Source organism: Hirundo rustica, chromosome 28 (genome assembly GCF_015227805.2).
Source record: "Hirundo rustica isolate bHirRus1 chromosome 28, bHirRus1.pri.v3, whole genome shotgun sequence".
NCBI classification, from domain to species: Eukaryota; Metazoa; Chordata; class Aves; order Passeriformes; family Hirundinidae; genus Hirundo; species Hirundo rustica.
In genome coordinates this window covers 3,252,755-3,322,542 of record NC_053477.1, presented here as the reverse complement: position 1 = coordinate 3,322,542, position 69,788 = coordinate 3,252,755, and the positions used below count along the sequence as shown (strand labels likewise).

Sequence of the window (69,788 nt, the reverse complement as noted above, 5' to 3'; positions counted from 1 at the left end):
TGGATACTCGTCAAGGTACTTGAGGGGACGAGGAATTGGGGACAACTTCGGGAAAACGATCCCAAAATCCCTTTGTGGGCGAGAGCGGGAAGGAAAAAGCTCGATTCCGTTTGGGGTTTTTGTTTCCCGCTCTTGAAGCTGCGGATTTTTTACCGATTTTATTTTGCGTTTTAAGCTCGCTAAAGGTACATTTTTATTGGCTGTGGCCTCCGCCCTGCCCGCGTTTATTCCCACTTTCTCCTCCCTGAAGCCCTGATCCCATTCCAGGACCTCTCCTGGGATCCCAGCAGTGCCTGGAGCTGCTCTGCTCCCAGGAAGGATCCTGGAGCTGCTCTTTACAGGATCCCTGGCAGCTCCAAAGCCGCCCCAAAATCCTTGGGAAAATCCCAGAGCGGATCCAAAGGCGTCTCCCAGGCTGGGCTTGGCGAGAAGCTGCTGCTGATCCCTGTCCAGGAGGGACAAAAATCCAACCTGGAGAGGGAAAATCCAGCCTGGGGATGGAAAATCCCTACCTGGAGAGGAGAAATCCAACCTGGAGAGGGAAAATCCAACCTGGAGAAGGAAAATCCCAACCTGGAGAGGGAAAATCCCGACCTGGAGAAGGAAAATCCCAACTTGGAGAGAGAAAATCCCACCTGGAGAGGAGAAATCCAACCTGGAGAGGGAAAATCCAACCTGGAGAAGGAAAATCCCAACCTGGAGAGGGAAAATCCCAACCTGGAGAGGGAAAATCCCAACTTTGAGAGAGAAAATCCCGACCTGGAGAGGAGAAATCCAACCTGGAGAGGGAAAACCCAACCTGGAGAGGGAAAATCCCGACCTGGAGAAGGAAAATCCCAACTTGGAGAGGGAAATCCCAACCTGGAGAAGCTCCTCATTCCCCGAGTTTGGTTTTCCTGGTTTGCTTGGAATGCTGAGTGGGAAGGGTGGGAGCCTCCTTGTGTGCCTGCTCCAGCTGGGAATTGCTCTTCCCAAAGCAAATTCCATCCCTTCAGCTGCTCCCTTGGGACATCAGGAGGGATTTTTGGGACCCTGGATGTGCAAATTCCAGCTCCAGGGTCCATTTCCCATTTGAATCCCGGGATAAATTCCATCCTTCCCGACCCAAATCCCAAGGTTTAGCTGCTCCTTTGGAAGACCAGCGGCCAAGGAAGGATTTTTGGGATCCATTCCAGGATCCGTGTCCCCTCTCCCCCTGTTGGGCACCCCGGGGTGTCCCTGGGGATCTCTGGGGCTGGAATGTGGCCCTGGAATTGTCCCATCACATTTTTGGGGATGACACTGAGCAGATTTCATCCTTTTCCCGCAGTTTTCCGAGCAGGAAAATCCAGGATTCCCTCTCGGGGATGCCCCGTGTGCCTTTTGGGATCGATCCCGGTGTGAAATGAGCTTTTTGCTGCCTTTTTTTTTTTTTTTTTTTTTTTTGTGTCTTTGTGGACAAATCCCTGTGCCAAAGCCTCCCTGTGCCTTAAATGGGGAAAATCCCGCTGGATTCTCCTGGATTTGGTGGGATTGGAGCTCTCAGAGCTGGGGATTTTTTTCCCTGAGAAACTGGAGAGTCACTCCCGGAGCCGGAAATGCCCGGAAAATCCCCATGGAGGTGGAATTTTGGGAATTCAGTGCTGAAGAGAGAAGATGTGGGGTGATGTGGGTGATTCCAGCTTTTGGTGCAGCCTCTGGAATTCCCGCTCCATCCTCCTCTTCCTCTGATTGCTCCTTGGATATTTCTGCCTTGGGAGAAGCTCAGCTCCTCCTTGGAGTAACCTGGGAGTAGGGACGCACCAAATTCCTGGATGGGCGATGTTGGGAAGTGGTTTGGGCGTCCTGGGAGAGGGTTGGGAGCAAAAATGATCCATCTTGGAAAAGGAAAATCCATTTTGGAAAAGGAAAATCCATCTTGGAAAAGGAAAATCCATTTTGGAAAAGGAAAATCCATTTTGACAGGAGCGAAATCCTTCTGGGAGGAGGGAAATCCTTCTGGGATAAGAAAAATTCCTTTCGAGAGGAGAGAAAACTTTCATGGGAGGAGGGAGATCCTTCTTGGAAAAGGAAGATCTTTTATGGGGAAGGGAAAATCCCCTTGGATCCCCCTGGATATCCCAAAAAACCAGCCCAGTTCTCGTCATTCCAGAGGTTCCACCTGCAGCAGGAATATTTCCGATTTCCCAACTGCTGCTGCTGGATCTGCAGGGAAAATCCCGTCCCAAATCCCCTTCCCCATCCCAAAATCCCCTCCCAAGTTTGCCTTTGGGAGCTGTGCTGCAATTCTGAGCTGAAATCCTTGATTTTGGTGCAGTTTCTGACCCCAAAATCCTTGATTTTGGTGCAGTTTCTGACCCCAAATCCTTGATTTTAGTGCAGTTTCTGACCCCAAATCCTGGATTTTTGTGCAGTTTCTGACCCCAAATCCTTGATTTTGGTGCAGTTTCTGACCCCAAATCCTGGATTTTGGTGCAGTTTCTGACCCCAAATCCTTGATTTTGGTGCAGTTTCTGACCCAAAATCCTGGATTTTGGTGGTTTCTGACCCCAAATCCTTGATTTTGGTGCAGTTTCTGACCCCAAATCCTTGATTTTGGTGCAGTTTCTGACCCCAAATCCTGGATTTTGGTGCAGTTTCTGACCCCAAATCCTGGATTTTGGTGCAGTTTCTGACCCCAAATCCTGGATTTTGGTGCAGTTTCTGACCCCAAATCCTTGATTTTGGTGCAGTTTCTGACCCCAAATCCTGGATTTTGGTGCAGTTTCTGACCCCAAATCCTGGATTTCAGCTCGGCCTCTGACCCAGTTCTGCTGCTTTGCCCGCCACGAGCGCACAGAGTTCCTCAAGGGAGGATGAGGAACTTCTCCAGTTCTCAATCCCTTTTTATCCTTTGGATTTTTATTTTTATTTTTATTTTTTTTTCCCCGCCTCGGCAAGAATAAAATAAAATTTAAAAATAAAATTTAAAAATAAAAATAAAAAAATGGAAGTGTTTTCTTTGCTGTTTCCCAATGCAGGGTCCGGGTGGGAAATGCTGCTCCGGTCACTGGAGCTCGAGGAAATAAAAAGATTTGGAATTTTGGGGGGCTTCTTGGAGTTGGTGGTTGTTTTTTAATTTGGGAAGAGGGGAGGGGCTGGCTCGTCCCTGAGGGAAAAATCCATCCTGGGAGGGGGAAAATCCATCCTGGGAGAGGGAAAATCCATCCTGGGAGGAGGAAAAACCGTCCTGGGAGAGGGAAAATTCTCCTGGGAGAAGGGAAATCCATCCTGGGAGGGGGAAAATTCTCCTGGGAGAGGGAAAATCCATCCTGGGAGAGGGAAAATCCATCCTGGGAGGGGGAAAATCCATCCTGGGAGAGGGAAAATCCGTCCTGGGAGAGGGAAAATCCATCCTGGGAGAGGGAAAATCCATCCTGGGAGGGGAAAATCCGTCCTGGGAGAGGGAAAATCCATCCTGGGAGAGGGAAAATCAGTCCTGGGAGAGGGAAAATCTGTCCTGGGAGGGGGAAAATTCTCCTGGGAGAAGGGAAATCCATCGTGGGAGGAGGAAAATCCATCCTGGGAGAGGGAAAATCCGTCCTGGGAGAGGGAAAATCCGTCCTGGGAGGAAAAAATCCATCCTGGGAGAAGGGAAATCCATCCTGGGAGGAGGAGAATTCTCCTGGGAGAGGGTAAATTCTCCTGGGAGGGGGAAAATCCATCCTGGGAGGGGAAAAATCCATCCTGGGAGGGGAAAAACCATCCTGGGAGAAGGGAAATCCATCCTGGGAGGGGAAAAACCGTCCTGGGAGAAGGGAAATCCATCCTGGGAGAGGGAAAATCCGTCCTGGGAGGGGGAAAATTTTCCTGGGAGAAGGGAAATCCATCGTGGGAGGAGGAAAATCCATCCTGGGGGGAGGAAATTCCTTGCTGGGAGGTGAAAAATCTATTCTGGGAGGAAGAAAATCAATTCAGGGAGGAGGAAAATCTATTCTGGAAAAAGGAAAATCCATGCTGAGAGAAGGAAAATCTGTTCTGGGAGGAGAAATCTGTTCTGGGAGAGGGAAAATCCATTTTGGGAGGAGGAAAATCCATTCTGGGAGGAGGAGAAAAGTTCTCCTGGAGGAGGAAAATCCATTCTGAGAGGAAGAAAATCTGTCCTGGGAGGGGGAAAATCCATTCTGGGAGAAGGAAACCCCATCCTAGGAGGGGGAAATACTCTTCTGGGAGGAGGAAAATCCATCCTGGGAGGGGAAAAATCCATCCTGGGAGGAGGAAAATCCATTCTGGGAGGGGAAAAATCCATCCTGGGAGGAGGAAAAACCGTCCTGGGAGAAGAAAAATCCATCCTGGGAGGAAGGAAATCTATTTGGGGAGAAGAAAAATCCTTCTGGGAGAAGGAAAATCCATTCTGGGGGGAGAGATCTGTTCTGGGAGAGGGAAAATCCATCCCGGGAGGAGAAAATCCGTCCTGGGAGGAGGAGAAAAGTTCTCTTGGGAGGGGGAAATTCCATCCTGGAGGAGAAAACGCATCCTGGGATGAGGAGAACCCATCCTGGAGGAGAAAAATCCATCCTGGAGGAGGAAATTCCATCCTGGGAGGAGGAGAAAAGTTCTTTTGGGAGGAGGAAATTCCGTCCTGGAGGAGGAAATTCCATCCTGGGATGAGGAGAATCCATCCCAGGAGGAGAAAAATCCATCCTGGGATGAGGAGAACCCATCCTGGAGAAGGAAAATCCATCCTGGGATGAGGAGAACCCATCCTGGAGAAGGAAAATCCATCCTGGGATGAGGAGAATCCGCCCTGGAGAAGGAAAATCCATCCTGGGATGAGGAGAACCCATCCTGGAGAAGGAAAATCCATCCTGGGATGAGGAGAATCCGCCCTGGAGAAGGAAAATCCATCCTGGGATGAGGAGAACCCATCCTGGAGAAGGAAAATCCATCCTGGGATGAGGAGAATCCGCCCTGGAGAAGGAAAATCCATCCTGGGATGAGGAGAACCCATCCTGGAGAAGGAAAATCCATCCTGGGATGAGGAGAATCCGCCCTGGAGAAGGAAAATCCATCCCGGGATGAGGAGAATCCGCCCTGGAGAAGGAAAATCCATCCTGGGGTGAGGAGAATCTGCCCTGGAGAAGGAAAATCCATCCCGGGATGAGGAGAACCCATCCTGGAGAAGGAAAATCCATCCTGGGATGAGGAGAATCCGCCCTGGAGAAGGAAAATCCATCCTGGGATGAGGAGAATCCATCCTGGAGAAGGAAAATCCATCCTGGGATGAGGAGAATCTGCCCTGGAGAAGGAAAATCCATCCTGGGGTGAGGAGAATCCACCCTGGAGAAGGAAAATCCATCCTGGGATGAGGAGAATCCGCCCTGGAGAAGGAAAATCCATCCTGGGATGAGGAGAATCCGCCCTGGAGAAGGAAAATCCATCCCGGGATGAGGAGAATCTGCCCTGGAGAAGGAAAATCCATCCCGGGATGAGGAGAACCCATCCTGGAGAAGGAAAATCCATCCTGGGATGAGGAGAACCCATCCTGGAGAAGGAAAATCCATCCCGGGAGGAATTCCGCAGCCCCGCAGCTCCTCCTGGCGCTCCCGCTCCTCTAGGAGCCGCTGGAGAGTTTTGGATCTCTCCCTGTCGGGAAATTCCCGAGCAAAGCCGCGAGCTGCGGCTCCCGCGGCAGAGAAAATTCCCAAATTCCCCAAGAATCGGAGTTTTTCCTCCTCTGGAATAAGGAGGCCGGGAGGGAGCAGCTCTTTGCTGAGGTTTCTCTTAAATTTCCTGCGGGATTTGAAGGGAAAATCCCAGGAAATGCTGGAGCTGCTTTGGATTTTCTCCCTTTTATTTTTTTTTTTTCTGGAATAAAAATGAGAAAAAAACACCAAAATCCCATTTATTGGAGCGCTTTGTGCCCGGTGCTGGTGCTGAGCGGGGAATAATTCCCTGGAAGTTGAATTCCCTGGAATTTGGGCTGGGCAGCGTCAGGATCCGAGGGATTCGGCTCTCCCTGAGGCAAAGGAGGGAAAAAAAATTGGGAATCTTCACCGAAATATCGAAATTGTTAATTATCCACTATCGAATGAACGTTTCAGCTCCAAATGGAAAACTCCTGGGTTTTTTTTCCCTGGGATTTCTGGGAATTCTGCGCCGTGGAGATTCCTGAGGGTGCAGCAGGAATTCCTCCCCTCCTCTGGGATTTTTTTTGGGGGGTGGTTTGGCCCAAATTTGGGATTTTTGGTTTGTCCGGGCGCTCCCTGGAAAAGGGATCCTGGAGCAGGAATCTGGGAATTCCTGGAGCCAGAATCTGGGAATTCCTGGAGGAGGAATTTGGGAATTCCTGGGGCCAGAATCTGGGAATTCCTGGAGCAGGAATCTGGGAATTCCTGGAGGGGGAATCTGGGAATTCCTGGAGCAGGAATCTGGGAATTCCTGGAGGAGGAATCTGGGGGTTTCTGGAGGAGGAATCTGGGAAATCCTGGAGGGGGAATTGGGAAGTCCTGGAGCAGAAATTTTTGGAGCAGAAATCTGGGAATTACTGGAGTGGGAATCTGGGAATTCCTGGAGGAGGAATCTGGGGGTTTCTGGAGGGGGAATTGGGAAGTCCTGGAGCAGAAATCTGGGAATTTTTGGAGCAGGAATCTCAGAATTATTGGAGCAGAAATGAGAATTACTGGAGCAGAAATCTGGGAATTCCTGGGGCAGGAATCTGGGAATTACTGGAGGGGGAATCTCGGAATTACTGGAGGAGGAATTGGGAAGTCCTGGAGCTGGAATCTGGGAATTTTTTGAGCAGGAATCTGGGAATTCTTGGAGCAGGAATCTGGGAATTCCTGGGGCAGGAATCTGGGAATCCTCAGAGACTCCTCCACAGGAGCGAGAGCCTCACCCAGAGCCGGCAGCTCCCAGGTTTTGAATTTCTTGGGAACAACAAAACCTCCTCAATTCCCACCATTTCCTCAGCTCCTTTCCCCCGGTTTTTCCCCACTCCCACCAAATCCTTTAGGAAATATCCGATATTTTCCCTCCTCCTTTTATTTATTCTATTTTATTTTATTTTTAAAATTTTATTTTATTTTTAAAATTTTATTTTATTTTTAAAATTTAATTTAATTTAATTTAATTTAATATTTTATTTTATTTTATATTTTATATTTTATTTTTATTTTATTTTTATTTTATTTTATTTTATTCTATTTTATTCTATTCTATTCTATTCTATTCTATTCTATTCTATTCTATTCTATTTTTTAAATTTTATTTTATATTTTATTTTATTTTATTTTATTTTATTTTATTTTATTCTATTTTATTTTATTTTGCTGGAGTTTTTTTCCCTGGCACTTCACCTCCGGAGCTGCTGACAGGAGGGATTATTCCCTATTTATCCACCCTTTATCCACCATTTATCCGCTCTTTATCCGGCATCAACCTGCACCTCCCTGGAAAACAAATAAAACAAAAATAAACCCTCAAATCAAGGCCACGGATGGATGGATTTGAGGGATCCCCGGATCTGCAGCTCCCAGGAGTTTTGGGGTTTTTTGGGTTTTTTTTTGGAAGGTTCCGCTTCCTGCAGGAGACCCGAAACCGATTTTTGGTTTGGTTTAAAAAGGTGGAAAAGGAAACGGGAGGAAATCCCATTTTTTTTCCTCTTGCCGGTCAAAAATGGGATTATTGAGGGGGGCGGAGCGGGAATCGGAGCAGGAGGTGAGGATGCTCCCGGGGATTTTGGGGCTAAAAAACCCCAAATTGAGAATATTTAGGGCTGGAATTCCGTCAGGATCTTTTTATTCCCTCGAGCTCCGGTGGCTGGAGCAGCGTTTCCCACCCGGATCCTGCGCTGGGAAACAGCGAAGAGAACGCTTTAAAAATAAAACCAAACCAAACTTTTATTTTATTTGGCCGAGGCAAAAAAAAAAACCCAAACAAAAAGCAGATTAAGGACTGCGAAAGTTCCTCATCCTCCCTTGAGGAGCTCCGTGAGTTTGTGGCAGATGAAGGGACAGAATCTGGTCAGAGGTGGGGCCAAAATCAAGGATTTGGGTCAGAGACTGGGATAAATCAAGGATTTGGGATCACAGACCAGGTTAAAATCATGGATTTGGGGGCACAGACCGGGATAAAATCAAGGATTTGGGATCACAAACTGGACTAAAATCAAGGATTTGGGGGCACAGACCGGGATAAAATCAAGGATTTGGGATCACAAACTGGACTAAAATCAAGGATTTGGGTCAGAGACTGGGATAAGATCAAGGATTTGGGGTCACAGACCAGGTTAAAATCAAGGATTGGGGTCACAGCCCGGGATAAGATCAAGGATCTGGAGTCACAGACCAGGTTAAAATCAAGGATTTGGGGTCCCAGACCAGGTTAAAATCAAGGATTGGATCAGAGATCAGGTTAAAATCAAGGATTTGGGGTCACAGACTGGGATAAAATCAAGGATTCGGGGTCACAGACCAGGTTAAAATCAAGGATTCGGGGTCACAGACCAGGTTAAAATCAAGGATCTGGGGTCACAGACTGGGATAAAATCAAGGATTCGGGGTCACAGACCAGGTTAAAATCAAGGATTTGGGGTCACAGATCAGGTTAAAATCAAGGATTTGGGGTCACAGACCAGGTTAAAATCAAGGATTGGATCAGAGATCAGGTTAAAATCAAGGATCTGGGGTCACAGACCAGGTTAAAATCAAGGATTCGGGGTCACAGACCGGGATAAGATCAAGGATTCGGGGTCACAGACCAGGATAAGATCAAGGATTTGGGGTCATAGATCAGGTTAAAATCAAGGATTTGGGGTCACAGACCAGGTTAAAATCAAGGATTGGATCAGAGATCAGGTTAAAATCAAGGATTTAGGGTCACAGCCCGGGATAAGATCAAGGACTCGGGGTCACAGCCCAGCCCTAAATGAAGAATTCCAGCTGGGAGTTTCCGGCCCCGCTCCAGAGCTCCTCACACCTGCGGCCCGGCGGAAAACCCTCTGCCCGCTCCCGGGGCCGCTGACAGGGATTAATCCCGCCGCCAAACACGGATCCTTTCATCCCCTCGGCCGCCGAAGCCACCGGGGAAAGGAGCGGCCGGAAAACTTCTCCCTCCTGGAGCCAAGATCAACAGCGGCAGGGAAGGGCCCGGGGGGGAGAGGCGGGAGCGGGGAGCGGGGCTGGGGATGGGGGAACAAACGCGGCTGGATCCTGCGGGGATCCTGGGGAGTGGGAGTGGGATTGGGAACTGGGATTGGGAACTGGGATTGGGAACTGGGATTGGGAACTGGGGGCTGCTCCAGCCACGGAGGGGATTCTGTGCTGGGAATGGGATCCTGAACTGGGAATGGGATCCTGAACTGGGAATGGCATCCTGAACTGGGAATGGGATCCTGTCCCGGAACGAGGGAAGGATGGGATGTGGGGAACAAACCCGGCTGGATCCTGCAGGGATCCTGGGGAACACCTGGGAATGGGATTGGGAACTGTGGGCTGCTCCAGCCATGGAGGGGATTCTGAGCTGGGAATGGGATCCTGAACTGGGAATGGGATCCTGAACTGGGAATGGGATCCTGAACTGGGAGTGGGATCCTGCCCGTGGAATGGGATCCAGCCCTGGAATGGGATCCAGCCCTGGAATGGGATCCTGCACTGGAAAAACCCTGAGCTCTAATTTTTCCCACTTTTTTTTTTTTTTTTACTCTATCCCAAAAAGCTCTGGATGAGAAGAATTCCTGGGAACGCCATGCACGGCTGGTGCCTCTTGGAAATCCTGGAATGGGCGCTGGGAAAAACCCTCGGTGGGAACAGAACCGGGAGGATCCTCCCTCGGCTCCAGCGGCATCCAGTGGGAAAATCCCGGGAGTCTCCCTCGTGTCCTTGCTGTCCCTGGCAGCTCCCGGAGCAGAGCAAGAGCCCAACTCCCCCGGGATGATCCCAGGAATTCCTGGAGCAAAGGGGACCCCCGGGGGTGGGGGGGATACAAAGGGAAAAAAAAATAAAAATAAATGGAATTTCAACCGGAATGTTTGGAGTGTGGAATCCCCAGCACGGAGGGAATGTTTGGGCTCCAGGTGGAAAACATTCCTGGCTCCTCAGCGGGAATTTTGGCCGGAGGCAGAGCCGGGATCTGGGTCCCTTCCTTGATTTCTGCCTCTTGTCCCTGATTTCCACCCTTTCTCCTTAATTTCTGCCCCTTTTCCTTAATTGCCATTCTTTTTCCTGGATTCTGCTCATTTTCCTTGATTTCCACCCTTTTTCCTTGATTCCTTCCCCTTTTCCTTGATTTCCACCAATTTTCCTAAATTTCCACCCCCTTTCCTTGATGTCCACCCTTTTTCCTTCATTTCCACCCCTTTTCCTTGATTTCCACTCCCTTTCCCTTGAATTCAGCCCCTTTTCATTAACTTCCACCCCTTTTCTTTGATTTCTCCCCTTTTCCTTGATTCCCACCCCTCCCTGTCCCCGTTCCCGGGGCGTTCCCGTGTCCCTGCACGGATTGGACCCTGAGTGACCCCCCAAAGGATCCCTCCTCATTCCAAAGGGATTTCCCTCTCTCCTGGAGAGCATTCCCCCATCCCAAAGGATCCATATTAATTTCCCTCTCTCCTGGAGATCATTCCCATATCCCAAAGGGTCTATCCTCATTTCCCTCTCTCCTGGAAAACATTCCCCACTCCCAAAGGATCCCTCCTCATTCCCAGGACCTTTCCCTCTCTCCTGGAGATCATTCCCATATCCCAAAGGATCCTTCCTCATTCCCAGGACCTTTCTCTCTCCCCTGGAGAACATTCCCCAGTCCCAAAGGATCCTTCGTCACTTCCCACTCTTCTCCTGGAGATCATTCCCATATCCCAAAGGATCCCTCCTCACTCCCAGGACCTTTCTCTCTCTCCTGGAGATCATTCCCATATCCCAAAGGGTCTATCCTCATTTCCCTCTCTCCTGGAGAGCATTCCCACATTCCAAAGGATCCCTCCTCACTCCCAGGACCTTTCCCTCTCTCCTGGAGATCATTCCCATATCCCAAAGGATCCATACTCATTTCCCTCTCCTGGAGATCATTCCCATATCCCAAAGGACCCCTCCTCACTCCCAGGACCTTTCCCTCTCTCCTGGAGATCATTCCCACATTCCAAAGGATCCCTCCTCACTCCCAGGACCTTTCCCTCTCTCCAGGAGATCATTCCCATATCCCAAAGGACCCCTCCTCGCTCCCAGGACCTTTCTCTCTCTCCTGGAGATCATTCCCCAATCCCAAAGGATCCTTCCTCACTTCCCACTCTTCTCCTGGAGATCATTCCCATATCCCAAAGGGTCTATCCTCATTTCCCTCTCTCCTGGAGATCATTCCCATATCCCAAAGGACCCCTCCTCGCTCCCAGGACCTTTCCCTCTGCCCCTCAGCCCCAGGTCTGTCCTCTCCCCTCCCGCCCCTCCCGGGCTCCGTGCCCCGATCCCGTTCCCAGTGCCCTGCAGCCTCCCGAGCTTTCCTTGGCTCCCAGCCCGGGATTTCTGCCAGGAATGTGGCGGGGCCGTGCAAATGTTGCTCAGCAGCTCCACGATCCCTGGGCAGCCTCCTCCCCTCCCGCCGTGATTTGTGTTTTTGGGGGAAGAGTTTGGTTTTGGTTTTTTTTTTTTTAATCCTTTAAAGAAATGATTTGGCCCCGGGATAATCCCGCTGGATCAGGATGGATTTAAGGGATGTTTTCCCTTCCCACCCGGGCACAAACAGGAATTCTGCTTCCTTAGGGCCGGTGGAATCAGGTGTGGGATTTTCCCAGTGCCCATTAATCACGGGGATATTTATCCCCTGGGAATGTTTGATGTCGCTCCCCGAGGATTTGGTTTGCAAACAGCTCGGCCCCTTTTTATTTATTTTTTTTTTTTTAAAAATTTGCCCCGGTGCTTTGTGCTTGGAAAAGAAAGGGAAAACCAGACTGGAAGTGGGATTTCTGTCCATAAAAAACCCCCTTGGGGTGGGTGGGAGGGCAGGGATCGGGGGTTTCTCCAAACAGGGCCGGGATGGATCCGGAGCTGCTCCCTCATCCCGGAAGGTTTTGGCTGCACTTTGCTGTTTGGCAGCAGGATTTGGGATGCAGCTGGATCAGGGAGTGGGGGGAGGCTCAGCAGGGTTGTCCTGGTGGGGATAATCCAGAGGGAAATCCCAAATCCGGGTGTGGGGCCGAGGGCGTCCCAGTTTTTGGTGCTGCTGGGACACTCGGGGTCACTCACAGCAGGAGCGGGGATGGGAAGAACCCCAAACATGGGATGAAAACCTTAAACCTGGGATAAAAACCCCAAACCTGGGATAAAACCCCCAAACTTGGGATAAAAACCTCAAATCTGGGATAAAAACCCCAAACTTGGGATAAAAACCTCAAATCTGGGATAAAACCCCCAAACTTGGGATAAAAACCTCAAATCTGGGATAAAACCCCCAAACTTGGGATAAAAACCTCAAATCTGGGATAAAAACATCAAACCTGGGATAAAAACCCCAAACTTGGGATAAAACCCTCAAACCTGGGATAAAAACATCAAACCTGGGATAAAAACCCCAAAGCCAGGACAAACCCCCCGAAACCTGGGATAAACACCCCAAACCCAGGACAAAACCCCCAAACCTTGGATAAAACCCCCCAAACCTGGGACAAAAACCCCAAAGGCAGGACGCAGACCCTCGGAGCAGCTCGTTCTCAGCACAGATCCTGCAGCTTTTATTCCAAAGGATCCCGGAGGGAGCAGGACCCACACCAGGGATAAACCCAGAACTGCTCGGCCCAGGCGGGTTTGGGATTTTGGGATCTGGAGCACGAGGAGGAGATTTGGGGTTGGGAACCCCCAGCAGGAAAAAAAAACCCAGCAGTGACAGCGACAAAGAAACAGCCAAGAAATTCAGTTTAGATCAGTTCGAGTTTAGATCTCATTTTCGGCTTAGATCTAATTTTTGGTTTAGGTCTCATTTTTAGTTTAGATTTTATTTCCAGTTTAGATTTTATTTCCAGTTTAGATCACATTTTCACTTCAGATCCCACTTCCAGTTCAGATCTCATTTCTAGTTTAGATTTAATTGTCTGTTCAGGTCTCATTTCTAGTTTAGATCTCAATTTCACTTTAGATTTTATTCTCAGTTTAGATTTTTTTTTCAGCTCAGATCTCATTTCCAGTTCAGATCTCGTTTCTAGCTTAGATTTCATTTTCAGTTTGGCTTTATTTTCCAGCTTAGATTTAACTTTGAGTTTGGATTTATTTCCCAGCTCAGATCTCATTTCCAGTTCAGATCTCGTTTCTAGCTTAGATTTCATTTTCAGTTTGGATTTATTTTCCAGCTTAGATTTCACTTCCAGTTTAGATTTTATTTCCAGTTTAGATTTTATTTCCAGTTTAGATTTTATTTCCAGTTCAGATTTATTTCCCAGCTCAGATCTCACTCCCAGCTCAGACCTCACTTCCATCTCCTTTTCCCATCCCATCCCAGTCCTTCCCAGTCCCTCCCAGTGGAATTTTCCCGTCCCAGTCCGTGCACTGCGGACGCTCCGAGCTCTTTTCCAGCATTTCTCCTTTCGATCCTGTTGAAATTCCAGCAGCATCCCGAGGCTCTGGGAGTGAAATCCGTGGGATTTGGGCAGGAGCTGCCCTCGGATCATCCCCAGCTTTGAGGCCAACAAAGAGAATTTTTGTTGTTGTTGTTTTTCCCGAGTGGATAAGAGCGGGGTTGGGAACGTTTTTTGCAACAGTGGAGAGGAGATGTCCTTCCCTCCTGGAATCCGGGATGCCGGGAGAGAGAAAAAAAACCCTCGGCCAGAGATAGGAAAAGTTACTTTGAGACAATTCCAGAGCCACGGCTCGGCCTCCAAAGCAGAGGAGTTCTGAGAGAGAGAGAAAAAATTCCCAACTCCTGAGGTTTGGCTGTCCTCCCCTGGAATTTTGCCCCTGGAATTTTAATTTTTTTTTTTTGCCTCCTCTGCCTGGGAGCTCACAGGATTCACGAGGGAAAAGAGAAAATCTTCCCTCCCCAAAAAATACCCCTTGGGAAAGAGGAAAATCCAAACAGTTTTTCCCATTTTTTAGTTGGTTTTTTTTTTTTTTTTTTTCCAGCAGGGAATGGGAGCAGCGAGGTTTTAATGGGAAGAGCAGGAATCAGAGGAACGTTCCTGGAAATTCCCAGGGGAAAAGAAAACCTGGGTGGATTTTAATTCCAGGAGACTGAAACCTGCTCCAGCAGAGCTTTGCTGGGTTACTCCAGCTGAGAAAACGCATTTCCAGCTGAGAAAATCCATTCGAATCAATTTAAGGAAATATTCAGGAATTTTAAAAGGAAATATTCAGGAAATACTTAAGGAAATATTCAAGGAAACATTCAGGAAATATTTAAGGAAATATTCCTCAACATCCAATATTTAAGGATATTTCCCATCTAAAAAAGGAGACGATAAAGGAAATCTCCTTTATTCCCACATTTTCCCCATGGAATTGATGACACTTTAAGTACAATTAGTTTAAAAAAATTAAATTTTTTGCTATTCTTTGAGTGCAAATGGGAATTTTTTTCCCCCTAAAACCGACTCCTTGGGGGTTCTCTGTCGCTGTTGCGGTGACCTGGGGCTGATCCGTGGAATCCTGGCTCGGAAAAATCCTGTTCCAAGAGCCCCAAAAAAATTCCACCCGCAGAGGGATTTGCTGCTGGGGCAGGGCCGACACCCGGATATGCAAAACTCGTCTGTCACTGCCCCATTGTCCCTGCGCCGGGGATCCGGGTGGGGACCGGGATCCGGCGCTTCCAGGGATGGGGCAGCCCAGGATTCCCTGGGAATTCCCGGGGAGTTGGAATCAAGCGCTGAATTAATTGGAATTCAGTTCAAATTAAACCACGGGATTAAAATCTGGATCTGTTTTTCCTGTTGGTTGTTTCAGTGTTAGCGAGGGGAGGATTTTACGCCGTCGCTGCAATCCCTCCCCTCTGGATTTAAGGGAAAATTGGATATCTTCCACCCCCCCAAAAAAGCCATTTCTGCCAGGAAAAGCTCCAGGAATTCCCACAGCAGAGCTGGAGCAGGTAAAGCCAGGTGCCCTCAGCTCCAAACCCCGTCCAGCCTGGATTTGGGAACTTCCAGGGATGGAGCAGCCACAAAATCCCTGGGAATCCCCAGAGCACTGCAATTAAAATGAATTAAAATGTTGGGGGGCTTTTTCTTTGGTTATTTCAGTGTTGGAGATGAGAGAATTTTACACTGCCGCTACGAAACTCTGCCATTGCAATCCCTCCCCTTTGGATTTAAGGAAAAACTGGATATTTTCCACCCCAAAAAAGCCATTTCTGCCAGGAGGGGCTGCAGCCACTGAAGAGTGCCAGGTGCCCTCAGCTCCAAACCCCGTCCAGCCTGGATTTGGGAACTTCCAGGGATGGAGCGGCCACAGAATCCCTGGGAATCCCCAGAGCACTGCAATTAAAATTTGGGGCACTTTTTCAATTATTTCATTGTTACACATGAATTTTCTGCCGCCGCTACAAAACGCTGCCATTGCAATCCCTCCCTTTTGGATTTAAGGAAGACAAATTGACATTTTCCACCCCAAAAAAGCCATTTCTACCAGGAGGGGCTCCAGGAACTGACGTAGTACAGGCAGGGCAGGTAGGGCCAGGCTCCCCTGAGCGCCAGCAGCGACATTCCCGGGAATTCTGGGGATGCTTCCAGGGATGGAGCCACCACAAATTCCCTGGGAATCCCCAGAGCACTGCAATTAAAATTTGGGGCACTTTTTCAATTATTTCATTGTTACACATGAATTTTCTGCCGCCGCTACAAAACGCTGTCACCCCAATCCCTCCCCTTTGGATTTAAGGAAGACAAATTGACATTTTCCACCCCAAAAAAGCCATTTCTACCAGGAGGGGCTGCAGCCACTGAAGAGTGCCAGGTGCCCTCAGCTCCAAACCTGGTCCAGCCTGGATTTGGGAACTTCCAGGGATGGAGCAGCCACGAATTCCCTGGGAATCCCCAGAGCACTGCAGTAAAATCTGGGGCACTTTTTCAATTATTTCATTGTTACACATGAATTTTCTGCCGCCGCTACAAAACGCTGTCATTGCAATCCCTCCCCTTTGGATTTAAGGAAGACAAATTGACATTTTCCACCCCAAAAAAAGCCATTTCTACCAGGAGGGGCTCCAGGAGTTGACGTAGTACAGGCAGGGCAGGTAGGGCCAGGCTCCCCTGAGCGCCAGCAGCGACATTCCCGGGAATTCTGGCGCTTCCTGCCGCGAGTCCAGGCGGCTCATCCCGGCCGCCACCTGTTTCCTCTTGGTCTTGTACCTCCTGTTCTGGAACCAGATCTTCACCTGGGTCTCGGTGAGCTGCAGGTGCCGGGCCAGGTGGGCTCTCTCCGGGGCTGACAGGTATTTCTGGTGGCTGAATTTCCGCTCCAGTTCGATCACCTGGCTGTGGGAAAAGGCGGCTCGGGAGCGTTTTCCCTGCCTGGGAGGCCGCGGGTGCGCCGAGGGCGAACGCTCGGACGCCAACGACTCCACCGGGGCGTCTGGGGAGGGGAGAATCGGGAATGAACCGCCTGGAAAACCCTCGCTGGGGTGAAAATAAATTCCTAGTGGGGAAAAGGTTCCCTCTCGGGAAAGGTTCCTGCTTGGAAATGGCCGGAATTGTTTGGTTTTAGCTCTTACAGAGGGGAAAAAAATTTCCCGTTTTCTTGGGAATGTTTTGGTTTAACGGTGTGAGGGTCACGCGGGGGAGATTTGTCTTCTTGAATCACGGGGTTTAATTTGTGTTTTAATTAATATAACTCCTGAGTTCCATAGGAACTGGGATCCGAGGGGTGGATGGGAATGGGGATGGGAATGGGAATGGGAGTGGGAATGGGAGTGGGAATGGGAATGGGGATGGGAATGGGGATGGGAATGGGGATGGGAGTGGGAGTGGGAATGGGGATGGGGATGGGAATGGGAATGGGAATGGGAATGGGAATGGGAGTGGGAATGGGCATGGGGATGGGGATAGAGATAGGAATGGGAGTGGGAATGGGAGTGGGAATGGGAATGGGGATGGGGATGGGGATGGGGATAGAGATAGGAATGGGAATGGGAATGGGATGGAATAAAACCCCCAGATAAAACAGGATAGGACAGAATGGAATAACGTCCCATGATAAAATGATGATAGGGTAGGATCCCCAAATGGGATATTTTCCAGTGCTGGTGTCCCTAAATCCTGATCTCACTCAGTCTGTGAATTCCTTATTCTCCCCCTGCTCCAGCTCAGGCGCTCCTGGAGTTTGATCCCAGCGTGTCAGGCTCCAGCAGCCGGCTCTGGATCCTGCTCCTTGACTGAGCCGAGCCCAGACAATCCTGACCCATTCCTGATCCATTCCCTGATTGATTAACGACCCATTCCTTGATCCATTCCTGACCCATTCCCTGATCCATTCCTGACCCATTCCCTGACTCATTATCCATTCCTGACCCATCCCTGATCCATTCCCTGATCCATTCCTGACCCATCCCTGATCCATTCCCTGATCCATTCCTGACCCATCCCTGATCCATTCCCTGACCCATTCCCTGATCCATTCCTGACCCATCCCTGATCCATTCCCTGACCCATTCCCTGACCTATTCCTGACCTATTCCTGATCCATTTCCTGACCCATTCCCTGACCCATTCCCAATCCATTCCTGACCCATTCCCTGACTCATTCCCTGACCCATTCCCTGTCCCAAGCACAGCCGTTCCCAATCCATCCCCGATCCATTCCCGACCCGTTATTCCCGATCCCTCCCCGATCCCTCCCTCCCCAGGCGCACCCGTCGCCTCTCCCCCGTTACCCGTGTCCGCTCCCGGCCGCGTCCCCGCGGCTGCCGGGGGTTGGGGTCCCCCGGGGGGGATCCCCGGGGCTGCTCCGGCCGCGCTCCCCTCCTCGCCGCCCTCGGCCACCTCCGCCTTCCCCCTGCTCCTGCCGCGCTCGGGCCGGTCCCAGAGGATGTCCTGGATGAGGAAGGACGCGCGGGGCCGGCAGCGATCGGCCCGGGGCTGCGGGGCCGCCCCGGGGGAGCCGCTCATGGCCGGGGGCTGCGGGACCGGCTCTGCCTCGGTCCCGGCTCTGCCTCCGTCCCGCAGGGGGGACTCCTCCTCCTCCTCCTCTCCTCCTCCTCCTCCTCCTCCTCTCCTCCTCTCCTCCTCCTCTCCTCCTCCTCCTCCTCCTCTCCTCCTCCTCCTCCTCCTCCTCCTCCTCCTCCTCCTCCTCCTCCTCCTCCTCCTCCTCCTCCTCTCCTCCTCCTCCTCCTCCTCTCCTCCTCCTCCTCCTCCTCCTCCTCCTTCTCCTCCTCCTCCTCTCCTCCTCCTCCTCCTCCTCCTCCTCCTCCTCCTCCTCCAATCCCGGATTTGAACACCAGGATGTGAATTTGGGATCGAAATGAATCCGGACTGGGTTTTTTTTTTGTTGTTGTCAGAGCATCCTCGGAGGATGTTCTGCGTCCATCGCCCCAGTCCCAGCTCTGCTTCCCCTCGCTGATGGGAATGATTTCCATCCCCGAGGTCTTCGGGAAAACGCTGCTTGCAGGAGGAAAAGCGGAGAAATAAAAGTTGTGGTTTTTTTTTTTTTTTTTAATGTATTTTGTGGGTTTTCTGTTATTTTTCGGTTTTTCAGTTATTAATGCCCCCCCCTTTGATGCGCCCCGAGCGTGTTGAAAACGGGGAAAATGTCAAGGACGTTTTTGTCAGCTCTGCAAAGCCGCTCCAGAGAGCTCGGGGACGGTTTAAAAGCCAAGGAGAGGATTTCCAGAGGGAAATCCTGGCATGGAAAAGGCTGAAAGTTCAAACCCGAACCTCGGACTAATCCCTCGATTCGTTCGGGGAGCCTGAGCACCTTTTACAGCAAAACCTTGGGCAGCCAAAAGGAGCGAAACCTTCCCGAATCCAAGAAAAAAACCAAACCCGAGTGGAGCTCGGATCCTTTCCCGAGGATCTGATTTATTCGTGGTTGTTCTTCTAGGGATTCTGTTCGGGGGGGAAAAAAACCCCAAAAACCCCGCGCAGCCTCGGAACCGCCCAGATGTGGATTAAAAATTCACCTCGGCGATTCCATCCCCTGGGAAAGATCCCGTGGGAGCTCTGGGGATGCGGGCGAGAAGAAACCCCCGGGAACCGCGGACAGTTTGCATTTAAATAAACGCAAAAATCTCCAAAACTTTTATCATCAGCCGCCTCCTCCAGCTCTGCCCTCTCCAGACTCCTTTTCCTGCCGGGATATCAGCGCCCATCCCTTCTTTTATTCCCGACCCAAACCCGGCCCCTCCCACCGCAAATCCCGGGCGTGGTTCGGTTTGGTTCGTTTGGGTTTTTTTGATATTTTTACCATTAAAAAGGGAAAAGAACGGTTGTTGATTTTGTGGGAGGCGTTTGTTGGCAGCCGCCAGCCCGTTGTGAGAGCGCGCCCCGAGCGCCGCTTTTCCAGCTCCTGCTCCTTCTCCAGGGCTGGGAATTGTCCCCACCCCGAGCGCGCGGATCGCTTGGAAAAGCTCAGCAGATCCAAAGGCTCAGCCTGGTTTGGGGCGGAGAAAGGGAATTTGGGGAGAGTCCTGGGGGAATCGGGAATATCCGGAGCTGGAAGGGATCCCTGGGATCATCGGGTCCCGATCCTGGTCTTGTCCCGAGCAATCCCAACAATCCCAAGCGCCCAGAGCTGCTCCAGCTCTCACCCTTCCCATTTCCAAGGAATTTCCTTCCCTTCCTGGTTTCCGCCTTTATTTGGGGGAGTTTCCCGGGATTTGCTTCGCTTTGTTGCTGAACTTCCAAGGGAAACTCTCCGAGTTGTTCGGGATCCCAGGGCGATTCCCAGAGCAGGGAGAAGGGAATTCCCTGTGGAATTGCAGGGAAAATGGGAATTCCTTGGGGAATTGCAGGGAAAAGGAGTCCGTGGAATTGCAGGGAAAAGAGAATTCCTTGTGGAATTGTAGGGAAAATGGGAATTCCCTGTGGAATTGTAGGGAAAATGGGAATTCCCTGTGGAATTGTAGGGAAAATGGGAATTCCCTGTGGAATTGCAGATAGAAGGGAATTCTGTGTGGAATTGCAGAGAAAATGGGAGTTTCCTGTGGAAGTGCAAGGAGAAGGGAATTCTATGTGGAATTGCAGATAAAATGGGAATTCTCTGTGGAATTGCAGGGAGAAGGGAATGGAGTGGGAACAAAGCTTTGGATGGGGTTAAACCTTGGGAATTCCCACACCTGGACTCACCCAAAGGCGATTTTTGCCCGGATTATCAGGATTGGATTGGATTTTCGGTTTTTCTTTGGCTCAGGTGCAAATTGAGGATGGGGAAAATTCAAAACACAAATTCAAAACACAAATTCAAAGAGTGAGAAATGAGGAGAGAGCGGAACCGCAATCCCACCGATTTATTTGCAAATAATAATAAACAATAGCAACAATAACATCAATAATAAAGGCAGAAATCAACACCCGCGCTGGGAGTTATCAAGAAAACAAACCAGAAATAAATCTGGAAAAGACGGGAGCTCAAAGCGTTAAATATCGCTCAAATTAAGATAAAACAGAGCACAGGGATGCGCACGGACGGCGTTTTCCAGTTATCCCGAGGAAGGAAAAACAAACTCCCGGTGACATCCTGGGGGGGAACAAATCCCAGGAATGGTCAAGACTCCAAATGACCGCGTTCAACAATAAATAATTTACAATTGTCGGGTGCGGCGGCAGCGTCCCCTCGTCACATCCCAGGGATCGTCCCTCTGTCCGGGCTGGCAGAAATCCTTTGGATTCCGCTCCTGACCCCGGCAGGGTTTGGAAACGGAGCAGCGGGAGCTTTTCCCGGTGCCTCTCCCATCCTCACCGGAGCAGCGGGAGCTTTTCCCGGTGCCTCTCCCATCCTCATGGGAGCAGCGGGAGCTTTTCCCGGTGCCTCTCCCAACCTCATGGGAGCACCGGGAGCTTTTCCCGGTGCCTCTCCCATCCTCATGGGAGCAGCGGGAGCTTTTCCCGGTGCCTCTCCCATCCTCACCGGAGCAGCGGGAGCTTTTCCCGGTGCCTTTTCCATCCACACCGGAGCACCGAGAGCTTTTCCCGGTGCCTTTTCCATCCACACCGGAGCAGCGAGAGCTTTTCCCGGTGCCTCTCCCATCCTCATGGGAGCAGCGGGAGCTTTTCCCGGTGCTTCTCCCAACCTCATGGGAGCAGCGGGAGCTTTTCCCGATGTCTCTCCCATCCTCATGGGAGCACCGAGAGCTTTTCCCGGTGCCTCTCCCAACCTCATGAGAGCAGCGGGAGCTTTTCCCGGTGTCTCTCCCGTCCTCACCTCCAGCTCCCGGCCCTGATTCCCGCTGGCGCAGCTCCTGCGGTGACACCTGGGGACCCCTCGGGACACCCCTTCCCACACCCCGCCCCTAAAGCGCCGCCACCGCGGTAAGAACCGCAGGAAAAACCTCCAGGAATTCCACAAAGAGGCGGAAAACACCCGGAGAAGCCCGGGGCGAGGTTTTGCATCCGCGCTCCGCTCCTGCCGCTGCCTCTTGCTCCCGTAGCGCCGGTTCTGGAACAAAACAGGGATTCCTGCCGCTGGAAGCGCCGCTCCTGATCCAGGAAAGGAGAATCCCTCATTTCCCTGAATTTCGGGTAAAAAAAACCCCAAAAAACCAAACGAACGAACAAACAAAACCAAACCAACAAACAAACAAAAAAAAACCCATCCCAGAACCAAACCAAACAAACCAAACAAACAAACCAAACAACCAAACAAAAAATACCCAGAAAAATCCCCCAAACCGAAGGGGCTGGGAGTGGAGGGGGGAAAATCGTTAATTCTGAGCGGATTCGATGGTTTGGGGGATTTCTGATTTTGTGCCGGGATCAGATCCAGCCCTGGCAGGGATGCTCTTGGATACCCTGGCAGGCAGCGCGGGGAATTCGGGAATTCCGGGGGATGCTGGAGGCTCGGGATGAAGGTGTGAAGGGAACCCCAAACTCGCATCCCCCACGTCCCTTTAATCTCTTTTTTCCCCCCAATTTTTCCATTTGGAGCTCTTCCCCAGCGCTCTCTGGCCCACCGGGCGTTATCCCTATTTTTTTAACTGGCTATTCCTGGATTTTTTTGAGCACCTGTTGGACTCGGGGAGGACACTCGGCGTTTCCCAGCTCCTGCCCTTTCTGCTCCCCGCAGATTTTGGGACGGACCCAAATCCCTCTCCCGGCAATTCCCAAAACTGAGGCGCTGGAAGGTGGAAAAATCCCCGCTGGGGCCTCGGAATCGCGGATTTTTGTTGTTTTGCTGCCTCACGGGAGATCAAATCCAAACCCTTAAAAGAGCTCGGAGGTTAAAAAAAGGTTTAAAAAGGTTAAAAGAGCTCGGAGGTTAAAAAAAGGTTAAAAAAGGGTTAAAAGAGCTCGGAGTTGTTTTTATTCGGTTTAATGATTTAATTGTTAATTGGGTAAATTGGGAGTACTGAGGAAGGAACGGGAGGTGCCAGGGGAGGCTCCGGGGCTGCTGTCGGTCAGCAGATGGCACAAGAGACGTGCTGAGCTCTTGAGGAGTAAAATCAAATAGAATAGAAGAGCATAAAATAGAATAATAAAATAAAATAAAATGAAGGGAAGTGAAATGAAAAAAATTGAAATGAAATAAAATAATAAAATAAAATTTAAAAAATGACATGAAATGAAATGAAATATAAAATAAAATAAAATATAAATATAAATAAAATAAAGTAAAATAAAACAAAGAGATTAAATGGAATGAAGTGAAATGAAGTGAAATAAAATGAAATAAAAATTAAAATAAAATGGAATAAAATGGAGTAAAAGGGAACAAAATGGAATAAAATAAAAAATATAGAATAAAAAATAAAATTAAATAACATAAATAAAATAAAATAAAATAAAATAAAATAAAAATAAAAATTAAATCCAAGCATTTAAAAAACCCCAGAGTGCTTCACCCTGCAGGGTCGAGCAGAGAATTCCCAGTGGGATAACGGCTTGGAGCATCCCAAAGTCAGGGTGGGAAAGGAACGGTTCTACCCCCACTGAGGGTGGGGCTGGGATGGAATTCCCAGAGAATTTTCACATCTCTGGGAGTGTCCAAGGCCGGGTTGGAGCACTCAGGCTCGGTTCTACCCCCTCAGAGGTTTGGGATGGGCTGGGATGGGATTCCCAGAGAATTTTCACATCTCTGGGAGTGTCCAAGGCCGGGTTGGAGCACTCAGGCTTGGTTCTACCCCCTCAGAGGGTGGGGATGGGCTGGGATGGAATTCCCAGAGAATTTTCACATCTCTGGAGGTGTCCAAGGCCGGGTTGGAGCTCGGTTCAGGCTCGGTTCTAACCCCTCAGAGGGTAGGGATGGGCTGGGATGGAATTCCCAGAGAATTTTCACATCTCTGGGAGTGTCCAAGGCCGGGTTGGAGCTCTCAGGCTCGGTTCTAACCCCTCAGAGGGTGGGGATGGGCTGAGATGGGATCCCCAGGAATTTCCCCGGGATCCCTGGCAGTGCCCAAGGCCAGGTTGGAGCCCCTGGAGCAGCGGGACGTGTCCCTGCCATGGTGGGGTGGCCCTGGATGGGATTTAAGGTCCTTCCCTTCCCACCCAACCCATCCCAGAATTCCACGATTCTGGGATCCCAAAGCCGTGGCAGGAGTGCTGGGATCTGCTCCTCGCTCTGGAGCTCCGGCAGCATCTGTTGGGTTTGGGTTTTGTTTGGCTTTTGGGGTTTGTTTATTTTTATTTTAATTGTTTTTTTTTTTTTTTTGAATGGGAGATTTATTTAGATTGAGGAAAGATCCCTTGGATTCCGGCCCGAAAACGTAACCGAAAATATCCGGATTAAATAAACTCCTAAACCCGGAATGGCTTCGGTTGTGTCTCTCCGATGTCATCCCACACTGAAATCCCAGGAATGGTCCAGCTTTAATCCAAACCCACCATTCCCAGGGCAGGGGAAATGCCTCGGGAGCTATTGCCCGGCTGAGGTTTCCCGTCTGTGCCTCTCCCCACCCTTTAAATCCATCACCGGGCACGGAGAAACTTCCAGAGCCGGGCTGGGACGCGTCCGAGGCCGCTGGAGGTCGCCCAGGAATGGAACTAAAATTAAAAAAAAATATTTAAAAATCGTGGTGAAAGCCACGGCTCCGAGGGGGAGCTGGGATTTTCCAAAGGCTGCCAAGAGGAAGGGGCTCCTCAGAGCTGTGCCTGTGCCGGGCTGGGAACTCCTCCACGAGGGTCAGAAATTCATCCACAGGAAAATTATCCACAGGTTGTGGATGGATGGAGATTTATCCATGGGTCAGGGATGGATGGGAATTTATCCTCAGGTCAGGGATGGATGGAAATTCATCCACAGCTCGTGGATGGATGGGAATTTATCCCCAGGTCAGGGGTGGATGGAAATTTATCCATGGGTCAGGGATGGATGGAAATTTATCCCCAGGTCAGGGATGGATGGAAATTTATCCACGGGTCAGGGGTGGACGGGAATTTATCCCCAGGTCAGGGGTGGATGGAAATTTATCCTCAGGTTGTGGATGGATGGAAATTTATCCCCAGGTCATAGATGGAGGGAAATTTATCCCCAGAGCAGGGATGGATGGAAATTTATCCAGAGGTTGTGGATGGATGGAAATTTATCCACAGGTTGTGGATGGATGGAAATTTATCCCCAGGTTATGGATGGATGGAAATTTATCCACAGGTTGTGGATGGATGGAAATTTATCCCCAGAGCAGGGATGGATGGAAATTTATCCAGAGGTTGTGGATGGATACAAATTTATCCAGAGGTTGTGGATGGATGGAAATTTATCCCCAAGTTGTGGATGGAGGGAAATTTATCCCCAAGTTGTGGATGGAGGGAAATTTATCCCCAAGTTGTAGATGGATACAAATTTATCCACAGGTTGTGGATGGAGGGAAATTTATCCATGGGTCAAGGATGGATGGAAATTTATCCTCGGGTTGTGGATGGAGGGAAATTTATCCCCAGAGGGATCGGCAGCGAATCTCTGATGCTCAATCCAAGGAAAACCCAACATTTTAATTCTGCTGTCATCAGCAGCCCAATGAAGACTTGGCCACCAAACCCCTTCAAATTTGACTTTTTATTTCATTGCAGAAGAAAATCCGACGTAGGCCTCGTTGCGTTACGCGTCTTTAATTACAAAAATAAGCAAAGAAAATAACTTGCCTCTCTCTCTCTGCTCGCTACGATTCGTCTCAAACAACCTTTGCATGGTCACACACAAAAGGGAGCTTTACAAACATCACAGAAACAATAAATAAGGACATATACCAGATATGCTCACTGTTTATTCCAGTATTCAGCAAAAAGAAAAAACCCAAAAAAGCAAAACAAACAAATCCCAAATTCCCCCCGCCCCAAACTCTCCCCCTTTCCCCTTTCCTAGGTCTCTTTAAATTATAAATACAATATGAATTTATAATGGCACGAAAACGTCTAAAGTGCAAACAAATCCCGAGACTCATGCAAACCTCCCCGCCCCCGAGAGAAAATCCTTTAGTGAGGCTAAAAAATAAAGTAAAATAAAATATTTTTTTTTTAAAAAAGTAAAATAAAATAAAATAAAATAAAATAAAATAAAATAAAATAAAATAAAATAATAAAGAAATAAAATAAAAAAGCAGAGAAGAACTTCTGAGGTGAAATTGCTGGACTTGATCTTGGGGATCATTCCCAGTCCCCAGGGATCTCTCAGCGCCTAAATCCAAACCTTTCCATCATTCCCAAGGGATGGGAAGAGCCTCCAAATCCCCGATCCGAAATTCCTCCCTGCTCCAGAGCGGGGACAAAAGCGGCCCCGAAGCAGCTCAAAAACGGGGAATTGCGGCTCTTTGGGATGTGGGTGGCACAGGGGGAATTCCCTGGAGCTCCAGGAGATGATTCCCTGGGTCACCACAGCAAATCCCCACCATGGGAATCATCTTCCCACTCCTCTTCCCATCCATGTTCGGGAGACAAGGCGGGAATCGCTGCTGGAAAGGGAAATTTCATCACGGCACCCCCCCAAAAAAATACGGGATTGGGATGTCCAAGGCTCCTCCCCGGCCCCAAATCCGCTTTAGGCACCCGCTTTGGGGTTGCAGAGAAAGGGGAATTCCGTGGGGAATATCCCTGCCCAGGTGTCCTGGGACAGCTCCCAGAAGCTTTGGGATCCCCCAGGCGGGGTTTGGCCACTGCCCCAAGCCAGGGAAAGACTTTTCGTGCCCAATTCCCAAAAAAACCCCATGGACTGGGTGCACAAACCCCAGCGCAATTCCCTGGCTGCCAACAGGAAGTCAAGAATGCATCCCTGGGGATCAGCCCCTAAACATAATCTCAATTTTAGGGTGGGGACATTCCAGAAGTTTCGGTTTCCACCTCTCTGAATTTCTTTGTGTCGGCCTCTCAATCCCTGCCCCATTCAGGAAGGAGCAACTCTGCACCTTCCTTGCCCAGGACGGCTCCGTGCGGAGAATCCCCTCCAAAAAAATCACAAATTCCGACCCTCATCCGATGTCAGCAACATTTCTTTGTTTTGTTTTGTTTTGTTTTGTTTTGTTTTGTTTTGTTTTGTTTTGTTTTGTTTTGTTTTGTTTTGCTGCTTCCCCCAGCGCTTTCGGGCTGCATTTCGTGAAGACGGCGACATCTGAAACGCTGCCGCTGCATCTGGTTTTGATGCTTTAGCAGCAAGTTCTGGTTTTTTAAAGGCTTCGTGGTTTTCCAAACAACACAAAATAAAAATAAAATGAAAAAAAAAAGAAAAGAAAAGAAAAGAAAAATAAAAAATAAAGCTCTATTGCTTCGGGTTTCCATGAGAAAAGAGAGATCCCTCCTTTATCAGCTCTCCTGAGGCTGAGCCTCCCGCTCTGCGGAGACTCCCGGGGTGGATTTGGGACTGGCCTGGAGGATCCCGCAGCACGGAGGGGTTTTGGGCTCAGCAGAGCCTGGCTGTGCTGGGGAGCGCGTCTGGGGTCTCCCAGCTCTGCTCCTCCTCCCAGAGCCCGCTGAGGAGGAGGAGGAGGAGGAGGAGGAGGAGAGGCAGCTCCCAGAGCCTTCATTCCATGTCCTCAGCTCTCCTGCTGGAGCTTGAGAGAATCAGGGATTTCCCCTGCCTTTCCCAGAAATCCTGACGGGAGCTTTGCCCTCTGAGATTCCCAAAGGATCCCATAATCCCGGGATTCCCAGCAGCTCTGCCTCGGGTCTAAGTGCATCTCCTGGCAGCCCTGTGGGGACAGGACGGACCAGCCTGAATTTGGGTGTTTTTTATGGATTTTCCCCTCAGTTTTGGCTCTGGAAGGCTGCTCCTGGCCCTGCGATTCCCATCCTAAACCTTTCCCCTCCTCTTCCCTACAAAGGCCACGGAGTGGAACGTGAACTCTTGACTGTGACAGAGGTGCTGCCTCCAGGGAGAAAATAAAACAATAACAAAGAGCTGACTTACAAAGCTCAGCTTAGGCAAGGAAGTTATTCTGCTCTGCTCCTTTGGAGCAGACTCTGGCGGAGTTTATGTACAGTACAGACGGCTTTTAGCACTATTTATACCACAGTTAGAGCAAGGCCTTTAATACTCTAATCTTAAGACAGGCTTTGTTTCTGTTAGGCTTGGCTTAAAGCTTCAGGCAGTTAAACACAGTACAGAGGTGCGAGCTTTGAAACACAGCGCACGCTTGTGGGACCTCCTGGCCAGCTCCAGCCGCAGCCTGGCGCCTCTTTCCAGGGCAGAACGCCTCCCCCTCGCAGTTTTGGGGGTTTTTGGGGTGGTCTGAGCTCGTTTTGCGCCACGGCGCCGGGTCCCGGTGACTAAAACCAGGCAGCGAGTTTGGCAAATCCCGGTTTAAACGCTGTGCTGGGAGGGGTCAGGGCTGAGCGCGACGCTCAGCACCGGGAACGCGCCATCCGCGTTCGTCCGCGGCCAGCACGGATTCACGACACGAATCCCGCGGGGTGTTCCGAGGATGTTTCGGGGGTTTTTAGCGCATCTTTCGTCACCCGCGGGAGAGGAGCGGCTCCTCCCCTCGCTGCCGCGTCCCCGGGCCTTTGGGGCAAACCTCCAAACGAACCGCGGGGATCGACTTAAGGCTAAGGTTATTTTTGGGCCAGCAGATATTTTTTTTGTTGTTGTTGTTGTTGTTGTTTTGGTGGGGAAGAGAGCAGCCGGAGCCAGAGCGGCGGGAAAGCCGCGACGCCGAACACAGACCCACGCCACGAGCGCTGTCCGAGAGGAGCAGAAAAGACGAACGAACTAAAAACGAGCCCTAAGGAACCCAACCCGGCTCCTTGAGCGGGGGCTAAAATACCTACAAGTCCTCCAGCTTTGGGGTGCAGCGCTCTCCTGCAGCAGAGCCCTCAGCTTTGGTCGCGCTCGGCCGAGCCGCGCTTGCCGTGGGCCGGCGCCGAGCCCTTGCCTCGCAGGTTCCTGAGGAGCAGCTTCAGCTTCTGGGGCTCCGAGATCCTCCTGCGCAGGAATTCGGCGCGGGGGTGGCCCTGGGCGCAGTGGTCGCTCTGCAGCAGGTGGAAGAGGCTGGCCATGTTGGGGCCCAGCTTCTCCATCAGGCTCTCCTTGATGGTGCTCACCGTGTCCTCGTCGCACTCCAGCAGGCTCCTCACCAGCTTGTTGTAATACCTGCGGCACAGGGACGTGGTGAGCCCCAGGTGTCCCCGCAGCCGGGCGGGAAAACGGGGAGAATCAGGGTTTTTAACGCATCTGGTGCCTCGAGTTTTAATTTCGTGTATTTTGGGTTCTGCCCTGCCCAGGTGCGCAGCTCTGAGCTCACACTCAGGGTCACTCAGAGCAGCGACACAAAACAAATCCTGCTCCTGCTGCACACCAAGGACAACTTTCAGCCCCAAAGCACAAACAGCGGTGGCTGGAGGGAGGAATGAGAAGGATGGGAGCTCACAGCCTGGAGCTGGGATGGGACAATGAAACCCCAATGTGCAAATGGAACAAAACTTATCAAAGTGTGAGACCTCGTGACCCGGCAGCCACTGATCCATCCCTGTGGCACCATTCCCTTTGTCCCTCTTGTCCCTCTGCCCCTTTCCCTGCACAGCCCTCACAAAGACCAGAAAGGGGAGAAGCAGCTCAGTCCAAGCCTGGCAGATCCCTGGATTCCCTGGGAACAGCTCCTCAGGACACAGAGTCCATGGTCACTTCCATTCCCTTTGTCCCTGTTGTCCCTGTTGTCCCCTTTGTCCCTCCTGCCCCTTTCCCTGCACAGCCCTCACAAGGACCAGAAAGGGGAGCAGCAGCTCAGTCCAAGCCTGGCAGATCCCTGGATTCCCTGGGGACAGCTCCTCAGGACACACAGTCCATGGTCACTTCCAAGCCCACCGTGTGCCAAACCCCGAGCGAGCCTTCCCCTGCCTCCTCTCCAGCCGCATCCTCCCCTTCCAGCAGCCCCGGGCACAAATTCCTTCTCCGAGGAGCAGCCGGGATTAGGTGCTCATCTGTATTCCCAGCCCTGGCGAGAATTCCTCCAAGGAATTCTCCTGACAGCCCCAGGAGAGCTCCTGGCACCTCCCTGCACCAGGGAACATCTTCCCGTGGAGACAGCGTTGGGAAAAAGGGCAGCGGTCTCGCATTTGCTGGCGTTTCTGCCTGGAAGGACGTCGGGGAACTTATTTTAAGCGCTTTAAGGTCACGGTGACATTTTTCCACAGGAGCAGAGAGGAGAACAACCTGCAGGTGGAGGACGGGAAGGAAGGGGGAAATGAGAGTTCCCATTCCAAGTCCTCTCCCAGCTCCCAGGCCTGGCCTTTGGAGCGGCCAGGGGAGGTCGGGTGAGGTCAAAGGACACAAGGACACAAGGACACAAGGACAAAAGGACAAAAGGACAAAAGGACAAAAGGAAAAAAGGACAAAAGGACAAAAGGACAAAAGGACCAGGCACTGGCTCGCTGTGAGCCCGGCTTAGCGGGGCTGAGAGCAAGGTCTGAAGTGGAGATGAGCAGAGCTGAGCCAGGCTTAAATCAGGGCCAGACACAGAGCCCAACCAGCCATGATCGGACACTGCAGCAGAGCCGGGCTGTGAGTTGAGCTGGGCTCTGAGCTGAGCCGGGCTCTGTGTCAGGTTCTGAGCTGAGCTGGGTTCTGAGCTGAGCCAGGCTGTGAGCTGAGCTGTGAGCTGAGCCGGGCTGTGAGCTGAGCTGGGCTCTGAGGAGGGTTCTGAGCTGAGCCGGGTTCTGAGCTGGGTTCTGAGCTGAGCTGGGCTCTGAGCTGAGCCAGGCACTGAGCCGGGCTCTGAGCTGAGCCGGGCACTGAGCCGGGCTCTGAGCTGAGCCTTTCCTGCCCTGCTGCTCCTGCCCCCGGCTGAGGTCGCAGGAAGACGCGATGACCTTTAAGCGCTTCCCAGGCGGAGCGTTCTGGTCCCGGCTGGGCCGGGGGCTGGGAAAGCAGGATGCTCCCGGCGCTCGCGGAGTAACCTCGGAGCTGGGAAATCCTGCTGCTTTTGTTCCTCAGCGTGTCACCACATCCTCCGCCTCTGCCTCGGGGAAAACTCCAGGGCTCGGTGCTGCCAGGGGACCAGCCCCAGCCCTGCCCGGGTGTCCCCGTGTCCCCTCCAAGCTCCACAATCCATCCCTTTAACCACAGAGCTGCCTGCTCCTCTCCCACAAATTCCCACTTGGCCTGGGGGAAGGACGCACAAGTTTCCCTTTTACTCCCCCCAGTGACATTTTGGCTTCCGGATTTTGCCGTTTTCTGGGCGGACAAGAAAAAAAATTTCTCCATCTGCAACAGAGTTTGCTCTAATAGGAGATGGATTTCCACCATCCTTGTGGGTCCCTCCCAACCCTGGATATTCTGGGATTTTTCTCTGAATACATTTACGCCTGTTGATGCATCATAAAGCGCGTTTGTCACCTGCAGGTCTGTCCTGGGACAGGTTTGGGATGCTCCTGGATCCAGCCAAAGCCACCCCGGAGGAGCTGAGGCTTGGCCACAGCCAGACCCCTGATCCAGGGCTCTGTTTGTGCTCCAATCCCAGAATTATTCACTCCCACCGCTCCCTTTTATCCCAATCTCAAACTCGATTGTTCCGGGTTTGGAGGACGAGATCCCCGTCCCCGCAGCGTCACTGCGCGGCCCGCAGCAGCTCCCTGCATCTCCCCCGTCCTTTTGGTTTTTTCATTTTTCTTTTTTAGCGGCGTGGAAATTTGGAGGACAAGGATTCATTTTCCGGGAAGGGGATGGCCGCGTCCCATCCTCTTTATTGCTTCATTAACGGCTCGTGGGACGCACTGGAGCGGATAAAACGCCGTTATCAGCACGGTTGTTCCCATGGCTGATCTAGCTGCAGACTGATTCTTAAAACTGCGTTCCTGGAGAAGGGAACGAGGAGAAGGCCAGGCTGGACGGGGCTTGGGGCAGCCTGGGACGGGGGAAGTGTCCCTGTCCTCGGCAGGGCTGGGATGAGGTGAGGTTTAAGGTTTCTTCCCACCCAAACCATTCCCGGATCCTCTGAAGCGCTCGCTGTGCCAGGCATGCCGAGTTAATCAAGCTGATTTGGGATCACTGACAATTGTAATGCACTCAGACAAAAAAAAAATTAACATTTAAACAAGCTCCAGGCTTTGGAGTGAGGGAGGTCTGGGGAATTTTATGATCCTCCTCTGGAGATGCTTTTAAATGCATTTCTCAGATATGGAAATCAATGTGTTTCCCAAAATGAGAAATAATTGTATTTTCCTAGAAAGGGAAATAAATGTATTTGCCCCCCAAAAAAGGAGAAAAAAAAAAATGTATTTATCCAGAAAGGGAAATAAACGCATTTCCCAAAAAGGGAGATAAATGTGTTTGCCCAGAAAGGGAAATAAACACATTTCCCAAAAAAGGGAGATAAATGTGTTAGCGCAGAAAGGGAAATAAATGCATTTCCCAAAGAGGGAAATATATTTATTTCCCAAACAGTTACATAAATGTATTTCCCAAAAAGAGGCGGGAGGATGCTGCTGAAGCAGAACAGGGTGTGAAGAGGCCGAGTTTTACTGGGCTGAGCTGTTCCACCGAACCCCCTCGGCCCCTCTCATCCCTGCCTCTGCAATTCCCATTTCCCACATTCCAAAGGGCTGGATCAAAACACACCTTTCACGGCCCTACTTCTCCAAAACATCACCCGAAACTCGTTTCCAGTTCCATTTCTCTCTCAGCAGCGCCCGTCCCATCCCATCCCATCCCACGGCCTTTCTTAGGATATTTCACCTCCGATTTTACGCACGGATGCACCGGACCCCGCGAGCCTTCAGCCGGGCTCCGAGAATCCCCTCCCGGCCCGTTCCCGCCCCGAGGGGAGCCCACGCACCGGTTGGAGAAGCGGCTTGGGAGCTGCACCACCTCGGTGATGGCCTCGGGGTTGCGCCTGGCGATGCCGCACATGTCCAGCTTGCTGTAGCACTCCTCCTGCACCTCGGAGATCATCCTCTGGAAGGTGGAGCACCTGCGGATGGCCAGGAACACCTTGGAGGTCACTCCGTTGGCGATGCACTTCAGGCTCTCCTTCACGAAGGCTTTTCCCTGCGGAGGGAAGAGAAGACGCCTGTCAGGGGCCGTTTGCCCTCGGGAAAAAGGAAACCCTGAAGTAACGCCTTGGGAAATCCGCGTTTGAGCGCGGCGTCAACGGCTTTATTCACGTGCTCGAGCTTTGCTGGAAAGTTCCTCTCTCTTCGTGTTGCCATAGGTTGATTTTTTTCCGGTGGAGAGATTTGAATGTTCCTGATTGTGCTCCCCTTCCCTCAGACCCCACCTTTGTGGATGGGGAGTTAAGGTGGGGTTCTGAGGGAAGGGGAGCGCAATCAAGAATATTCAAATTTATAAATCCCCCCGTCCAAACCTGGCCTCGGGTTCTTTTTTTGTTTTGGCCCCTTTTCACTGCCTTGTTGCAGTTTGCTCCGAATGCAGCTCAAGCCTCAATCGTTTGTTATTTTGGGTTATTAAAGTTCCGTTTCTGGACAATCGGATCAAAGCTGCCTCTCTGGTCGGGGCAGAGTCCCAAGGAAACTCAAAAGTTTTTGAGAAAACTCAAAAGTTTTTGAGAGCTCAAGCTCTCAGGGGTTTCAAACACCTCCGGGGGATCCGAAAGGAGGGGGAGCGTTATGGATCTGCAGGGCAGCAGCGCTTCAAACGAAACAAAACAACTGCTTATTTCATATTTCAGGCATAATTAAGTGCCTTTAAAAAGTGCGACCCAGCAGGGCTGAAAACTTCGCATTTGAGGGAAAAAAAAACCCCTCAAACTTCACATTTTTAGAGGGGAAAAAAAAAAGATTTCACATTTTTAGAGGGAAAATAAAAAGCTTCACATTTTTAGAGGGAAAATAAAAGCGCTCAGTGCAGGATTTGGAGGAGCCTCGTGCGCTGCTCCGGCACTGGGCGCTCCACCTGCGCTAATTACCCTCCTGCAATTACAGACCGGCCAGGCACGGCAGGGAACTGGAATTCTCCCAGTTCTGGCAGAGTTGTCGCTCTCAGCAGCTGGGACGCTCTGAGCTCCCATTCCCAAAGGATTTGGGCAGTGGGAATATTTTGCCTGGCAGCGCCAGGACCGGACACGGAGCAGTTCTGCCCTACGGATCCGTTCGACATCGATTTAACGCCAGCAGTTCAACGCTCCTGGTTCAGACCTCGAGAGCTTTCAGGAGCTTTGGAATCTGTCCTCGGGAGCAGGAGCACAGGGAACGAAGGGCCGTGTGATTTTTGGGAGGAAAGCACGGAAGGAAAGGGAATTTGGCACAGCACGGCCCTCCGATGTTTTCCCGTTTTTCCTCCCTCCAGCCCCAACCTGTCGGCGGATTCCCAGACCCAAACGCTTCCAAGTCAAAGCCCAGCCCTGTGCCAGGTCACACAGGGAGGAGATTTATTTCCTTAGAAGAACATTTCTATTTCCTCCCGGAGAGGAAACCTCGCTCTCCTCCCCACGGAACCCTCCGTGCCAAGTCCTCACACGGAGCAGGGAGTTGTGGAAAAAAGAGCCCCAGAGGAGGCTCTTGGAGCCAAAACCAGGGGCTGCGAGCGGCAGGAAGGGCTGCAGGGAGGGGAGGGTTAATCCTGCCCAAAGCACGGTTTGAATTTAGGCAGGCACTGAGCGGAGCGCTTAGCACGTGCTTTAGAGCCCGCAGGACCTGGCACGAAAAGCGTCTCCCATTTATCCATCCTCGCTCCCACTCATTCTCGGCCGGGTTTTATTTTCAGCCGGGTTTGATTCATTCCGGGCCGGGTTTGTTTCATTCCCGGCCGGGTTTTGCTGTGCCCCGGCCGTACCTGAGTGTCGAATTTAGCGGCGCTGTAGAGGAAGGACTTGCAGATGTCGTACATCCCGTCCGTGTCGCACGTGGAGTTCTCCAGGCAGGCGAAGGCGCCGCAGCCCACCTGGAGAGCGCTGTTCAGGCACCGGACCACCTCTGCTGCGGGAGAGAGGCACGGGAATGTCAGCACAGGGACACGGATCCCAGGGAATCCTGCTCTGGAACCGGGAATGTCAGCACAGGGACACGGATCCCAGGGAATCCTGCTCTGGGACCGGGAATGTCAGCACAGGGACACGGATCCCAGGGAATCCTGCTCTGGGGCCGGGAATGTCAGCACAGGGACACGGATCCCAGGGAATCCTGCTCTGGGGCCGGGAATGTCAGCACAGGGACACGGATCCCAGGGAATCCTGCTCTGGAACCAGGAATGTCAGCACAGGGACACGGATCCCAGCCCGCAGTCAAATCCTGCTCTGGCACTGGGAATGTCAGCACATGGATCCCACCAAATCCGGCTCTGGAACCGGGAATGTCAGCACAGGGACACGGATCCAAGGGAATCCTGCTCTGGCACTGGGAATGTCAGCACAGGGACACGGATCCCAGCGAATCCTGCTCTGGGACCAGGAATGTCAGCACAGGGACACGGATCCCAGGGAATCCTGCTTTGGAACCGGGAATGTCAGCACATGGATCCCACCAAAACCGGCTCTGGCACTGGGAATGTCAGCACATGGATCCCAGCCAAATCCTGCTCTGGGACCGGGAATGTCAGCACAGGGACACGGATCCCAGGGAATCCTGCTCTGGAACCGGGAATGTCAGCACAGGGACACGGATCTCAGTGAATCCTGCTCTGGAACCGGGAATGTCAGTACATGGATCCCACCAAAACCGGCTCTGGCACTGGGAATGTCAGCACATGGATCCCAGCCAAATCCTGCTCTGGGACCGGGAATGTCAGCACAGGGACACGGATCCCAGGGAATCCTGCTTTGGAACCGGGAATGTCAGCACAGGGACACGGATCCCAGGGAATCCTGCTCTGGGGCCGGGAATGTCAGCACAGGGACACGGATCCCAGGGAATCCTGCTCTGGAACCGGGAATGTCAGCACATGGATCCCACCAAAACCGGCTCTGGCACTGGGAATGTCAGCACAGGGACACGGATCCCAGGGAATCCTGCTTTGGAACCGGGAATGTCAGCACAGGGACACGGATCCCAGCCCAATCCTGCTCTGGAACCAGGAATGTCAGCACAGGGACACGGATCCCAGCCCAATCCTGCTCCAGCACCAGGAGAGAGGCACGGGGATGTCAGCACATGGATCCCCCCAAATCCTGCTCTGGCACCGTGTCCAGGCAGGCACAGCTCAGACCCTCCCTGATGCTCCAAAACCTGCCATGGGACCGAGCTGGGAGAGCTCAGCCTGGGTGGGGCTCCAGGGAGACCCCAGAGCCCCTTTCTGGTGCTGAAAAGCGGATTTTGGAAAAGTGGGAGAGAGACTTTTTATTAGCACAGTGCTGGCACAGCTGGGAATGGGTTTAAGCTGAAAGAGGAGAGATTTAGGGCAGGAACGAGGGAGAAATTCCTTCCTCGGCCCTGGCACAGGGTGCCTGGAGGGGTTGTGGATTCCTCGTCCCTGGAAGTGCCCAAGGCCAGGCTGGAGCACCCTGGCATGGCGGGAGGTGTCCCTGCCACGGCAGGGCATGGGATCAGCTTTAAGATCCCTTCCAACCCAAACCATTCCCGGATTCTGTAATCCCATCATTCCACAATTCCAGGATTCTACAGTCCCAGGATGCTCTGAAGACACATCCAGCATTCCAAGGAACAGAAACTCCAACCCCCAAACCTCTCGAGGGTGGCGCAGGGATTAAAAATGCCGGCACCTCACGGCACCCAAACGCCCATCCCAACCCAGCTCTCCCTTCAGGCAATTAAAAACCTTAAATCTTAAAAATCTAAATTTCCAGAATCCCGACACGTCTTTATCCCAGCTCCCTCTGAAGGAGGATTGGGGAGCGGGGATGAGGATGGGCCCATGGAAAACTCCATGCCGAGATCCCTTCCTTGGTTTTTGTCCGACAGGAGCAGCCTGGCAGCACCGGGCTCGCAAAATGAGGTGGAAGCGTTGGCAAATGCCAACCAGCCGGCAGGAATCGCACTCTTTGGGAGGTATCTGTGCTTTTCCAAAATCCATGAATTACCTGGAAAGAAGATTTTTAGCTTGGCAGTCAATTCTCAGCACTCGAAAGGACTCGGTCCTGCAGCTTGGTGCTAAAACTGCCCCTGAGAGTAGCCAAAAAAAGGTATTTTCTTTTTTTTTTTTTTTTGCTGAAGAGTCGGGAGGGGAAGGGGAATTCGGGCAGAGAAAGTTCAGGTAATGAAGCTCCGGGTTTAATTAAAACCCCGGAGGCAGCGGTGCGTCTGAACACGAGGGTGTCCTGTGTCATCCCGGCTTCCTCCGAGCAAACCCAGCGCATTTTAACAATGAATCAGCAGAATTGCCACATGATTGCCCTGAAATTAGCCGGGATTAACCTCTGCGGGCGAGCCGAACATCTGTCCCCTCCCGCGCCCGGGCACGGCAGCGCTCGCGTTTCCAGACATTCCTGGGGAAAGGGGAGATGCCAGCCCTGGAGAGCCCCCCGATCCAGCTCCGAGGTGCGGGAAGAGTGAGGCTCGACCGGGAGGAGAACGCGACCTCGTGAAATCTAAGTTGCACCCCGAGGAGGATTCTTTAGAAGCGCGGGATTTTCCCCACGGGGGAAAAAAAAAAAAAATTAAAAAAAAATTAGAAATATTATTTTAAAAATCCCCTCAATTAAGCCCTGGCCGTCCCGCGCTCCTGCTGACGTGCCTGAAGGGAGGAATATTTGGAAATTCGTCCCCTCCCCGGTTCATCACCTCCCGCAGCACGAGCCAGCCCCGTAATTAGCTTTCCACAGGTTCCAATTAGAACTTCGCTCGCAGCGGACTGCGCGCGGCTCCGATTGTTTCAAGGCACGGTGCGAGGAGAGGGAGACCCCGGGTTCCTATAGCAACCAAACACAAAAATACAAAAGCAAAGGCAGCGAACGCCCCGCTCCGGCGCTGCTGCAGAGCCTTGCGGATCTAAAATAAGGTTAATGAGCTCCCAGTCGGAGCTTTCACATCTTTGCAGCGCGGTGGAAGGCAGATTTTCCTTTTTTTTCTTTTTTTAATTCCCATTGTTCCAGGCAACGTCTCCGAGTTATCTAAGCAGCGAAGCCCAGGCATGCAGCAATTTAATTTTTTTTTTTTTTCCCCCTTTCCATTGTGAAAGCGAGTTTGTTAAACGTCACCGATGGATTTTTACGGTGGCAGCTGAGAGGGGAGAACAGTTTTTAGGTTGCTGCGGTTCCCGGCTCCCTCCCCTCTTTGAGCAGACAGATGTTGTTGGAACAATGGGTCAGCCCCAGCGCCGCGGATTCGATCAACTTCCTAAAAAAAACCCAAAAATCCAGGGATTTTAACACCCAGAGCAGCGCTGCGGCGGCGGAAGGGAGAGGGAGACGTGCAAGCAGGGGAAATAAAAATGATCCAAAGTGCGCGGAACTCATTCGAGGAGCGGGAGGAGGAGGAGGGGAGAGCCTGGATTTGCATCCCTGCCCCGGCTCCGGCTGGAGATTCCTGCCCTGCACCGCCAGCTCCTGCCAGCCCTGAAAGGATCCGCCGAGCCGGTAAGTTCATAAAGGGGGGGAAAAAAAATAAATAAATAAAAAAGGGGGGAAAAAAAATGAAAAAGAAGGAGAAAAATCAGCAGCAGAGAGACGTGAGACAGCTGAAGGCATCCGAGCCCGGCTCGCTGGCGTTACCTGAGTTCTGGGCTGCCACCCGCGCCTTCCTGGGGCTCACAGAGTCATTCTGCTCAGCTTCCGAGGATGCGGACGCACTGATCAGCAGCAGCAGGAGAAACCCGGACTTTAGGAGCATTCTCTGACAAGTTTCCGCTAACAGCGGGGTTGGGTTTGGATGTTTTTTTTTTTTTTGCTTTGTTTGTTTTTTTTTTTTTTTTTGATTTTTTTGGGGGGGTTGTTTTTTTTTTTTTTTTTTTTTTCCCCTCTATCTCACTCTCTGTCTCTCTGTTTTTTTTTTTTTTTGGGATGTGCGCGCCTCTCCCCTCGCGCTCCGGCTGGAGCGAAGATGTGGAGCTGGATGCGCGCTGGCAGGAGGGAGGGAGGGAGGGATGGAAGGAAGGAGGGATGGAAGGAGGATCCCGGCGAGGCCGGGGATGAGCGCAGGGATGTGCGGAGGATCCGGGCGGCCCCTCTGGCTCCTGCTCGCTGGGGGACCGGGAGCTGCGAGGGTTTTATAGCCGCCCTTATCGGTCCCCCCCGGGCTGCGGAGCCAATCGGCGGCGCTGGGCAGAGCCAGGGGAGGACTGGACTCATTCAAGCCCCACAAAACTGCAACTTCACAGGAAGAATATTTTTTATTTTTTCTTTCTTTTTTTTTTTTTTTTTTTTTCCTTTTCTTTTCCCAGCCCATTAAAAGTACCTGCCAAAGAACAATGAGCGAAAAGTTCATCCCGGGAGGGAAAGGGAGGGGAGGCGGAGCAGAGCGGGGGAGGTTTCCTATGGATGGTGGCGGAGCTCGAGGAAAGGACGGCGCCGTCCTAAAGCGCCCCCGCCGCGATAAAAAATCACCTGCGCTTTAGGGAAAGCTGTTCCCGTGCACCCGGGAGAGATCCCGGGGCTGGGGCGGCTCGGGAGAGGGGAAAGGGGCGGACCTGAGGGGCTCGGGGGTGGGAATGGGCACGGGAATGGGGCAGGAATGGGGATGGGGATGGGAGCGGGAGTGGGAATGGGAATGGGGATGGGATGGGGATGAAATGGAATGGAATGGGATGGGGATGGGGATGGGGCAGGAATGGGGATGGGGATGGGGATGGGAACGGGACTGGAATAGAGTTGGGGATGGGATGGGGATGGGATTGGAGATTGGGGATTGGGGATTGGGGATTGGGGATTGGAGATTGGGGGATTGGGGATTGGGGATTGGGGATTGGGGATTGGAGATTGGGGATTGGGGATTGGAGATTGGGGATTGGGGATTGGGGATTGGGGATGGGAATGGAATGGGATGGGGATGGGGATGGGAATGGGGATGGGAATCGGGATGGGAATGGGAACAGGAATGGGAATGGGAATGGGGATGGGAACGGGAATGGGAATGGGAACAGGAATGGTGATGGGGATGGGAACAGGAATGGTGATGGGAATGGGGATGGGAATCGGGATGGGAATGGGAATGGGATGAGGATGGGATGGAAACGGGAGTGGGAATGGGGATGGGGCAGGAATGGGGATGGGGATGGAATGGGGATGGGGATGGGAATGGGAATGGGAACAGGAATGGTGATGGGAATGGGGATGGGAATCGGGATGGGAATGGGAACAGGGATGGGGATGAGGATGGGGATGGGATGGGATGGAAACGGGAGTGGGAATGGGGCAGGAATGGGGATGGGGATGGGAATGGAATGGAATGGGAGGGGATGGGATTGGTGATGGGGTTGGGGATTGGGAATGGGGTTGGGGATGGGATTGGGAATGGGGTTGGGGAATGCAGATGGGGTTGGGGCCGGCGGGATCCTCTCGCTCCTGCCCTGTCTCTCACCTCTCCCTGCTCTGCCGGTGCCTCCCTCCTGCCCCGGCACGTGCCAGCCCCGGGACTCATCCCTGCTCTCACGTAGGCGCATGCAAATCCCTCAGATCGCTCATCCCTGCCCCAAACCTCGCCCGCCGCCTCCTTCGCTCCGCTCACCTGCACCGTGCCCTCCATGAAATCCGCCACACAAAACCCTTTTGCCGCGTCCCAAACCCGGATTTCCAGGCGTTCCCTGGTTTTCCTCATTCCCCCCTCTCCCTGCTCCAATCTCAACCCTGTTCTTCGGATTTCATAACGGGAGGAGGCAGCCTGATGCCTGATTTAATCTCGGTTTTAATGGGCACGTAATGAGGATTAACACGCGGCAGGATCCATTATCCCGGATCCCGGAGATGATTTGAAGCTCTGGGTGTTTCAGGGATGAAAGTGCAGAGGGGCTGTTGAGCCTCCGAGCTGGAAAGGAAATCGGGAAAGGCGGAGAAAGATTTCCAGATAAAAAGTTACAAGTTCCTGCAGTTTAGGATAAACCCAGGGATTTAGAGATGGGGTCTGGCTGATCTGAGCTCAGCTAATTTGGATCCTGAGCGCGTTTGGGGCTCACTCTGCCACCCCCAGGATCTTTTCTGGGAGGGGGAAGGACTCTCAGCTCTGTGCTGCCAGGTGGGGAAACCCAACTTGGATCCACGGATCCATCCAGGGGCAGAATTCCCATTTCCCGAAGCAATTCCACAGATCCCATTCCAGTGGGGGTGATTTGGGGCATTCCTTCGGGTTTATTTAACACGCAGTAAGGAAGGATTTAGCAGAAGCAGGAGCTCCAGAGGCTGTGCCCGCCGCTTTACCTCATTCCTGCCTTTTTTATCCTGGGAATCTCTCTGGATCCCGCCCATCCCTGCCTCCCCTCTCTGCCGGGAGGGCGCTGCCAGCCCGGCTCGGGCAGCGCTGCCCCATTCCCGGGGGCTGCCGGCTCCCTTTGGAGCGGGAAACAGCGGCGAGGTTGCGCTGCTGCCCGGGGGTCACAGGAACAGCTGTGCCAGATGTTCCGAGCGCGCTCCAAAAAGCCCCGAAAACACGAGGGTTTCGGGTTTCGGGTTTCGGCTCCGGTTTGGGGCACCGAGCCAAATTCATTAAAGAAAGACAAAAAAAAAAAATTAAAAAAAAAAAAAAAATCAAGAAAAAGAAGCAGCAGCCCCGCAAAGCGTTGTGGTTTCTTCACTTCAGAGCCCCGGTCCGGTTTGGAAGCGAGAATAATCCCAGAGGGTTTGATCCTGATTAAATCAAAGGCAAATCTGGCAGCGACTTCAATGGGGGCTGACTCACGGCTCCAGCGCTCTCCTCTCCTCTCCTCTCCTCTCCTCTCCTCTCCTCTCCTCTCCTCTCCTCTCCTCTCCTCTCCTCTCCTCTCCTCTCCTCTCCTCTCCTCTCCTCTCCTCTCCTCTCCTCTCCTCTCCTCTCCTCTCCTCTCCTCTCCTCTCCTCTCCTCTCCTCTCCTCTCCTCTCCTCTCCTCTCCTCTCCTCTCCTCTCCTCTCCTCTCCTCTCCTCTCCTCTCCTCTCCTCTCCTCTCCGTGAACATTCCCATTTGGCTTTTTGGGGCTTTTTTTTTCAGCTTTTTTGGACTTATTTTGGGCTTTTTTTCGGGGCTGCAGCCCCAGGTGGATTTTCCCGGCCCTCCACAGGAGCACGTCCGCACCCACGGCAGTCCGAGTCCAAGGGGACACTGGGATCATTCCAGCACATTTTCTGCTCCCTCTCCGATCATTTTCCCCCGAGGATTTGCTCCTTCAGGGCCGTGTTTGACATTTGTGCCTGCTGCAGGTTTTCATTTGGAGCAGGAGGTGAGTGAGGCCCAGCTCCTGTCACGGGCACGGTGACACCGTGAGCGCTGTTGGATCGGGACACAAACACTAAAACACCAGGAAAACTCCGCGGAGGCTCCAAAAAGATCGCGTGGAGGCAGAATTTTTATAATTTTGCTTTAAAAGAGTGAGGGGATGACTTCAGGAACGAGGGATCTGCGTTGAGGCGCTGTCAAATTCGGCAGGGGTCTCGTAAAAGCAAATTTCTGCCCAAATTTCTGCCCAAGGCTACCTGAGCACTTTTGCATTTTTTCTTTCACATATTACAGGCCACAAAGGCTCCAAATTCCCTGGAAACTTCTGTTCTGCCCTTGCTGTGGGATTTCCGAGGAGTTTGGTGGCAGAGGAGCTTGGCTTCAATCCTGGAGCAGGTTTTAAAGGGGAAAAGGAACAGCCAGCGATGGAATCACTGCCCCAAAATCAGTGGCTGGCTCGTTCAGGGGCCGTGCCCTTCAAAACTGTTGTTAGAAGGTTCAGGGACACAAGAACGCCCATTATGGGATAAAGTTTTCCCTGGAAAACTTTTCCTTTCCTTCCTCCCCATCTCAGGTAACAGCTGCTCTACAGCTTAGGGAGCTCATTAAAAAAAAAAAAAAAAAAATAAACGAAAAAAACCCAAAAAACCTAAACCAAAATAAAAAGTTTCCTTATCTGTTCCTAAAAGCTTGGCACAACCTGCTGGAAGATTTTCCCCGTGGCTTCCCTTGGAGGTGAAAGGCTGGAGGGTTTCTTTTCCTGGCTGATTGGTGGAAAGCAGAAAAGAGAAAGGCGCTGTTATCCCTGGGAGAATCACCCCCTTCTTTCCGTCCCCATTCAGCAGAGCCCTATTAAATTGCCTTTTGTGCCATTCCCAAGGTGTAAAGATTTTTATCCAACCTCACTCAAAGAAAAACAAGCAAACAAACAAACAAAAAACCACCAAAAAAAAAAAAAAAAAAGAAAAATCGAGGGAGAGGAGAAAAGAAAGGAGGAAAAAGAGAAAGGAGGAGCTGAAGTCGGTGACCCCCCCGCGCTCTCTGCTCAGCTGCTCCTGGCTGGGAACTGCTGCGAGGGCGGCCCCCCCCTTCCCTCGCATTGTGTAACTGGATCCCTTCCCACCTTTATCCCCCTTTTCCAGCCGGGACCCCTCCGCTCCCCGCGCTCCGGAGGGACGTGAGCAACTGCATCACCCCGGGAGCGAGCGGCGCTGCCCGGCACGTCCTGCCCGATCCGCCCTGCGCGGCTGCTGCCCACAATCCGGCATTCCCTGATCCTTCCCTGTGATCCAGCATTCCCTGATCCTTCCCACAAACCGGCATTCCCTGATCATTCCTTTCCCAACAAACTGGCATTCCCTGACCCTTCATTTCCCAGCGATCCAGCATTCCCTTCCCTTCCCTTCCCTTCCCTTCCCTTCCCTTCCCTTCCCTTCCCTTCCCTTCCCTTCCCTTCCCTTCCCTTCCCTTCCCTTCCCTTCCCTTCCCTTCCCTTCCCTTCCCTTCCCTTCCCTTCCCTTCCCTTCGCTTCCCTTCCCTTCCCTTCCCTTCCCTTCCCTTCCCTTCCCTTCCCTTCCCTTCCCTTCCCTTCCCTTCCCTTCCATCCCACCCCACCCCAAGGCCCAGTTGGGGACACCGCCAGGATCCGGGCTGTCCCAGCCTGGAATTTCTTCCCGTTCCATCCCCTTCCACCAGCCCAGGCTGCTCCAAGCCCCTTCCAGGCTCCCATGGGATGGGGAATCCACAACTTCTCCAGGCTCATGTGGAGCAGGCCCTGTGTCCGAGGCGATTCCCGGCTCCTCGCTGTTTTTAGGGCGCTCCCAAGGCCGCGGGAAGCGCTCCGGGATTTTGGGGGGATCAAACCCGGCCGTGCGGAGGCCTTGGCCGCGGGCCAGCCGCCCTCGCAGCCCGCTGGAGCGGCTCCCGGGAGCAGGTGCACATTAAACCCAACCACGGAATTCCATCCCCTCCTCCCTCCCCGCCATGGCTCCGGCGCCGCCCCGCACGCGGCCGGGACGCGATTCCTTCATCCCGGCGCTGCAATTACCCCGGCAGGAGGAAAAGCAAAGCGAGGGAGAGGCCGAGCAGAACCTTTTAATTTGCTTAGCCCAGGTGAACAACCCCGGCTGCGCCGGGGCAGGGGTGTCAGAACTTGTTCCAAAAGGCGGGATGCAATTTAGGAGTTACCCGGGAGTCTGCCCCGACAGAGCCGCTTGGATCTGGCTACGGGCTCCGCAAACCTGGCAAAAATCCTGCTGGAAATCTGATTATTAAAGGGATTTTACGCCTCAGCTTTGTGTGCAGGAGGTCAGGGGGGGTTTGGCGGTGTCACGGCCGAGCGACGATTGTTTAACGCCCGGTGTGAGGTGGGAATTATCGATGGGACCAGCCTCAGGCTCTGCCAGGATAATCAGCAGGAATTTCTTCATGGAAAAGGTTGTTAAATATAGGAAAGAGGTGCCCAGGGAGGTTTGGAGTCCCCACCCCTGGAGGTGCCCAGCTGCACTCGGTGCTCTGGGCTGGATCTGTCACGGCTTGGACTCGATGATCCCGGAGGGCTTTTCCAAATCCAGCGATTCCCTGAACTTTTGTCTTCTGCTGCGCTCGAGGCATAAAAAAGAAAAAATAAAAAAAAAAAAGGGAAAGCAAAGCGAAGGATTTCTCGTGTTATCGTGATTGATTGGCGTGACAAATCAATCAAATTTAATTTTTTTCTTTTTTTTTTTTTTAAATGACAGGAATTCTGTGTTTCAGCCTCTTTCTGCTGGGCTTGTTCTGCGTCTTGTATCTGCAGTGTCTGATGAAAAGTGACTGCTAATAATAACCTGGAATTACTCGTAATCCCGGGCTGGAAATCCCACTGCCGGTTGCCTGATGGGGTTTTGATTCAAACCAAATGCGCCTCACGGATGAGACGCACGGAGAACTTCCAGCGCTCGGCTCCTGCTCCGTCAGGAACTGGGAACGCTCCCAGGAGGAGGGGGAAAATTCCTCCGAAGGCGCTGCTGGGGGCTCTGCTCCGCTCCGAGCAAACGTGGGAAACGTGGGAATCGCTGCCTTGGATGGGGTTTGTCCCTGAGAGATGGGGACAGAGGGGTTAACGCTTCCCTGCAGCAGGGGGTGGAGCCGGCCCCGTTCCTGCCCTATTCCCATTCCCTACCCTATTCCCATTCCCTGCCCCATTCCCAGCACCATTGCTTGCCTCAATTCCTGCCCCATTCCTTCATTCCCATTCCCATTCCCATTCCCATCCCCATTCCCTGCCCCATTCCCATTCCCATCCCCATCCCCATTCCCATTCCCATTCCCATCCCCATTCCCTGCCCCATTCCCATTCCCATCCCCATCCCCATTCCCATTCCCATTCCCATTCCCACTCCCATTCCCATTCCCATTCCCATTCCCCATTCCCATTCCCATTCCCATTCCCATTCCCATCCCCATCCCCATTCCCATTCCCACTCCCATTCCCACTCCCATTCCCATTCCCATTCCCATTCCCATTCCCATTCCCATTCCCATTCCCGTCCCCATTCCCAAACCCCCTCTTCGTCCGTCACAAACTCCTGAACACCAAAGTTTTCCATTTTATTTTTATTTTTTTCCTGGGAAGCTCCCCTGGTTTACCTCAGCGTTTTAATTTCAAGTGGAAGGAATTTTTGGAGATCCTTTATCCCCGTTGGAGCGCTTGGGAACGCCTTTGGGGCGTCAGATCCAGATTAAACACCCCCAAACCTCGATTTACACCCTACAGCACCGGCTCACCCCTCCCTGGAGGAGGAACTGGGAAGGGGGGGACACCCAATATCCCGAAAATTGTGGGAAAAGCTCCCCCCCGGCCCCAGATCTGTGGGAATCCAGGCTTTGTTAATCCCTGTGCTCAAGGAAATTCCCATTCCTGCCCCGAGGAAGGAGCCGCTTCCTGCCAGCTGCCTTCCCACAGGGACTGGGGGCGTCTCGGGATCCTCGGGCTCCCCACGGAGCCTCCGGAGCTCCCTGACTGCTCCCCTCGGCTCGAAATGTCCTTTAGATCAGATTAAATGAAATAGTATTATTTGTCCAGAGCTGCCTGGGCAAAAAATTGGTATTTCTGGTGAAATTTAAAATATTTTTAAATTATTTAAAATAATTTTAAATTATTTAAAATTATTTAAAATTATTTAAATTATCCCTCAGGCTGGGCAATGCCTGAGGAAACCGGGAGCCAACCTGCTCCAGCAAGGATGGGCTGAAGGATTCCAGCGTCGTTTTGTCCTCGCTCTTCCCATTCCACCTCGCTTTTTTGGGGGATTTATTTGGAAATTCCCACTCTCCTTCACTGCAGAAACGCCTGGCAAGGCTTTGGGATCACAAATTATTACTATTATTATTATTACTATTATTATCATCATCATCAAAGGGGCTACAGGACAATTTGGCTGTCGAATCCAAACCACCAAATCCGCCCCAAATCCAGGGAATTTCTCCCCAGTGGTCACTGGAGTTGCTCCTGTCCCAAAGAATTGACTCTGGGGAGCTCCTGACAACCCCACACCAGGAAATTCCTGATTTCCCGGCTCTTCCCATGGAGGACTCCTCATGGAAGGGTATTTCCAAGAGTTATTTCCAGGGATTTCAGAGCTGGAAATCTCCTGCTCACCAGAGAGAGAAAAAGGGCCCGGAATAACGACTGAAAATTGCTCGGATCTTTTCCGAAGGGAAAAATTTCCACTCGGAAACGCTTGCCAAGGTCTGGATTGGGGGCAGCAAATATCTCCCGGAGCTGCAGGATGAAGGCTGGCTAATTAACAGCGCTTAATTGCTGGCTGGAGGAATCGTGGGTACAAAAAAAAACCAAAAGAAGTAATTAAAGAGTCCAACTCGCAGAAATTGTGGATTTTTTTTCCCTCTGGGGAAGGTAGGATTTTGGGATCACTCTTGGAAAAGCAGTGAGCAGGGAACAATAAGAGGAGGGAGGCAGGGAAATCAAGGCAGGAAGCTTTGGAGAATGCTCTGCTTCCAAAAATAACCCCGAGTTTTTTTGGTTATTTTCGGGTACGGAGTGAAATCTGCACAATCATCCCCTCCAGGCAGAGCCGGAGCAGGAAAGGGAATGAAATCCTGAAATCAGAGAACGAAGTCTGACTGGAAAGGAGATACCATGAAAAACAATGGAACTGGGGAAAAAAAAAAACCCAAAAAAACAAAAGAGAAAATTTGGCAAGGGAGTGATTACAACCAAATGGACCGAGATGAAATGAGGGGCAGTGAAAAGGACCAAAGTGTGCCAAAATTACTCGAATCCAAATCCTGGAATCGGGGGAGAAAAGTGAATCGAGAGAGAGCTGAAGAATCTGGAGGACCGAAATCTTAAATAAAAATAAGGAAAAATGTCCAAAAGCAAGTGAAAACAATAAAATCCAATGGGACGAGAAGCGCAGGGAAAGGGACCCAAGCTTGTCCAATAAATCTTCATTGAAACCTCGAGATTTCCTTCCCTTTCCTTCCAGGCGGCGGCCTCCCGGGAATTAAAGTGCAAATTTGGGCAAGGATGCCAGGAATGCCGAGCTGGGAAGCAGGGAAAGGCTCTAATCCAGAAATCCCATCTAAATGTCCCGAGGGACAGCGGGAACAGCCCGGGGCAGCTCCGATCCCTCGGGAATTCTCCCTCCCTGCCCAAAGGAATGGGAAATTGGGGTTAATTCGGCCCTTTTCCATCCAAGCTGCCAAACAACTCCCGGAGCCCTTCGGGTTTCCAAGGAATAAAACACAAAGGATAAAACTCAGGCGTGAAATCACCTGCGATGGAGCCCAGGGGGTTTTTGGGGTTGAGATTCACACAGGGATTTTTAGGGATGAGATTCACACAGGGGTTTTGGGGATGAGATTGACACAGGGGTTTTGGGGATGAGATTCACACAGGGGTTTTGGGGATGAGATTCACACAGGGGTTTTTAGGGATGAGATCCACACAGGGGGTTTTGGGGATGAGATTGACACAGGGGTTTTTGGGGATGAGATTCACACAGGGGTTTTGGGGATGAGATTCACACAGGGGTTTTTGGGATGAGATTCACATAGGGGTTTTTGGGGTTGAGATTCACGCAGGGTTTTTTTTGGAGGAAATCAGCAGCCTGAGAGCCTGGGATGACTGGGAATGGGTTGGAGGACCCAGCTTGGTGTTCCGTGGAGATTTGCACACATTCCAGTGGCTGCTCCGAAGGATTTGCCCCGTTCCTGCCTTCCCATTCCCCTTCCCCGGGAGCCTTTTAGGTTCCGTTCCTTCATTAGAGCAGTGAAGAGAGCAGCACTTGTCCCTTGTCCCTTGTCCCTTGTCCCTTGTCCCTGTCACACACTTCTGCCTCCCAAGGCCTGTTGGAGCCCTGGGCACGGAGAATTCCAGAACTTTCTGTGCCGCCAGGCTCTGACCCCCCAGCAAACCCTGCACTGACCCGAGGCCGTGGAAAAGGCTCCAGAATGGAGTGACAGCACTGGGATTGTGGGTGTGTGGTTGGGATAGAAGTGTGTGACAGCACAGGGTGCAGAACTGAGAGCTGAAGGGTTCAGAACACAGGAACAGAGATAAAGCGAGATGGAGGATTTAGGGCGGAGGCTGAGTCCTTCTTTTTCACCCTCTTCTTCACGGCTCTGGGTGGGATTTTGGAATTGGGGAGAAAAATCCGCATTGGGTGTTTGGTTCTTGGGTTAAAAGTGAAAATAATTGAGGTGTCATTTCATAATTGGACAATTTGTGCTTAAAAGAGCTTGGGAAGAGAGACAGAGCCATTTTCTACCTTGTTAGCAGACCTCACAGCTTGTGAGACTGTAACAGAAATAAGAATTAATAAACATCTGGGTCTGGACATCAAAACTGCATCTCTCGAGTATTTAATCCCAGCTCTGACAACAGAAAAAAAGAAGATAACGAACCCACACCTCATCATCCAGGCAGCCCCGATCCCTTCCCAAATCCAAATTTACCTGCCCAGGAAAAGGTTCCTGGATGGGGATTTTGGGAGGGTGGAACCCAGCAGTTCACACCTAAACCCACCCCAAACCATGGCACAGCCGTGCCCAGCACCGTGGAGTGCTGCAAAATCCATGGAATGACATCCCACTCCCTGGGTTTTTATGGGATCACCCCCACAAAACCAGAGGATCACCGGGAATTCCCTTGGTTATCCCTCCCGCCTCAGAAAACCCTTCACACCTTCCCTTTCCCGAGTCATTAAACACAAGTTTGTAATTAAACAAATCAAACAAGCGCTTCCCCAGCAGGGCTGTGGTGGGAAACAAGAAGCTCTGGACTAGGCTGGGAATTTCTGGGCGAGAAAATCCAAATTTTCCTGCACTTTCTGCTGGAGCTGCCTCGAAGCCTCTTTGGGATGTGTTAGAGCCCAGACATTTGTCTGAGGAATTCCTGGAGAACAAAGCACACCGAGCTGGAACTCCAGCTATGCGCCGGGCTATTTACGTTTGTCCCTTCGCAAGTTTTTTCTGTCGGGAGAAAGAAAAAAAAAAAAAAGAGTTTCCTCTTTAAGAGGCTCCGATTTTTTAGGTGCCTGAGAGAAAATTCCCAGCTCCCAAAAAGGCCCTCAGTGCCCAGGTTCTGAGCTTTAGATGGATTTTACCTCCAAGAGTTCATTTTTTTTTTTTTTAAACCAAAAAAGGCCTGAGCAGGAGGCGCTGCGTTGAGACTTCCAGGAAATCCAGGCGTTCAGAATCCCAAAATTAATCTCCCGAGCACAGGCCCCTTCCAATTAAGGGATTACAGAAGTGCACACGAGGCAGCTGCTGGAACACACCTCAGCTACAGGTACAGGCAGCACAAATCCCTGCTGAACACGCGGGAAAATGGGATTTCCCCCCGCTTCCAGGGGTTGCTTCAGCTTTGCCTTCTTGGTTCTGAAGGGGATAAGAGAGAGAAATTAATCTCAACCACCCAGTGGAAAATCGGGGGATTTTCATCCTGCATCCCTCAGTTTACTCCATAAGCGACATCTCCCAGTTTTTCCCAAGGGGAAGCTTCTGTCCTTGTTGAAAACTGATGGACAGATCCCACGGGAATGGGATGGGGATCCAGGACAGGCAGCCTGAACCCGACAAGTGGATCCAAATCCTTTCCAGAGGGGTCAGCACAACCCCAGAGCCTCATTCCCGATGCTTCCCACTTAATTGCTGCATCCCAACCTTTCCAAAGCTGGAGCAGCTCTTTGGGATCCCAATTCCTGCTCCTTGGGATCTCAATTCCTGCTCCTTGGGATCCCAATTCCTGCTTTTTGGGATCCCAATTCCCACTCTTTGGGATCCCAATTCCCGCTCTTTGGTATCCATGTTCCTGCTCTTTGTGATCCCAGTTCCTGACTTTTGAGATCCCAATTCCCACTCTTTGAGATCTCAGTTCCCACTCTTTGGGATCCATATTCCTGCTCTTTGTGATCCCAGTTCCTGACCTTTGAGATCCCAATTCCCACTCTTTGAGATCTCAGTTCCCACTCTTTGGGATCCTAATTCCTGCTCTTTGGGATCCCAATTCCCACTCTTTGGGAACCCAATTCCCACTCTTTGGGATCCTAATTCCTGCTCCTTGGGATCCCAAATCCTGCTCTGCTTCCCCCCAGGCCCTCATGGTGATGCCTCAGGATTTGAGCTTTTTCCATTTCCCATCTCTTTGTGACCCTGCAGCTCTTCAGTGTTTAACTCCAAACCCCACACACAGCGGCAGCTGCTGCTTCCCCGTTTTGCTCACACACAGCAATTCCTCTCCGGGCTGGGGATCAAGGACACCTCACTGCCTCAGGCCCTGTGAAATTTAAACAAAAGTGAGCTGGGGGCAGCAAACTCGGGGTCAATGACTTCATTAGCTGAGGCTGTAATTGGGAGATGAACCCCGATGTGCAAATGGACCAAACTGATCCAAGGGTGAAACCCGTGACCATTGTCCATTTGTGGGTGCAGCCCCTGGGGGGCTTTGTCTGCCCTGAATGCACCTGGAGGCCCTTCCAGAAATAGAAATAAACTGCTTTTTATTCCTTTCATTCTTCCTGCTCTCTGTTTTCAGGCAGCCCCACAAAGGATCCGTGGCAGATCCGTGGAGCTCCAGCTGCCTCAGCCCCAAAGGTGACGCGATAACAAACTGTGGGTCTTTGCACCCTCAAACACTCGGAGCAGCTCTCCCAGAGGAGCTGTGGCTGCCCCTGGATCCCTGGAAGCGCTGGATGGAGCTTGGAGCACCCTGGGACAGTGGGGTGGGGTTTCAAACTGGACCAGGTTTAAAATCCCTTCCAACCCAACCCATTCCAGGATCCTGCGATAGGACCAAACCCTCCCAGCGGCGCTTTTGTCCCGAAACAGCCCAAATCCCGTCCTGTGCCAGCGGAGCCGTGGGGAGCCACCGGCCACTGCTCCAGTTCAAAGCCTCTTTCCCGGGAGCAGGGCCAGGAACATCCCAAATTGAAAGCACGCACTCGATACGAGCACCCTGATCGGCTCCGGCTCCAGCTCGGCTGGTTAAAAAAATAAAATCCGTCCAGAGATCCGTGGGGCTCCTTCCTGAGGGCCCAGTTCAGCAGGTCACACTCGCTCCGGGCGTGCTCAGCTCCGGAATCGCTGGAACAACAGAATCCTGGGATGGTTTGTGTTGGAAGGGACTTTAAAATTCATCCCGTTCCCGCCCCTGCCACGGCAGGAACACTTCCCACTGTCCCAGGTTATCCCAGCCCGGCCTCGGGCACTGCCAGGGATCCTGGGGCAGCCACAGCAAATCTGGGAATTCCAGCCCAGCCCCTCCCCATCCTCCTTCCCAAAATCCCACCTATCCCTGATCTCTGCCATTATCACTCCGCGTCTCAGTCCAGACTGTGCCACCAGCACCCGGGAGGGCAACTGGGACCACCACAGAATTCCTAAAAATACCGGGATGGACACAAGCACCCGCGGCTGCCGCATCCCTGGGAGTGTCCCAGGCCGGGTCGGACCCATCTGGGGCGGTGGGAGGTGCCCGTGGCAGGGCTGGGATCAGCTTTAGGGTCCTTTCCAAGCTCCGTGATCTTCTGGAAGCCCCGAGGTGCGGATCCCCGCGAGGAACACCTCCAGCGGGGCTGGGAGCGCCGCGCCCTTCCCAAACCTCGGCTCCGGGCAGGGATCGGGGCCGGAGCGAGCCCGTTCCTCCCAATAGATGGCAGCAATGGCTGGAGGAGACCGGCACGGCTCCAGCCCGGCTCAGGTGAGCCCTGGGAGCACCCCCGGGATGCTGCGAGAGCCTTTGGAGCATCCCCGGGATGCTGCGAGAGCCTTTGGAGCATCCCCGGGATGCAGCAAGGGCCGGGATTCACTGCTCATGGAGCCTTTGGAGCATCCCCGGGATGCTGTGAGAGCCTTTGGAACATCCCGGGGATGCAGCGAGAGCCTTTGGAACATCCCGGGGATGCAGCGAGAGCCTTTGGAACATCCCGGGGATGCTGCGAGAGCCTTTGGAGCATCCCGGGGATGCTGCGAGAGCCTTTGGAGCATCCCGGGGATGCTGTGAGAGCCTTTGGAGCATCCCTGGGATGCTGTGAGAGCCTTTGGAGCATCCCTGGGATGCAGCAAGGGCCGGGATTCGCTGCTCACGGAGCCTTTGGAGCATCCCTGGGATGGCGTGAGAGCTTTTGGAACATCCCGGGGATGCTGTGAGAGCTTTTGGAGCATCCCTGGGATGCTGCAAGAGCCTTTGAAATGTCCCCGGCATGCAGAGAGGGTCAGGATTCTCTGTCCGCAGCCTTTGGAACATCCCCAGGATGCAGAGAGGGTCAGGATTCTCTGTCCGCAGCCTTTGGAACATCCCCGGGATGCAGAGAGGGTCAGGATTCTCTGTCCGCAGCCTTTGGAACATCCCCGGGATGCAGCAAGGGCCGGGATTCGCTGCTCATGGAGCCTTTGGAGCATCCCTGGGACGCAGAGAGAGCCTTTGGAGCATCCCCAGGATGCTGTGAGAGCCTTTGGAACATCCCCGGGATGCAGCGAGGGCCGGGATTCGCTGCTCATGGAGCCTTTGGAGCATCCCCGGGATGCAGCGAGGGCTGGGATTCGCTGCTCACAGAGCCTTTGAAACGTCCCCGGGATGCAGAGAGGGTCAGGATTCTCTGTCCGCAGCCTTTGGAGCATCCTCGGGATGCAGCGAGAGCCTTTGGAGCACCCCCGCGATGGGAGCAGCCCCTCCTGGAGCTTTCCCTCCTCCAGGGGCAGCCACAGCTCCTCTGGGAATTCCAGCCCAGCCCCTCCCAGCCAGGAATTCCTTCCCGATATCCCACCCATGGCCGATCTCTTACCCCGCAACACCGAGATGATCGAGTTTCATTCATTTGTTTATTATTCGGAGCATCCTTGGGACCGGAGGAGCCTCTCCCGGATCCTTCCCTCCTCCCTGCCCGGTTATTCGTGCCCCGGAGAGCCGCAGCTCCCTCCCCCGAGCTTCCCCTCGCTCCGTCCTCCCCGATTTTATATTTTTATTTTATTTTATTTTATTCTATTTTACTTTACTTTATTCTATTTTAATTTATTTTTTGGGAAGCGCGCGTCCCAGGAGAGGAGGAGGAGGTTTTGTTCCCCCGTGTCCCCGCTCGAACCCTCCGGCGGGATTTCATCACGCTTTTGGCAGCGGCGTGAGAAGAGCGGGGATGAATCGGGTTATTGTTATTTCCTGCATTTTCACCCCGCCTTTGTGGGGTGCGACCCCGGTGAAATCCCAGCTCTTTCGCTCCTCCAGCTCCCCCCAAAAAAAGCGCTTTTCCTTTTGGAAAAGGAAGTTTTGCCCACGCCGTTTAATCGCTTAGATGGCTTCAAAAACCTCGCCAGGAAGGGTTAAATCCCCGCAGAAGGAGCGGGAGAAAGGAGAGACAGGAAAAGTTCAGACATTGGGAGCCGGGAAAAGAAAAGAAAAGAAAAAAAAATTAAAAAAAAATAAAATAAAAACCCCCCCAGCCAGACTCGGCTTTCCAAATCCAGCCCTCCCTACTTTGTGAGCGCTTTTAAGTAATGTTAATTGCAGGGCACCGCGGGATAAAGAGGCATTTGTAATTGATTAATCTATGTTTGCCATTTCCTAATTAAAGAGAAAAGAAACCCTAATTACTCCGCTCTGTCCCGGGCAGAGGAACGGAACGGTCATTACGGGCCGAGCAATTCTCCTTTTCTCCCACGTTACATAAAAAATCCCGGGCACGCACAGAGCGGAGCTCAGCTCCAAACCCTGCACAGAATCCCTGGGGGAGCTCTCCCAGCACCACCTAAAAATCAGGAGCGGTGGAAAAAGTGGATTTTGGGGTTTCAGGATGTCCCTGGCTCTGTAAGCATCCCTCTGTTTACAGGACAGGGCTGAGGAGCTCCAAACCCTGCACAAAACCCCTGGGGGAGTTGTTCCGACATTCCTGGAAATCAGGAGTGGTGAGAAAGGTGAATTTTTGGGTTTCAGGATGTCCCTGGCTCTGTAAGGAGCAGGGCAGAGCCATCAGCTCCAGCTCCAAACCCTGCACAAAATCCCTGGGGGAGCTCTCCCAGCACCACCTAAAAATCAGGAGTGGTGAAAAAGGTGAATTTTGGGGTTTCAGGATGTCCCTGGCTCTGTAAGGAGCAGGGCAGAGCCATCAGCTCCAGCTCCAAACCCTGCACAAAATCCCTGGGGGAGCTCTCCCAGCACCACCTAAAAATCAGGGGTGGTGAAAAAGGTGAATTTTGGGGTTTCAGGATGTCCCTGGCTCTGTGAAGCACCATTCTGTGGGAGAAGAGCTCAGCCCCAGCTCCAAACCCTGCGCAGGATCACTGGGGAAGTTGTTCTGACATTCCTGGAAATCAGGAGTGGTGAAAAAGGTGAATTTTGGGGTTTCAGGACATCCCTGGCTCTGTGAAGCATCCCTCAGTGGGAGCAGAGCTCAGCCTCAGCTCCAAACCCTGCACAGGATCACTGGGGGAGCTTCCCAGCTTCCCTGGAAACAGAATTGGTGAAAAAAAAAAGTGAATTTCGGGGTTTCAGGATGTCCCTGTGTAACGGGGGAAACCAGGAGGAGATGGGAAGAGAAAGGAATCCCTGACAGGTGAAAGGGACAGCTCCTGAGCCGTGCTGGTCCCTGCTCCTCCTCTGAAGTTTGGGAAAGCAGAGGGAGAATTTCCTGTCCCGGGGATGGACCCGGCCCCGCTGCAGCTCCAGAGATTCTCTCCAGGAGGACAGAGATCCTCCCTGAGCCCTGGGAATGTGTTGGGGCCCAGGGCATTCCTTTGGCTGCCCTGGAGGGTCAGGGACCTGGGCAGGGGGGTCTGGGACCCCAGCCCAGAGCTCAGAGAGACTCTGGCTTTGATCCCAGTCCATGGGAAAAACTTCCTACACTGAGAGAAGGTTTACAGGCCACAAGAACGTGAAAAATAGTAGTTTAGCTTATCACAGGGTGAGAAAATAGTAATTTTAGGTTCCTAGCACTGAAGTGAATGGGGACAAGATGGAGAATCTGGGGCGTTGTCTCCTTCTTCTCCTTCTCCTTCCCTCACTCCATTGCTGCATTGACGTGGCACAAAGTAGTTAGTGAGGATTGGACACGGCAGGAGTGGCTCTGATGGGATTTATCATCCCCTCCCAACCCAAAGCATTCCAGGATTCCCTGGAGAGGGGCTGGGGACAAGGCATGGAGGGACAGGACACAGGGAATGGATCCCACTGGGAAAGGGGAGATTGGGGTGGGATTTTGGGAAGGAATTCCTGGCTGGGCTGGAACTCCCAGAGGAGCTGTGGCTGCCCCTGGATCCCTGGCAGTGCCCAAGGCCAGGCTGGGAGCGGGAGGTGTCCCCAGCAGGTGACAAAGGCCGGCACTGGGGTGAGTTTCGGGTCCCTTTCCCAAACCATTCCAGCCGTGCTCCTTTCTGGGGCTGAGCGCGGTGCTGGAGGTGGTTCCTCGTTCCCGATTAATTGATGGCTCCAGCAGGAGGCTGGGACTGCACTCATCCTAAAAAAGCACTACTGGGGGGCTGCATTCACCCTAAAAGGTACTTCTGAAAGAGCTGCATTCATCCTAAAAAAAACATTTCTGGAGGTGCTGCATTAATCCTAAAAAAAAACATTTCTGGAGGGATTGTCGACACCCTAAAAAGGCACATCTGGAAGGACTGCAGACACCCTACAAAGGCACTTCTGGGGGGATTGCATTCACCCTAAAAAGGCATTTCTGAAGGTGCTGCATTTACCCTAAAAAGGCAGTTCTGAAGGGATTGCAGACACCCTAAAAAGGCATGTCTGGAGGAGCTGCATTCACCCTAAAGTACACTTCTAAAAGATCTGCAGACACCCTAAAAAGGCAATTCTGAAGGTGCTGCATTCACCCTAAAAGGTACTTCTGAAAGGGCTGCAGACACCCTAAAAATGCACATCTGGAGGAGCTGCATTCACCCTACAAAGGCACTTCTGAAGGTGCTGCATTTAACCTAAAAATGCAATTCTGGAGGAGCTGCATTCACCCTACAAAGACACTTCTGGAGGTGCTGCATTTAACCTAAAAATGCAATTCTGCAGGAGCTGCAAACACCCTACAAAGACACTTCTGGAGGTGCTGCATTCACCCTAAAAAAGCACATCTGGAGGAGCTGCAAACACCCTACAAAGACACTTCTGGGGGTGCTGCGTTCACCCTAAAAAGGCACTTCTGAAAGCACTGCGTTCACCCTACAAAGGCACGTCTGGAGGCGCTGCCCTTGTGTGAATGAAGGTTTGGGATGCCAGGACTCGAGCCCATAAAGAAAAGCTCCCGGGGCAGGATTTGCTTGCCCTCAGCATCCCCTCGCCGGGACAGAACCTCTCCCAGCACCCCCCAACCCCACCCGGACGCGCCCCAAACCCGCGGAGTTCCGACGCCGGGGTCGGAAATTTCCTGCGCCCGTCCCCGACGCGTTTTCACCCGCTGACCTCAGCGGGAGATGAGCTCAAAGCTTCCCGAAACAAAGGCTCCTTCCCATTCCGGGCGGACGCAAACGCAGCTCCCGTCACTCTGAGTCACTCCCGGCTCTGGCCGGGGTCTCCCAGCTTTGATGTCCTCGGCCCCAGGGCGGCGTCACCCTCCCCTGCACCTGAGAAAACATCCAGCCAAGCTCCTGCCCCCTTCCCCTCTTCCCTTCCTTCCCTCCATCCCTTTCCTCAGGGAGGATCCGTGACCCTGAGGATGCGGGAACCTTAACGACCGTGGATGGATTAAACGCTCCTGGGTGAGAGTGAGGAGCACAAAAGGGGGGTTTTTGGGGTTTTTTTATTTGGCCTTTGTGTTTCTCCTCTGATGGGGGAATGAGTTTGGGTTCTGGAGGATCCTGAGATCCTCTGTGGATCCCTGGAAGTGTCCAAAGTCAGGCTGGAGCAGCCTGGGATGGTGGGAGGTGTCCCTGCCCATGGCTGGGTGGGATTTGAGGTAATTTCCCACCCAAACCATTCCAGGATTCCATGCCGTGGATCCATGTTATAATTCCATTTGTAATTCCATGTTATAATTCCATGCTATGATTCCCTGTCATAATTCCTTGCTATAATTCCATGCTCTAATTCCTTGCTATAATTCCAAGTTAAAATTCCATGTTATAATTCCATTTGTAATTCCATGCTACAATTCCATGCTGTAATTCCACGCTGTGATTTATGTGTCCCACCTCTACTGAAATGTATAAATCTTTATTGGATGCATCTCACCCGGAAATTGGGGGACGCAGCACCCTCAGAAATTTCCCACGTTTCTTTGCAAATCTTTCATCTGGACACCAAAAAAAAAACCCAAAACAAAACAAAGGAAAAAAACCCACCAAAACCCAAACAAACAAAACCCGACAAAACCCAACAAAACCAAACCAAAAAAGAAAAGGAAAAAAAAAAATCCAAACAAACAAAAAAAACCCCCAAAACCCAGAAACCCCAAATAAACAACAACAACAAAAACCAGCAAAAAACCCCAACAAAACCCTAAAAATAAACAATATATATATTTTTTTTCTAGGTAAATTCCCTTTTTGGAAGCACTGGGGTCGCCCAGGGTGGAGGTCAGGCGGCAGGGACGGCACGGAACCGGTGACACTTCGGACCCGCTCCGAATTTATTGGCACCATTCTCCCTCCCCTCCCGGCTTTGGGAGACTCTGCAGCTTCAGGATGCTCAGAGAAGTTTCCGTCCTTAGGCCGGGCTTTCTGCTCGTTTAACGAGACAGAACGCCGGGAGCTGCACAATTCCCGCGGATCCTGCTGGAAGTGCTCGAGGCTGAGCTCGGAGGCTGGGAGTTGATTGGGAAGTCCCAGGGTGTTTGGAGCCCTGGGCACGGAGAATTCCAGAACTTTCTGTTCTGCCAGGCTCTGACCCCCCAGCAAACCCTGCAGTGACCCGAGGCCGTGGAAAAGGCTCCAGAATGGAGTGACAGCGCTGGGATTGTGGGTGTGTGGTTGGGATAGAAGTGTGTGACAGCACAGGGTGCAGAACTGAGAGCTGAAGGGCTCAGAACACAGGAACAGAGATAAAGCGAGATGGAGGATTTAGGGCGGAGGCTGAGTCCTTCTTTTTCACCTTCTTCTTCCTGGCTCTGGGTGGGATTTTGGAATTGGGGAGAAAAATCCGCATTGCGGGCCAGGGGTGTTTGGTTCTTGGGTTCAAAGTGAAAATAATTGAGGTGTCATTTCAGAATTGGACAATTTGTGTTTAAAAGACCTTGGGAAGAGTCAGAGACAGAGCCATTTTCCACTTTGTTAACAGAACTCACAGCTTGTGAGACTGTTACATAAATAATAATTAATAAACATCTGAGTCCAATTCCACCCCACAGAGGAGGAAGCCAAGCTCCCACCTGGCAGGAATTTTGATTTTTGGCATCTCCTGTGGGAAAAAAGGAACCTGGTGGTGTCTGACTTTTGTTATTTATTATTACTTTTATATTAATAAATATCATATCATATCATATCATATCATATCATATCATATCATATCATATCATATCATTATTATACTATACTATATTATACTATACTATACTATACTATACTATACTATACTATACTATACTATACTATACTATAGATTATATTATATTAATTATATATATTATATTATATTTTATTATATTATATTAGATATATTATATTATATTATATTATATTATATTATATTATATTATATTATATTACATATGTTTCATCATGATATTATGAGATTATTTGTTATTATTATGTTGTTATTTATTTATTAAGTCAAATTATTATTATTATTATTATTATTATTATTATTATTATTATTATTACATATGTTGATTGTATAAACAATGCCCCACTGATTCCCAGCTCCTCTGCAGACTGCTGATAAACAACGCCTGCAGAGCCAAGCCTGGACAAGGACACAGATTCCTGAACTCCAGCGCAGCTCAAAGCTCTGGGATTGCCCCCACGGACGGGAGTGGGGTTTAAAAACGCAAAAAATGTGAAGATATTTTGCTGAATGTAGAGGATTTCAGTGAAAAATGCAGCTTCATGGGTTTTTCATGTTTTTTTTTTTTGTGCTGGGATGTTTCTCCTGAGCTCATCCAAAGGCTCCTCCAGAAGCCCTTGCCCCACAGAACGCCCAGCACTTTTCTTTAGGGCAGGATTTCCTCAGGGTTTCTGTTGGAAGCTGCACCCGTACAAATGGAAGAGATCTCCGAGATCAAATCCAGCCTTTGGCCAAATCCCACTAAGTCGTGTCCCATTGTGCCACAACTCCTCATTTTTGAACAATTTCATGGAATTTCTCCCTGAAAAAATCTTGAAATGCGAAGATATTTTGCTGAATGTAGAGGATTTCAGTGAAAAATGCAGCTTCATGTTTTTTTTTAATGTTTTTTTATTTTGTGCTGGGATGTTTCTCCTGAGCTCATCCAAAGGCTCCTCCAGAAGCCCTTGCCTCACAGAACGCCCAGCACTTTTCTTTAGGGCAGGGTTTCCTCAGGGTTTTTGATGAAAGCTCCACCCGTACAAATCCATGGGAACGAGGAGGGGTTTGTGCAGTTTGGGATTCCCGGGTTTGTATGGAAAAGGCCGTGGTCGGAATCCCAGAATCCTGGAATGGTTTGGGTTGGGAGGGGATGTTAAATCCCGTCCAGTGCCACCCCGGGAGTTCTGCAGAGAGGCTTTGACATCCCGGAATCTGGGAATTCTGGAATGGTTGGGATTGGGAGGGACCTTAAAAATCACCCAGTGCCATGGCAGGGAATCGCCTCCCACTGTCCCAGGTTATCCCAGCCCGGCCTTGGGCACTGCCAGGGATCCAGGGGCAGCCACAGCTCCCCTGGGAATTCCTTCCCAATACCCCACCCCAATCTCCCCTTTCCCAGTGGGAAGCCATTCCCTGTGTCCTGTCCCTCCGTGCCTTGTCCCCAGCCCCTCTCCAGGGAATCCTGGAATGCTTTGGGTTGGGAGGGGATGATAAATCCCATCAGAGCCACTCCTGCCATGTCCAAGGACACCTCCCACTGTCCCAGGTGCTCAAACACTCCCAGGGATCCAGGGGCAGCCGCAGCTCCCCTGGAATTCCATCCCAGGCTCTCCCCTCCGCACAGTGAGGGCTCTTCAGCCCCCACCCCGTGAGCTCCAGGGGGTTTAAAACCAGCTTTTCCCTGGATTGTTCCCCCCGGAGATCAAATCAAAGCCAACGTCGCCAGAGGCATCTTCAAAACCTTCCCCTCCCTTCCCTGGCTGCTCTCTGGGCAAGGAAATGCCCAGATGTCCAAAAATATCCAAACGTCTAAAATCCAATTCCCCCAAGGACGTGCCGGGGCTCCCACAGACACCGGGGAGCATCCCTGGAATCGGCCGAACCCCTCGGAAGCTCCTGCAGCTCCCAGCCCCACGGAACCACCCCCAGCGGCCGCGGTCTCCGCTGCTGCCCAGCTGTTAAACCACTTACGGGCAGCTCGGGCTGCCCTCTGCGCTCTCCCATCGCCGTCACTTCCCACGTCAGAGGCTGCTGGAGCTCCGAATTCCCACTGGAAGCAGAGGTGGGGTCCGTGGGATCCTGCTCCGAGCGGAGAATCCCGGAATAACGCGGCCCCCAGGCCTCCAGGAGGCTGAGAAGCCCTTGGCCCCCTGAACCCTGAGCGGGCTCTGCAGGGCAGCCAGGGGCTCCCTCTGTTTTTCCAGGCGCTTCTCTCCTGGCCCGGCTCTGGCTCCCGGTGCTGATTGTCCTTGCTAATCTCTTGGCGTCGTGCACAGAGCAGGAAAAAAAAAAAAAAAAAAAAAAAAGCCAAACACCCCAAAAAAAAAAAAATAACCATGAAAAAAACTCAATAAAAAAGTTGCTGGGAGCTGGACGTGTCCCAGCTTCCCTGGCTGCAGGGATGAGCGGCTCTGCCTCCATCCAGCTTCAGAATATCCCAAATATGCTGCAGGAAAGGTCACTGGGAGGGAGTGGGATCATCCAAGGCACGGCTGGGGCACCCTGTTGGAGCCCTGGGCACGGAGAATTCCAGAACTTTCTGTGCTTCCAGGCTCTGACCCCCCAGCAAACCCTGCAGTGACCCGAGGCCGTGGAAAAGGCTCCAGAATGGAGTGACAGCGCTGGGATCGTGGGTGTGTGGTTGGGATAGAAGTGTGTGACAGCACAGGGTGCAGAACTGAGAGCTGAAGGGTTCAGAACACAGGAACAGAGAAAAAGCGAGGTGGAGGATTTAGGGTGGAGGTTGAGTCCTTCTTTTTCACCTTCTTCTTCCTGGGTCTGGCTGGGATTTTGGAATCGGGGAGAAAAGTCCGCATTGCGGGCCAGGGGTGTTTGGTTCTTGGGTTCAAAGTGAAAATAATTGAGGTGTCATCTCACAATTGGACAAATTGTGCTTAAAAGACCTTGGGAAGAGTCAGAGACAGAAACATTTTCTACCTTGTTATCAGAACTCACAGCTTGTGAGACTGTTACATAAATAATAATTAATAAACATCTGAGTCTGAACACGAACACTGCGTCTCCCGAGCATTAATCCCGGCTCTCACAGAAGAAAGGAAGATTATAAACCCACAGCAGCCCGAGGAGAAGCCGAGCCCGAGGATCCCATTCCCCACCCCGAGCTCCTGCAGTGATCCCAGCCTCACCAGGGCGAGGGCTCAACGCACAAATTAATGACAGAAAACCGAATTTCCCTCTCACAGGGAAATGGAGCTGCTGGAATAAATCCAGAGGAGGCCACAGAGAGCTGGATCCCCTCTGGAGCCAGGGGATGGGAATATTTGGAGCTGGAATTCCCTAGAATTGGAATATTTGGAGCCTGGGTGTGGGTTTAAGTGAGCGTGAGGGGTTTGTCCTCCCTCCAGAGGTGACCGTGACTCCTCCAGACAGGAACATTCCCAACAAGGAGAATTTCCCAGCTCATTTCCTGCTCCTTTCCCCCATCATTCGCTTCTCCTCCGCAGCTGAAACCCTGAAGTTTGTAAATCCTCCGGGGGCCGGAGGTGTGATCCTGCCTGGAGTGACAGCCGCAGCAGAATTCCAGCTCCGTGAGGCAGCGGGAAGGGATCCTCCAAACCAGGGAAGGAGTTAATTAGGGTTAATTAGGACATCCAGGGCGTGTGTTGACGAGCTGCTTTTAATCCTCCCCAGTGCAGAAAGTGGAATGTGTAATGGGAATTCTTTAATTCGGCTTTTTTTGAGCTTTTTTGTTGTTGTGTGTTTTGTTTTTTTTTTTTTTCCAAAAGCTTGGAAAAATGTTAAGACAGCCGTGCTGAAAATCCCATCCCAGAGTCCAAAAAAATGTCATCCCCTCTCCGTCTGCTGCAGCCAAACAATGTGTGCTGAAAGGAAGATGGATTTAAGGGATGAGCTGGAAGGAGGCATCCACGGAGGGAATCTGGGGAGGAAATTCCCTGCAGGTGGCTTCTGGGGAGCTGAATTCGCTTTTATTCCGGAGCAGCCACCACAGGACAGAGCCCTTTCCCTGCTCCACTCGGACATTTCTGTGCTCATTTGGGCATTTCCCTGCTGATTTGGAAATTTCCCTGCTCCTTCTGGGCATTTCCCTGCTCCACTTGGACATTTCCCTTCTCCCTTTGGACATTTTCCAGCTCATTTTGGACATTTCCATGCTTTATTGGGACATTTCCCTTCTCCCTTTGGACATTTCCCTGCTCCTTTTTGGGCATTTCCCTGCTCCACTTGGACATTTCCCTTCTCCCTTTGGACATTTCCGTGCTTTATTGGGACATTTCCCTTCTCCCTTTGGACATTTTTCCTTCTCCCTCTGGACATTTCCCAGCCCATTTGGACATTTCCATGCTTTATTGGGACATTTCCCTTCTCCCTTTGGACATTTCCCAGCTCATTTTGGACATTTCCATGCTTTATTGGGACATTTCCCTTCTCCCTTTGGACATTTCCCTTCTCCCTTTGGACATTTCCCAGCTCATTTTGGACATTTCCGTGCTTTATTTGGACATTTCCCTTCTCCCTTTGGACATTTTTCCTTCTCCCTTTGGACATTTCACTGCTCATTTTGGACATTTTCCTTCTCCCTCTGGACATTTCCCAGCCCATTTGGACATTTCCCCACCCTGTGGTGCTCGAGGACTCTCCCCAGGTGCATCCAGCTGGGACAGGAAGGTTTTTGCAGCTCCCCTGGATCTGCTCTGCGATTTGAGCATTCCTGGTGCTCACTCCGGAGCCTCTCCAGTGCCAAACCTCCCCAAAATACCCAAACTTTCCATGGAATTCCCGGGTGCAGCTTTCACCTCCAGCACCTTGGGTACGAAACCAGCGGAGGATTCCCTCCGTGCTCATTAATGCCCTTAACGAGCCCGTTTTAATTGCGTTCGCCGCCGCTCTGTTTCCAGGCCCCGCAGTCCGGCCGCTCCCGTTCCACTCAGGTTTCCTGATTCTCCACGCTTGGCTGCTGCTTTTCCACCCTGCTAAAAGCAGAGCTGCTTTCCCTGCACCCACAAAAATCAGCATTACCACCTTGGAAAGGACATTTAGGAGAAGATAAACCCACCCCCCCCTCTCCACATCCTGCTTTTATTCCCCCTCAACCAAAGCAGGTGAGCAAACCCTTCTCTCCCCGCTCCGCCTCGCGTGTTCGTTTGGAATTTTCCTGCTCCTCTCACTCCCCTGCGAGGGTTAAATCCAGGCAGGGAGAACTCAAAAAAAGAAAAAAGTTCTCAAAAATCATCCCAGCCATCCATCCTCGCCTCAGTTTCCCCCCCGCCCTGCCTAAGATCGCCGGAGCTGCTGCTCCGCCAGCGACGCCGGGACTTGATGGAAGAAAAATGCGATTAAAGGGGCTCGGCTGCAATTAGGCAGGATCAAAACAGTTCCCCTCCCACTTAAACAAGCAAATTAAGCCCGATTTTTCTTTCTTTTTTTTTTTTTCTTTGCGCTGGTGCCCATTTATCAGCTGTTTCCATGGAGACCCTTGTTGTCTCGTTCGTGTCACGGTAACGCCCTGCCACGCTGCTCCCATTGTCCCGGGTTCCTGATGTTCGCTTTAATCCGTAAATCTCACAGCTCCTGGCCCCAGCTGAGGCGGGGACTCATCGTGGGCGCTGCTCTTTTTTTGGGATGAGTTTCGTCCTCCCGGGCTGGGTCTGAGCTGGGTTGGGAAGGAAGAATGGATATTGTGGAAGAATGGATACTGTGGAAGAATTGATATTGTGGAAGAGTCAGTATTGTGGAAGAACGGATATTGTGGAAGAGTCAATATTGTGGAAGAATGGATACTGTGGAAGAATAGATATTGTGGAATAATGGATACTGTGGAAGAATGGACATTGTGGAAGAGTCAATATTGTGGAAGAATGGATATTGTGGAGGAATCGATATTGTGGAAGAGTCGATATTGTGGAAGAGTCAATATTGTGGAAGAATGGATATTGTGGAGGAATCGATATTGTGGAAGGGTGGATGTTGTGGAAGAATTGATACTGTGGAAGAGTCAATATTGTGGAAGAATGGATACTGTGGAAGAGTCAATATTGTGGAAGAATGGATACTGTGGAAGAATGGATATTGTGGAAGAATGGATATTGTGGAAGAGTCAATATTGTGGAAGAGTCAATATTGTGGAAGAACGGATATTATGGAAGAATGGATATTGTGGAAGAATGGATATTGTGGAAGAGTCAGTATTGTGGAAGAGTGGATACTGTGGAAGAATCAATATTTACCCAGCGGTTCGCAGCCCTGAGCGGGTTTGGGATCTCAGCTCCACTGAGGTGCTGGAACTCCCTGGAGTGGAGCGAGGCTGCTCCTTTGTGTCACCCTGGTTTTTCTGAGTTTTATAAAGCCTTTTGATTGTTCATAAAATGGAGTCAGACCTTTTAGCTACTGTACAATATTAGGAGCAGTTTCTACCTTTTCCCACACCTGTAACATAAAAAAAATCCTTTGTTTTTCATTCTCTGTCCTTTGTTTGCATATTTCTAACCTGAAAACAATTGTAATTGAGAGTTGGTCTGGCCATTCGGCTGGGGGATGATAACTCCAGAAGCCAATCCACAGCCAGACCCACAAATGTATAAAAAGTAAGAAATAAACAGGCAGAGGGGCTCTGGGCTGGGCTCAGCCTTGGGCTCTCTCTTGGAACGTCTCTGCCCTGCAAATCTCTCGTCTCCGTGTGGTTGCTTTGCATGTCCCGATCACACCTTCGCTCTCAGGATCTAGGTGGGGATTTGACTCTGAAACGCTTCTTTTGGTGTGAAATTCCAGCAGCTCCCAGGCCTTGCTGATTTTAACAAACCCCGGACTTTGCAGGGCTCCCCCCTTCCCGTCTGAGCTGATTTCCAGAATATTCCGACCCCAAATCCCTGTGTTTTGTAACAAACCCTGTGTTTGCCTCTGGGGGAGTTCCTGGGGGTGAGGGATGTGCTGGAGACGCTGGAGGGATCTCACCAGGACAAGGTTTGAGTGGAATCCTGGAAAAGACAGGAATTTTCATGGAGGGAATTACCTGCTGACTTGATCATGGTTCCCCTTTCACAGGGAAATGGAGCTGTCGGGATAAATCCAGAGGAGACCATGGAGAGCTGAAATCCCTCTGGACACTGGGAGAGCTGGGAATGTTCTCCTGGAGCAGGGAAAGGCTCCAGGGAGAGCTCAGAGCCCCTGGCAGGGCCCAAAGGGGCTCCAGGAGAGCTGGAGAGGGGCTGGGGCCAAGGGATGGAGGGACAGGACACAGGGAATGGATCCCACTGGGAAAGGGGAGATTGGGAAGGGATTCCTGGCTGGGCTGGAATTCCCAGAGGAGCTGCGACTGCCCCTTGGTCCCAGGCAGTGCCCAAGACCAGGCTGGAGCACCCTGGGACAGTGGGAGCTGTCCCTGCTGCAGCAGTGTGTGATTTTTAAGGTCCCTCCCAACCCAAAGCATTCCAGAATTCCCAGATTCCGGGATGCCAAAGCCTCTCTGCAGAACGCCCGCAAGGCCGGGCTGTCACTCTTTGGAAATAAGATCCCTTGATTTACCCAGCCAGCCCAGAAACCACGACAGAAACCCCCAGGGGCCTTCCCTGGAGATGTCCCAGCCCCTGGAACCCCCTGGGACACCTGGGCAGGTCCTGGGACATCGGTGCCCGCGGGTGTCTGACGTGCCCTGCGCTTCCTGCAGATCAGCAGGGACTGAAGGCCGTGGCTGTTTCCTGTCCTCCCAGCGAAATTAAATATCCCAGCAGAGATTCCCGGGCTGCTTCCACCAATTAATGCTCAGCAGAGCCCAGAAATAGCTCCGTGCTCCTGCTGCTGCTTTCATCTGGGGAACACACAGGCCTCGCCACACAAACTCTTCCCCGGCCAGGGTTTGATGCCGCCGTTCCCGAATCCCGCCCTGCTTTGGGGTTTGGTGTCCAGTTTTGGGGCTGGGCACACAAATCCCTTCAGCTGAGTACTTTGAGGTGACTTTTGATGGAAACAATGGGAATTGTAACGCCTGGGTCTGGGGTACAAATGGTTTTTAAAGAGCTTCATGGTGATGCAGCCTGGGGCAGTGGAAGGTGCTTCTGACCAGGGCAGGGATGGGGTTTGAGCGTGGGATTAGCAATCCTAATAGTTTAGGATTTCAGCTTTTTCCATTTCCCATCTCTTTGTGACCCTGCAGCTCTTTAGTGTTTAACTCCAAACCCCACACACAGCGGCAGCTGCTGCTTCCCCGTTTTGCTCACACACAGCAATTCCTCTCCGGGCTGGGGATCAAGGACACCTCACTGCCTCAGGCCCTGTGAGATTTAAACAAAAGTGAGCTGGGGGCAGCAAACTCGGGGTCAGTGATTTCATTAGCTGAGGCTGTAATTGGGAGATGAACCCCGATGTGCCAATGGACCAAACTGATCCAAGTGTGAAACCCGTGACCATTGTCCATTTACGGGTGCAGCCCCTGGGGGGCTTTGTCTGCCCTGAATGTACCTGAAGTTCCTTCTGAGCAGAACCCAGGGTGTCCAGGGAATGTTGTTTAATTCCAGCTGGCTCCTTGGGATGGTTTTTTGGTTTTTTGGGGTTAACACAGAGTTAAACGGCTGGGCCCGAACACATCCCATGGAGCAGGAGGATCTCACAGGGAGCTTTTCCCTGGATTCCAGAGCTCCCACAGGGGTTTGTCCGAGTTCCAGCTGCCCAGGAGAGCCCCGTGGAGAAAGGGAGGGGCGAGGACAGGGCTGGCACCGCCTGGTGCCCTCACCCTTTTCACCCCAACTTCCAGCTTTTCTCTCGCCCACAGGGATCGAAAATAGAGCTGCTTTTTTACTCCCTGGATTCTGCCTGGCCACAGTTTTCAGGCAGCCCCCAAAAGGCACCAGGCATCTCCCAGCTTGGAAAAATCAAGAGTTTCGCCGTCTGAGCGGGTGAAGCTCTGCAGGACCAGGCCCTGGGCGGGCTCTGCTCTGTTTTTTGTTTGGCTCTGGTGTTGCAGAGGTTTCCTTAGCAACCTCTGTATCCTTTTACAAGTCATTGTTAGCGACGCACATTGACGTGGGGATGCTAAAAACGATGGCACCCAATAAAAATAACCCCGGTGACGACCCCGTTTCCTTAAGCAAACACCGCCAGCATCCACCAGGAGCCGGCCAGGGGGATTTCTCTCTGGAACAATGATGCCTGCAGCCTCCAGCAGCACCAACGGGAGCGTCTCTGCAGCTCGGAAAGGTCAAGAGGAAAATCTCCCATCCTCCGCTCTCCTAATCCCAGCAGTTACGGGCGCAGAGGGAAATGCTCCCTGGAATCTCCGCTGAAAACCAAGATCCGATTTCTCAGGGCGAGAAAACGTCGCTTTGTGTTTTAGTGGTGGGAGGTGGAGCAGATCTGGGCGCTCTCCCCACACAGGGGAGATGAAACGAGCCGGGTTTAGATTCCCCAGGCGCGGAGATCCGTAATTCCGTGTTGGAATCCAAGGAAAACCCGTTGGTTTTCTGCTGCTCTCAGCCTGGCTGAGTCAATGTAGAGGTCTCTGGTTGTTTACCCTGCTCTGTTCCCACCTGGAGCCCCCGGACGCGACAAAAATTCTTCTTGAACTTGAGCTTGCTTCAACACGGACAGAATCCAGGGAGTAAAAAAGCAGCTCTATTTTTGATCCCTGTGGGCGAGAGAAAAGCTGGAAGTTGGGGTGAAAAGGGTGAGGGCACCAGGCGGTGCCAGCCCTGTCCTCTCCCCTCCCTTTCTCCACGGGGCTCTCCTGGGCAGCTGGAACTCGGACAAACCCCTGTGGGAGCTCTGGAATCCAGGGAAAAGCTCCCTGTGAGATCCTCCTGCTCCATGGGATGTGCTCGGGCCCAGCCGTGGGCACGTGTCCCTCTGCTGATTCTCTGCTCTGCAGGAGCTGCAGCGAAGGGGCTGCGTGCACAATTCGGCCTTTCAGCGGGGTGAAAAACTGGGAATTTTCTCCACCAAATCCATAAAACCAGAAAACGTGGGGATGCTAAAAACGATGGCGCCCAATAAAAACGACTCATTTGACGATCCCGTTTCCTTGAGCGAACCCCAGCTCTTCAGTGGGGTAAAAAACTGGGAATTTTCTCCACCAACTCCATGAAAACAGAAAACTGTGGGACGGTTTGGGCTGGAATGGACCCTAAACCCACCCAGCCCCCCTGGCTGCCGTCCACTGGCCGTATCCGTCCTGAGGGCAGGAGGGGACACCAGGAACTGCCCGGATCACTGAATCCATCCACGCTCTTGGGAAGACATTGGCCAGAGGCAAAGGAAACGAGGGAGCGGAGCCAGTGCCCAATGTGGATTTAATAGGAGGCCGATTTCTGGTGTAAACACGGGCAGAGGAGTCAAGGCTGGGCTGATACAGCCAGTCCTGGCCTTTACTGGTACCGGTGGGAGCTGGTTTGGAGCTGGCCTGGATCTCCTTTATCCATCTGACATACCCCGCCATGGAATTTTGGAGGTTTTCCCATGGAAAATTATGGCTTTGCATCAAAACCTGATTATTTTCCAGTTTGTGATTATGATTTCTTTCTTTTTATTTTGTTTTTGTTTTGTTTTTTTGTTGGGGGGTTGACAGTCTTTGTTTACAGATCAGGCCGGGTTTGCTGTTCTCTGGTGAAAAACACGAAAACCTCGAGTCAAGCAGGCCTCGCGTGCGTGGTTTCAATTTCAGTGCCAAAACTCCGGTTTATACAAGGAGATGAGAGAAGAAAGCACCCCAGGGATTTTTCTCCCAGTCCCACAGGCCGGAATTCTCAGGTTTAACCCATCCCAGGGGTGAGGAAGAGCTGGGTTTGGAAGCAGATCCAGCTTAGGGGGCCAGGCTGAGCCTCTCTTTTCTCTTTCCCCTCTGCATCTGGGGGTTGGTTTGGGTTCATCTCAGCGGGAATTTCACCCAGGGAACAAAATCCTCTTTCCCTTCCCCACCCAAAGGATCTGGGGTGCAGTGGGAGGGAGTTTCACCTCGATGAGCTCTTTACGAGCTGCACACTGACCCCGGGCTGGGCTGCAGAGGGAGGGGAATGCAGAGGGGAGATCTGCCTCGTCTGAGCCCGGCCTCACCAGCATTCCCAGTGACTTGGGGCTGAAATCCAGTTCAAACCAGCAGGGCTTGTCCGAATTTTAACTCCTAAAACTGGAGGGGGGCCGTGATTTTAACCTCAACGTGAGAGCAGAGCGCTTGGGCTGAGTTATTGTGACCTTGGGCTGAGGTTGTTCCTGAATGAGCGACAAC

General features: G+C 51.8%; 3 protein-coding genes across 3 annotated transcripts in view; 1 reads left to right on the top strand and 2 right to left on the bottom strand.

The window, feature by feature from the left end:
• Positions 1–410, top strand: part of SLC25A37 (solute carrier family 25 member 37) — a 2,258-nt gene extending 1,848 nt beyond the window's left edge. The window contains exon 1 of the mRNA XM_040087602.2: positions 1–410. This exon is cut by the window's left edge and continues 1,848 nt beyond it. The gene's annotated coding sequence lies outside the window, so the exon portion shown is untranslated.
• Positions 411–12,699: 12,289 nt separating this feature from the next.
• NKX3-1 (NK3 homeobox 1) lies at positions 12,700–25,932 on the bottom strand. Its single transcript, XM_058423697.1, has 3 exons — positions 25,897–25,932; positions 17,797–18,040; positions 12,700–16,499 (listed from the first exon to the last, which is right to left on the bottom strand). Exons 1-3 carry the CDS (start codon positions 25,930–25,932, stop codon positions 16,117–16,119), a joined length of 663 nt encoding a protein of 220 aa, XP_058279680.1. The 3' UTR covers positions 12,700–16,116.
• On the bottom strand, positions 25,528–38,628 carry STC1 (stanniocalcin 1). The gene is given in 6 exon segments (XM_058423725.1): positions 25,528–28,589; positions 32,269–32,480; positions 34,224–34,366; positions 38,053–38,232; positions 38,347–38,592; positions 38,595–38,628. Coding segments are annotated over 6 exon segments (1,092 nt in total). The 3' UTR covers positions 25,528–28,312.
• Between the last annotated feature and the right edge of the window lie 31,160 nt (positions 38,629–69,788).

Coding starts and splice junctions, on each gene's coding strand:
- NKX3-1 (XM_058423697.1), bottom strand. CDS start 25,932: ATGGATGGGAAGAGGAGTGGGAAGATGATTCCCATG. Junction 18,041..25,896: donor GTGGGAAGATGATTCCCATG/GTGGGGATTTGC, acceptor CCGGTCCCGCAG/CCCCCGGCCATGAGCGGCTC. Junction 16,500..17,796: donor GCGGCCGGGAGCGGACACGG/GTAACGGGGGAG, acceptor TCCCCTCCCCAG/ACGCCCCGGTGGAGTCGTTG.